Source organism: Lissotriton helveticus, chromosome 3_1, assembly GCF_964261635.1.
Source record: "Lissotriton helveticus chromosome 3_1, aLisHel1.1, whole genome shotgun sequence".
NCBI lineage: Eukaryota > Metazoa > Chordata > Amphibia > Caudata > Salamandridae > Lissotriton > Lissotriton helveticus.
In genome coordinates, this window is record NC_136061.1 from 1,957,593,051 (window position 1) to 1,957,665,139 (window position 72,089).

Genomic DNA, 72,089 nt, shown 5'->3' on the forward strand with positions numbered 1-72,089 from the left:
TACAATTTGATTACAAGGGAGCACTTTCTTAATAACTGTCAGAATCAGCTTTTGCATCGGTACCTGGTGGACTCAGATCTGACTTCTCCCCAAGAATTGGGGAAGAAGACAGATAAGTGGGTCAGAACGAGGGTTAAGCAGAAGAACCATGGAAATGGAGGTGAACAGAAGAAGCAAGATTCTTTTAAATGCCAGGATAAGGGTGGGGACAATGGCAGAGATAGGAAAGAGTTTTCTCAAGGGCCCCAAAAACCTGCATCTGGGGGTGAGTCCCAAAATTTCACGAAAGACAAAAATAAACCTTGGTGCTACCTTTGTAAGGTGAAGACCCATTGTAGAAGGGATTCTGAGTCTCCAAAGGCCAAGGAGACTACTACTACAACTGCCCCTAAGGCACCTGCTCCCCCTAGCACAAGTACAAGTGGTAGTACAGAAACCAAGGGAATAGTGGGGTTAACCCTGGGTTCTGTCATGGGTTCTGACTTAGTCAGAACTCCAGCTCAGGCTCTTCTAGTCTATGATGGTGGCATAGATCTTATGAACTGGTCAGTCCCACTAACGTGGGCAGGTACAGACATCAGCCTTTGATAAATGGAAAAGAGGCAATGGCTTACGGGGACACAGGAGCCAGTGTCACTATGGTGACAGAGAAATGTGTGTCTCCTAATCAGGTCATACTTGCACAAATGTACCAAGTAACCAACGCTAGCAATGCCAGGACCGACCATTCATTGGCAGTTGCGAACTTCAACTGGGGAGGGGTAACTGGACCTAAGACGGTTGTGGTATCTCCTATATGTAGATTGTTTCTTGGGCAATGATCTAGAAACTTCAGCCTGGCCTGGGCTAAAGTGAAGTGTAGGACTCATGCAGAAATAATGGACTTCTCTGCCAGTGTGTTTGCTGTCACCAGGGCTCAGGCCAAACAGCTCACCACTGAAAAAACACTGGATCCTGAGAAAATGGACCAGGTTCTTCCCAAGAGAAGGAGCAGGAAGGGTAAGGAATTGCCCTCCACACAAAGTCTCAGTGAAGATCAGTCTACTAAGGGAGATGATCTTAGTACGTGTGATGGAACTGGCCCAGAGGAGCTTGAACCTGACCAGGCAGAGTTATTGGAGACAGGGGGCCCTTCCAGGGCAGATTTGAATTTGGAGCAGCAGTCCTTCCCCTCTCTTGAATCCCTCAGACAGCAAGCTGCTGCTGAGGAAGCAGGGAATATCGTTAGGTCCCATTAGATCTATTGGGAAAATGCACTATTGTACTCTGAACATAGAGACCGCAAGCCTGGTGCCACCAGGAGGTGGTAATACCCCAGAAGTTTAGAGGTTTCCTCCTCTCTCTGGCACATGATATTCCTCTGGCAGGACACTTGGGGCAAAGCAAGACTTGGGACAAGCTTGTCCCTCACTTTCACTGGCCCCATATGTCTGAAGACACAAAGGAGTTTTGTTGCTCCTCTTGCACTTGCCAAGCCAGTGGTAAGTCAGGTAGCCCAACAAAGGTCCCCTTAATACCACTTCCAGTGGTTGGGGATCCTTTTGAGAGGGTAGGGATTTACATTGCTGGTCCCTTGAACCCTCCAACTGCATCTGGGCACAGTTATTTACTAGTGGTGGTGGACCATGCAACTAGGTGCCCAGAGGCCATCCCCCTTAGAACCACTACAGCCCCTTAGTGGCCAGGGCCCTCCTGGGAATATTTTCCAGAGTGTGCTTCCCTAAGGAGGTCTTAACAGACAGAGGTACAAACTTAATGTCTAGTTACATTACAAAAATGTGGAAAGAGTGGGGAGTAAACTACAACTTTACCACACTCTACCATCCACAATGCAATGGGCTTTTTGAAAGGTTCAACAAGACCCTAAAGGGTATGATCATGGGACTCCCAGAAAAGCTTAGGCAAAAATGCGAAGTCTTATTACCCTGCCTTCTCTTTGCCTACAAAGAGGTTCCTCAGAAGGGGGTTGGATACAGCCCATTTGAGCTTCTGTTTGGACATCCAGTTAGGAGTCCCTTGTGTCTAGTGAAGGAGAGTTGGGAGCAACCTCTCAAACCTCCGAGACATTGTGAACTATGTCCTAGCCTGCGCTCTCACATGGCTGAGTACATGAAGAAGGCCAGCAAAAACCTGGAGGCCAGCGAAGAACTTCAAAAAGCTTGGCATGACCAAAAGGCTTGTTTACCAGCCAGGCCAGAAAGTGTGGGTGTGGGAGCCTGTGGCCCAAGCAGTTCTCCAAGACAAGTGGAGTGTCTCCCGGACCATCCTTTTTTTTTTTTAAACTTATTTTTTCTAAACCACTTTTTACTAAACAAGCTCAAGTTGAATACATACTTTTGCAATTAAATCTGCATGTCAATACAATTGTCAAGTTTGTGGAACATTCTTTAGATACAAAAACATTAGTCTACCCCTCCAGTACTTCCTCGTAGTTTACCATAGGGATTTTGTGTTCAGCGCCAACTTTACCTATATGTGGGGCAGAAGAAATCAATTATACATCCGCTTTTGTTATGTACATTCATGAGCATTTCAAATCACTCTGTAATTGCGCCAAGGAGTCCAGACCTTCTCCCATTTCTTAATGCAACCCCTACTCTTGTACACAATTTCGTCCGAGCCCTGGCACCAGTCTAAATCTTTTTCACACTCCCCTGCTAATGGTGGCAACGGAGCTCCCTACAATCTGGCGATATTTCGCTTTGCTGTGCCTGCAGCCAATGTCAACCAAATATTCATATACTTGGGCCTTTCTGAATCCGCCTTAATCAACAGGAGCAACTCCCTCGCATCCAGCGTAACCTCAACACTCATTACTATTGCCATTACCTCCACAATCTTCTGCCAAAATGGCAATATCTTGGGACATTCCCATAGGATGTGGAAGAATGAACCTTCCTGCTGGCAACCCCTGGCACAAAGCGGTATCATTGCCCTCCCCCATTTAAACCACTTGGTGCGTGGATAATATATAAGGTGTAGCACTTTTGACTACACCAGCCAAAATCTGGACCGTATCGCTATTTCTCGAGGGCCTTAGAGCACCTCCGTCCACTCTTCATCGTCTATATTGCCCACATCTTCCACCCAGGCTGCTCTCAGGGCTATCAAAGGGTATGGCTTATTATTCATATTTTTCGATAAACTGTTCATGTGGCTTTCTCAGGAATAGGGTTTACTAGAAGTCTGTCCTCTAAGGGAATGGTCTGGGATAGTCTCACTTTGCTGTATATGGATGTGCAAGACGATCATGAGTCCCAGGTATGAATATCTTTGAGTTGGGGTCAAACTGTCTTCCTGCTGCAGATCTTCGAAAGACAAAGGTACTTCATTCCACCATACATCTCCCAGCTTTTCTATTCCTATTGTCTGCCAACTTTTGAGACCACCCAGTGCCACTACTTCTTTCAGCTGGTCCCATACCCACCGGGGTGTCATACTTGTTAGCCTGCCCCGCCAACCAAATATTTTGTTTGCTTCCTTTCCAGCATGCCACTACTGTTGCGGTATGTCTAAGCCACGCAGGACACTCCTTTTCTGGATAGAGAAGCGACTCGCAGTCCCCTCCCAACATTGCTATTCTATGTACTCTATAAGCAGGCTCATTTCTGTCTGCAAACACCCAGTCATTTATGACCATTAGTTGTGTGGCAAGGTAGTACAGCTTTATATCCAGAACCGCAAGGCCACCATCATATACTCCTCTTTGCAGTTTGCCCAAAGATATTCTGGGTGTTCCTCCCTACCACAATAACGTTCGGACATCCTGCGCAATTTGCCTAAATATCGTTGAGGGGATTGGATAGGGAGAATTCTGCAAAATATATAAGAGGCACGGCAAGGACATCATCTCTTATCATGCCACTCTGCTCATCAACAACAGCGGCAGGGCTCCCCAATGTTGTACGTCTACATGTAGTATCTCTATTTGAGGAGTGAGATTCCTCACCTGAAATACCTGTTGTTCCTGAGTAACATACACTCCTAAGTATTTAAAGCCCTCTGTTGCCACCATTGCCTCGCATTTCGCAGGCAGCCGCGGGGGCCCGACATGGGGAAGATCACATACTTGGTTCAGTTTATGGACAATCCCGAGTAGCTGCCAAACAGTTCGAATATATGTAGCAGTCTTGCTATCAAATAGTAGGGCCGTGCAAAGTGTAGGAGTACATCATCCGCGTACAGAGATATTCTCTCTTCCCAAGCCCCTGGCGTTGCTATTCCCCAGATCATCGGGTCCGTTCTGACCCAGTGTGCCAGCTGCTCTAAAATCAGGGCAAATAACAGGGGGCCTGTCTCGTGCCTCTCCTCACTTGGAACGGTCTGGACAACACACCATTTACCCGCACACGGGCAAGCGGGTTACAGTATTGCAACTTCACCCAACTGCAGAAAATGGGACCAAAACCCAGTTTAGTGAGGACCACAAACAAGTAAGGCCACTCTATACTGTCAAAGGCCATTGAGGCGTAAAGAGCCATCATAGCCGTCTGTGGCATGTCTGGATCTTTAGTAAGATGAAGGACTACGTACAGTCTACGCAGATTATGGCGAGAACTTCTGAGTGGCATGAATCCGGATTGGTCCATGCGCAGAATAGTTATTATGATGGGCAGGAGTCGCATTGCCAAGACTTTGGCCAGGACTTTTGTCTCCATGTTAAGCAGGGAAATTGGCCTGTATGAGTTACATTTGTCTGGCGGCTTGCCTGACTTATGAATGACTGTAATCGTTGACGCTCGCTGATCCACCGGCAGCTGCCCCTTCTCCCGTGCTTCAATAAACATGCTTTGCAGTGGGGTTGTCAACTTGAATGCTAAACATTTATATAGTTTGACTGGGAGGTCATTTGGACCAGCCACCTTCCCTTATTTTAGGGCGCTCAATGCCACAGACAATTCCTCAGTCGTTAGGTCAGCGTCTAAGGCTTCACTTGACTCCTTTGAGAGGGTTAGCAACGTAAAGTCACGTAGCAACTCGTCGCAGTCTCTCTCCGACCTTGTGCATTTCAGTGTGTATAAGTCCTCATAATAGGAGGCAAAAGCCTCCGCTATCTCTAAATTAGACGTATGTAGTATGCCGGCATTGTCTTTTACATTGAATACCCAAGACCTCTCCTTGTCCTTCTTATCTAGCCAAGATAATAATTTGGAGGCCTTGTCCCCCACATCATACAACCGGTGCGGTGTTGCCAAGGCGTAGGCCCTTGCCTCACCATCAGCCAACACTCTCAGATCTCTTTGACATAGGGCCAACTCATGTTTCCCGTCTAAGTTTCTCCCTGACTTGACATCCCTTTCGATACGTTTTATGTCATCTTCAAGTGTCTTCATTTGCACGGCTTCCTCTTTTTTCTTACCCCTTATAATTGCCTGGGCCTGACACCTTAGTACTGTTATGTAGGCTTCCCACAGGGTCTGGTGTGACTCTACCAAACCAGTGTTTTCTTGGAAATAAAGTTCAGTTTGCTCACAGAGCTTGACTTTACTCTGGGGATCACGCAGCTGCCAAGGATATATCTTAGGGAACTGTGCTCTCTTAGTCACTGGTCCCAAAACCCGAACACCCACCGGGGAATGATCAGAGATGCCTCTTGCCATAATTGCAGGAGTACAAAAGCTACCCACGCTGTCCAAATGTGTAGGCAAGTGGTCTATTCTTGAAAAGGAGGCATGTCCTGCCGTATAGTAAGTATATTGCTTAATTGGCGGATCATATGCTCGCCAGAGGTCAGTCAGGCCCATGGCAGTCACCAAACCGGTGAGAGCCTGTTCTCTTCCCAGACCCATCTGCGATGTTGAACGATCCAGCTACGGGTCCATGACCGCATTAGCATTGCCTCCCATCAGAAGAGTGCCCTTAGGTAATCCAACTAATATAGAACTTATGTTGGGAAAAACCACCGCCTGCAACCTAGGCGGAACATAGAATGAACATAGCACTATTGTTTTCCCCTCCAATGACCCGCGGCGGCTACCCAGTAACCTCCATCATCTGACCAGATATTATCGACCATAAAGGGCAATGTGTTTCTGACCAAGATCCCTACTGCCCTGGCGCTTGACGTGTACCCAGAGTGCAATATCAGCTAAAACGGTCCAGGGCCTTATAACGACTACCCTTAAAGTGTATTTCCTGTAGCATGACTATGTCTGGGAAGTGCGGCTTTAAGTATTGTAGGATCAGCGTTCCTTTAATCTAATTCCCCAAGCCATTGACGTTCCAGGTCCAGACCTGGATACTAGCTCCTTCTCCCAATCCGACCATTATATCTGCCCTTGACCCCGGTGAGCCTCAGAGTCCCATCCCGCCCGTCTCCAACACATGCAATGTATTGACAATATTGTACTTGAGCAAAAACATACATAAAAACAAATAATATAAGCAATACAAACAATCACCCAACTCCCCACTCCCTGCAACCCTGCTCGGAGCGTAATAAACCCCCAACCTCCCAATCCTGCCGAGTGCCTGTCGCCCTATAAATGTATTGGAAACAAACAGTGAGGGCACGTCGGCCAGCCCCGCCTTAAATCGGATCTTATGTACATATCTGAACTAACTTGCCCCAATACTAGAAAAAGAGCATCTTATGACTGACTGTTAATCTGGGTAGTTGCCACAACCCCATAGAGCATCACATATCCCCCTGGTACAAATATACATATGGCAGGCCATCAAGATATGTACTCCAAGACCCATATCATTGCTACCATTCACTCCCCTGTCCCAGAGACAGTTTGTGTATGGCGGACACTGACGTAACTCTCAGCAATCATTATCTGCTTCCTGCCGCTGGGTACTGCGATCCGATTCATGGGCCAGATCCTGCTGCTCTGGATCAAGTTCAATTGCAACTGTAGCACGAGGAGAGCCCCCCTTCCGACCCACCGTCTTCTAGCCCTCCACCCAGTCACTTGCTTCTTCCGGATTTGTGAAGAAGTGGGTCTTTCCTCCATCCAGAATATTTAGCTTAGCCCGGAACAACATCATATATTTCACATTTTGCGCCCACAGAGCTTTTTTTACTGTATCGAAGGTGCGTTGTTGGAGCTGCACCTGCAGTGTGAAGTCAGGGAAGAAACCGATACAGGAATCCTCATGGTGTAGGTCCCCCATCTGTCCTGCCACCTGAAGGATCACATACTCTATATCTGTAATTCAGCAAACATGCTATAATTGTTCGAGAAGGGGCACCATGCCTTGGAGGTGGCCCCAGCGCACAATGTGATCATTCTACTGAGAAGAACTTTGACAGGTGTTTGGGTTTAAGCTTATTCAAAATAAGGTTCTCCTGAAAGAGATCAACAGACAGCCACTCCATTCCCTCTGGGACCCCCCACCACAAGAATATTGTTGCGTCTCGCTCTACCTTCCTGTTCTTCCAGTTTGGCCAGAATGTCAGCCTGGATTTTGGTGAGGGCAGCTACCTGGTCTTCTAGGTGCTTTGTTTTAGATTGTAAACTTCTCACGCTGGCCTCCGCAGTTGAGACCTTGTGCGCCAGCTTCCGGAAATCGGCACGGAGGAGATTAACCTCTTCTGTCACAGTCTAGTTTCGGCTCTAACTTGCCATGTAGCTCCCCTATGGCTTGCATGATGTCTCTCAGGGATGGTTCCTCCTCGCTCTCCGGTGCTTTAACCCTGTTTGCACTCTCTCCTTGGTTCATATGTACTGTATACTTATCGATATGGTTTGAATGTCCAGCACCCGTTTGCTTGGGTTTCCCCATTTTACCCATGGTTAATGGCAAAGGATTCACCGGTGTCAGATGCGAATCTGAACTGGTTTCCTACTACTCCAGTGTAATTTGCCCCAATGTCCACTAAATAACTTCGGGGGGGGGGTGTCCCTTACGTCCCTTTGAATATGAGGGCGCATTGTTCATAATACTGTTGTCACTACTGCCTTTCAACAATTCTTCTCTGGGGCGCCACAGGTGTGTCTCCTCCGGCCTCCAGATCTATATTCTATCTCTCAGGACCAAGGATCTTTCCTTCCTGTCCTTCAAATAGAGGGTTCAGCACCAAGCCCCCAGCTCATCGACCCTGATACAACAGCTGATTCAGCCACGCCCTCCGCTATGTTGCAGCACTCTCCTTTATTAATTCTATAGCATGGCCAGGGACCCGGGCACCCAGTCCTCGACCTTCTCATTGATAATAGTCTGTTTCAGGGTCTAGGCTCTTCTTCGGTAATTCACCAAACAGTGGGTTTACGCTTTGGGACCTGGATGCACTATGGTGTTTCTTCAAAGGCAGGTAATAACTTAACTGCACTCATTGGGCCTGTGTCTCTTTGTCTGGGGTGGGATCCCCTGCTCGGAACAGGAACCAATCGCACCGGCCCTCACTCTCTGGCCGCCTGTTGGCCTCGTTGAGCGCACCGTGCTGCTTCACTGAAGGGATCTTATTACAATAATGAATGTCTACGGCGGACTTTGCACACAGCTTCCGTGCCGTGCCGCAGGCCGAGAAATCTTTACTGCTGCGTGTGAAGGGAGATGGAGGGGCGCTGAGCAGTCCCTCTGTATTCCTCAGCCTTCGCGCCCCTCTCCTCAAGGACTCACTGTCACTGCTTGCTCCTCGCTGCTGCCTTTCTGCGTATGGGGCACCCGACCTCTGCCTCGATCTTGGGATCGCAGACTCGGCTGCACCTGTACTTCTCCGTCACATGCCCTCAAGTCAGCTTGCAGGCCCATACTCCTGCATCGCAGCAGTATGTTTGTGCGCCCTTTGTCCCACAGAGTGTTCGTCCGCTGTCCGGGTCTTGTTCCCCACTACTGCTGCCAGCACCACCTCACACAGTTCACTCTAGAAGTCAGCCTCCGCATCGGATGTCGGGTGCCGCCATCTTGAGTCCTACGATGCTGTGATTCTGCTTTCCAGTCTTGGCCGCTGCGGTCGATTTCAGCAGCTCCCTGGGGTTCAAACTTCTCCACAGTGCCTATGGTGGTGGTTCTCATCATTTGCTCGGATACTGACGGATATTAAACGGGGCTAGAGGTCGGTGGCTAGCGCAGCTCTCTCAGCCTGCAACCATCTTTGCTGGCTGCTGGTCATGCCCCCTTGGCTCTCGTCCATACCATCCTTGAACAAAAATGTGAGGTCACCTACCTGGTGGACCTAGGTACTCCAAGCAGTCCCAAAAGGGTACTTCATGTGAATCGCCTAAAACCTATTGTTGACAGGGCTGACAAGGGATTGCTCATGGCAATTTATGAGGGACAGGAAAAAGAGAGTGGCCCTCTCCCTGATCTCCTCTCTCGGAACCCTGATGATGGATCAGTAGATGGAGTAACCTTAGCAGGCAGCCTCACTGATCAACAACAGACTGATTGCAGACAGGCCCTCAATCAGTGCAGACATATGTTCTCCCTTACACCCAGTCAAACTAGCTGGTGTACCCATGAAGTGGACACAGGTGACAGTCTTCCTGTGAAGAGTAAAATCTACAGACAGCCTGACCATATCAGGGACTGCATTAGGACAGAGCTCCAAAATATGCTGGAATTGGGGGTCATTGAGCCTTCAGATAGCTCCTGGGTTAGTCCAGTAGTCCTTGTGCCAAAACCTCACACCAAGGGTGGAAAAAGAGAGATGAGATTTTGTGTGGACTACAGAGTCCTCAATGCAATCACTAGGACTGAGGTCCATACTATTTGCATTAAGATCAGTGAAGTCATCCTGTATCACTTGGAACCTGGGTTGATAATTGTAAAGCTACAAGTGGTTCAGTTGGGTTAGTACCATGGGTTATACTGGTACAGAACCTGATTATGTCTTTCACAATCAATAGTGATTTTGTACTAGACTTTTATAAATGAACCACACTTCACAAAGTTATTATCAAAATATATATATTTATTACATTATTTTTTTGTTTCTCTATTTTTCTAGCTAATTGTGTAAACAATTTTATACAAAAAGATAATACCAATGGGGGCTGTATGACAAAGAAACCATAATAACTAATGCACAGACAATTCATTCGGTGACTGTGGTGATATATAGTGGCAAAATTGGTGACCTTTCAAATTCAAACAATAAAAAAGACAATAACATAACTTCTCCATCCTTTTCAGGTCTTTCACTTAAGCTAGTCCTATTTTAAAAAATAATTGCTATAGTGAGCCAGGACATGAGATGGTTGCACGTCGACGTTTCGACCTTGTAAATATATGTGTTTGTAGATACATCAAGTAGGGTCTTCTTCAGGACAAAAGACGGAACTGCAACAGCCCTTGGTGGTTGGGAATTCACAGGATGAAATCTATTAACTCCTCTAAGCCCTGAAGGAGTTTTTATTCAAGGATCATCAATCAACCAGCTTTTCAAGCTTTAGCTATGTACCCCTCTGGATGTGCTTGTTGGCCTCTAGGGAGTAGTGGGTTCAAAATGTTAGTAGTATTCCGTCCTTAGAGATCGTCATCCATTGTTGCCAAAGTGCATCAGTGCTTGCTTCCCAAACCTCCTTAAATACTGTATTCTCGAGTGTTTCTCACCGACGTGCTGTGGGTCGACATAAAGCCACAATGATTAGGGAGGACAAGGTAGGGCAGAGTCCATCGTAGCCGATTGGCCAGGACTTTTGCACATATTTTAACATCAGAGTTAATAATTGAGATGGACTTATACAAGGCAAAAGTGTCCGGGGTTGGCACACTTTTGGTATTACCACAATTGTTGTGGGGTACAGATCTGAAGGAAAAGCGCCTATCCCCAAGGCTTCGGTACACATGGTCAGCAGATGAGGGACCAGCGTGTTGCAGAATTAGCAGTAATACTCAACAGGAAAGCCTAGGCCCGGAGTCTTACCTGAGAGCATATCTGGCAGAGCTGTGTCAATTTCTTCCTCTGTGATTGACTGGTCTAAATCATGAACTAGTTCATGGGGGATCAAGGGCCGGGAGATTTCAGTCAGCAGTGGGTGGGCCACCTGCCATGAGGGTCTTGGTCAATGGGCATACTGCTCTAAGTAGTAGTCGGCAAGCATTTGCACAATTTTGGGGGTGCAGACCCTGGGGAGACCCTCAGCATCAATGTTTCAGGGGACTACTCTGGAGATCATCTTCTTGGTGGCCAACCAATAAAGGAGCACCCGGACTTATCTCCGTGCTCATACACCTGCAGGGTTGTTCCTCTCCAACACAGTCGGGCATCTTCTAATGAGATTTGCCTCACCAATGCTCTCGCCACTACCAGTCAGCTGCTGAGTGCCACCAAAGTCTGTGTAAAAACCTGACATTCCAGGGTGAGGCTGAGGGCCTCTAAGGCTGTGATTTGTGCCAATTTCTGTCTGTCTTTGCTCCGAATTTAGCCTTTCACTCGACCTCTAATTGTGGGTTAGCTGGCCGCCCAGAGGGTGGACACTGAGGTCACAAATCCCTGGTTATTCTCAAAATAGGATTGGAGCTTAGATCCTATATATTTAGAGCAAGTCAGTTGTTTAGGTACCAGGCATTCAGGTGCCACATAGGTCATTTAGTGAGCTCTGGGAACCCCAAACGGAGAATGAGCAGCGTGTGGTTGGAGAGCCCCCTGGGACGGGTGTCAACCTTTACAACTGCAGGGCATCCACGGCCGGAAGGAGCAGGAGTTTGTTGCGCTATGCTGTATTGTGGGCCGCAGAAATGTGAGTGTAAGCCATGTCGTGGAGGTGCCATACCCTCCATGCATCACAGAACCCGACTGAGTCCATCGAGGCATAGAGCAGACGAGATTGGGACTGCCACCCTGCCCCGACCCCAGGGGGGCCAGAATAAAGAAGTTCTGGATTGAAGACTGCTTTAAAATCCCTACCAATAAGGATGGTGCCCAGTGGAAAACTTAAAAGGGCTTTGGTCAGGTAGTCCTATGGGGGGAGAGCAACGGATTTGGTATGCAGACTGACTATAAGTTATTCTGTCTACCTTCAAACAGACCCTTGATCCCGATGTATCTCCTGTTGAGATCAGAGTGTGTGCTGGTTAGCACCAGCGGAACCCTCTGCATATCAAAGTGGCTGTGCCTTGGGACCTTTCGTGTGAACCCAGAATGGTAAATTCTGTCATATTCTTACCTTTGGAGGAATGTGCATTGCTCACCCACTGCTCACCCATTCTGCCCTATATTCAACAGCTTATAGATATATTCTTCCATTCAGGTCAAATTCCACTGAAATGGAACCAAGCGGTAGTTATCCCTCTGCAGAAGAAATCTTTAGTTGACCCTATGTTTTTAGAAAACCTATGCCAAATCTCCTTGCTACCATTCTTTGCTAAAACTTCAGAGAAAGTGGTGAACAATCAACTTGTAAAGCACATTCATTTAAATAATCTTTTTCACCCATCTCAATCCGGTTTCAGAGCCTCTTACTACACGGAGCCAGCCCTATTACTCGCAACAGAACCTGTTAGGGAAAGTGCCGACGCAGGACATACTTCAGCACTCATCCTTTTGGAACTGAGTGCAGCATTCAACACTGTTTCACACAGCTCACTTCTTCAAAGACTAATGGCTTTGTAGAGTTAGGGAGTCAGCTTTCTGCTGGATGACGCCTTTCCTCTTCTCTCATAGTTTCCAAGTCGCACAACACCTACACTTATCAAAGGACATTCCCCTTTTGTAAGGGGTTCCTCAGTGTTCTATACTTAGTCCCACCTTATTCAATCTTTATATTGGCCCCCTTGCTGAAATTGTTGATAAATACAATGTAACCCTTGTGTCATATGCGGATGACGCATGAAGCAGGGCACACTCTTGATGGCCTATTTACTAATGACAACAACTTACACATTACGTAGATCCTCCCTTTAGGATGGACTGATCACTATGCAGTAATATTCACTATTCCATCTAACTCACTGTCACACATGGAATATAACACCCGCACCGTAAAGACCTTTAGATCGTGGAAAAACATCGATCATCAACAACTTCGAGAACTACTGTCTGCTTCTGCGACTAACCTGTCTCAAAACCCTAACAACGCAGCCGAAGAATACTCGAAATGGCTCACTTTGACCCTAAATAAACTAGCACCCATTAAAACCACCTCAAAAAATCACAGCACCTCATCGGCACCTTGGTATACCGAGGCTCTGAGACAGCAGAGACAGCTATGCCGAAATAAAGAAAGACATTGGAGAAAGACCTATTCCAACGAAGATAAGGAAAACTATAAGAGATAACTGACCCAATACAAATCTCTCATTCAACAAGCCAAAAGTAGCTTCTATTCCTCTCAAATTGAGCAAGCCAAGAACTCTAATAAGGAACTCTACCAAGTGGTAGCCAAACTATCACATCTGCCCCCCCAATCAACCCTCAAACCAACCCAATCGTTCTGTAACAACCTGGCTACTTTTTTATTTGATAAGGTAAACAACATCTATACCAATTTCTCAGAAAAAACCGACACAGACTCCTGCCCACTGCAGCCCCATCAATCACCCCATTTTTTCACAATTCCATAACATCAACCCCATTCAAGTTGCCAAAACCATGAACACCATTAAATCAGGATCAGCCAAAGATCCGTGTCCCGCATCTATTCTCCGTCCTATTTCAGATATCATTGCACCCCAACTTGCTAACATCTTTAACACCATGTTTAACACTGGAATATACCCTGCAATCTGGAAGGACACTCTCCTTAAACCCCTGTTGAAAAAGCCTCACCTTGATGCAGATGATTCCAACAACTATCGACCGATAGCCAGCCTGCCATTCCCAGCCAAAATTGCCGAAAAATTGATGAACCTCCAAATCTCCCAATACATAGAAGAACACTCCCTCTTAGACGACAGCCAATTCGGCTTTCGCAAACATCATAGCACCGAGACCGCACTCATCAAATCCACCGATGAGATAAGAATGGCACTTGACCAGGGAGGAGCGGCAGTACTCATCCTGCTGGATCTTACCGCGGCCTTTGACACGGTCGATCACAACATCTTGATTGACCGTGTCAATGCCATAGGCATCCAAGCTAAGGCTAAAGACCTCTTGACATCTTTCCTAGCCGACTGCACCCAGACGGTCCAGCTAGAAACCTTTCTATCTGAACAACTGGCCTTACCTTGTGGTGTCCCTCCAGGTTCATCCCTCAGTCCAACCCTATTTAATATCTATGTCACCGACCTGGCAAGGGTCATCAAGGACTGGGGGATGAGCCTAACATCTTATGCGGACGACACCCAATTGGTCCTTACTATCAAAGAGAACGTAGAAAAAATAGCGGCCAATTTTCAGCAAGGCATGCTGGCCATCAGTAACTGGATGTCAGTAAACTGCCTCAAACTGAACTCCAACAAAACCGAGGTCATGACATTCGGCAAGCTCACCCCCACCTGGCCAGATGCATGGTGGCCCACTAGCCTAGGCCCTCCGCCCCTCCCAGCTACCAAGGTCAAAAACCTAGGAATACTCATAGATGACAAACTCACTTACTCTGCCCATGTCAACTCCATTGTTTCATCATCGTTCTTTAAACTCAAAGCTATAAAAAAGATCCTCCCGTTTCTTCCCCCGAACTCTGGCAAAACCTTGATCATCTCATTTGTCATGTCCTCAGCGGACTACTGCAACGGACTCCTGGTTAATGCCCAAAGCAAGGTCATTAAAAGGTTGCAGTCCATACAAAACGCCGCAGCCAGATTGCTTTCAGGCACCCCTAAATTCCAACCCATTGCCCATACCATCAAAAACTATCACTGGCTAGCAGTCAAAAACAGAATAAAGTTTAAAGCTCTCTGCATCGCCTTCAAAGCCTCTCACAAACAGGGCCCGCAATTTCTTCTCACCCCTTTCGCATTCCATGTCCCCAAACGATCACTCCGCTCAATGAATAAGTCTATCATGACAGTCCCACATACTAGAACTGTCGCATTGGGGCAACCACAGTTTCCATGTATCAACGGCAAAACTCTGGAACTCCCTTGAACCTGACGTTAGGTCTGCCCCCACTCTGACCATTTTCAGAAGAAAAATAAAGACATGGCTCTTCAACCAATAACTCCTTCCCCTCCCCACTTCATTTTGCTTCATCCATAGCACCAAGACGCCCTCTGGCAATTGTTCGCGCTCTACAAATCGCATGAATAAATAAATGACATGCAACTTATTGTCACCCTATCTCAGGATATGTAGTCAGCGGCTAATCAGTTCTCAGCCTGTCTTAGAGATCTCGTTTCATGGATGTCCAACAATTGCCTTAAACTAAACAGCAATAAAATCGAAGTGATGATAGTTGGGAAATCACCTTCTATCTGGTCATCGGCTTGGTGGCACCAGATCCTGGGGCAAACACCGGTCCCTAAAGCAGAAACTAAAAATCTGGGGGTCTGGCTTGACACTAAACTTTCGTTTGAGAACCAAATAAGGAAGGTAGATGGAAAATGCTTTGGGACCCTCAAAGTCCTAAGAAAACACCTAGATCTACTACCGACTGCAGCTGTAAACACCAATGTGCATGCTCTAGTCACATCACAGATAGATTATGGTAAAATTCTCTACCTTGGTGTCCTCAAAAAAACTCAACAAATGCATCCAGAAAGCTGCTGTACGCTTAGTACTGAACCTGCCCAGTAGAGCATCCAATACTAAAGCTCTGTCTACTCTCCACTGGCTGCCAGTGGAGAAGAAGATTACCTATAAAGCTATGTGCTATTGCCACAGAATTATGTGGGAAAAAGGCCCGAGCTACCTCCGCTTGATGATAACCCCTTACATACCTGCCCTCAATCTTAGATCCACAGGAGCCCACCTAGTCAGGGTGCCTAACATCCAACGGTGCAGGATGGGAGCAAGTTCCTTTGACAATCTGGCTGCCAAAAAGTAGAACAGTCTGCACCGACTTTGAGAGCCAAACCTACTGAAAGCAATTTTTGTAAGCAACTAAAACCCTGGTTATTTCAACTCTAATTATGGACTTTCTGTATGTACCTCAGTATTCCCCGTTCCTCTTAGCTTAGGCTGCACTCTGTTTTCTTCTTCCTTTGAGGTTTTCTATACGGGCGCAGGGACACACCGTTGCAGTACCCAGGCACTTTATAAATGGAATTTTATTTATTTATTTATTTTATTTTACTGAGTGGGTCTCCTGCCGTATCAAAATGGCAGGGTGTTACCACTCGGCGTATCAGAGAATGGCTGCAAGCTTATTGCAGTACAGTAAGCCATTTAAGTTCCAGGACATGGCCTTGACCTCTGTCATCGGGACAGCAAATCTGCTAAATGGAAGATGTCACTGCGCAGGTGTGCCAGTGCTCCACCAAAGCATTGAAGGTGCAAACTGAAGAGACCAGCAGGATCATACGAACTGGGCATGAGATTGTGGTATCGTTGACTGAAGGTCTGTACAAGGAAACCAATGCAAACTAACGTAACTCCCTTCCGCAAATTCCACCTCCCCATGCTTCGACCCCCCAAAAGCACATGTTTTCCTTAACCTATACATAACGGATCCCCAAACACAATACTTAATTAAGACATATAATGGGGGACTTCCTCTTTTGCTGGATTATCTGCCAAGACCTCTGCTTGTGTATAGCGAGGTCTTCACTGAACTAAAGTGGCGGAGTCCTGCGGATCATCATGTGGGTCCCTTGGATGTCCAGACTGGGAGCCAGAGAGCGCCAGCGTACTTGAGGGCCGTGCGGCTCCGTTGTCTTCGCCAGTGGCCATGCGTTTTGTATGTAAGCCAAAGGAGCCCAGGTGCCTACTAAATTGTGTTCACTTCTTCCTCTGAGCCTGCAGGATTGGACAGATTCTCCCTCTTCTCCTCTCAGAAACCCAGTCCCAAGCCTATTCAGGAGTCTCGAAGAAGTGGGCTGTAGACTTAATTGTCATTTTCCATTTTGCAGGGAAAATAAGCATATACTGGGGATTAAGGGCTCTGAGCTTTTGTGTGGCCTCATAAAAGGAGCATCTATGCTGATGGGCTGTCCTTGAGTAGTCTGGGAAGATCATGATACATGAGTCCTGGAAGCGGAGGTCAGCCCGGCTCCTGGCCTCCCGCACAATAGTGTCTCTGTTGCGATAGTTATGGATCAGTGGGCATGATGGTGCCCTACGAGGGGTTTCTGGGTAAATGACAACTTGCCCTCAGGGATCCAGGACCACAGCCAGTGGTCCAGAAAGCTGTTTTAGGAGTGTCTGAGCTCTACGGGAATCAGACGAATCGAAAGTTGATCCTGTGCAATCTCTTTTTGGAATCCTCAGGGCATTCTTCAGGGATCACCGTTGCCAAGAGTAGTTTTGAGACTTGTTTTTTTTAGGGTGGTCACATCCTCCTCCTCCGAGGACATCCAGCCCTCCGCCTCTTTGACCCAGTTGGCAACATTTCTGAGGTCTTGGCATAGGAGCAAATTGTCAACTCAACCCTCACCAAGCATGATCACCACCACATCCCTTGAGTCCTGGATGACCTGAAGAATTGTAGCCAGATCAGAGGGCTCATGGCTTCGCTGCAATATCGGAAGGCTGCTGGAGGCCCCCACGCCGCCCGTTGGGGCGGTCATTTATTTATCAATCTTTGTCTGGGCCTGTGGTGGGGGTTTGTTTCTCCCCATGACTCCAGCAGTGGCCCCAAAGGAAGATGTTCTTTGGCCCACTTATCCCCAGAGGGCAGCATAGGCAGCCAGGGCAGACGCCTTCAGAGTGTGACCATAGCATTGTTCTGTTTCCCAGGGCACCTGGGTTCCTCCAACCAGCTAGCAGGCAAGGACAACGCCTGAGGATGGCAGTTGGGCCCACTAGGAGGCAGTCCAAAGGTAGGTGAAATATCTCCCGCTAGGTGGGGGTCTGTCAGGAAACACACTTTGGCTTCTGTTCTTCTACAGAAAGGGTTCCCCAGAAAGCGAGTTTGGATGAAGCCCAGCCGAGTAAATGTCTGGGTGTATTGTAAATAGGCACATTCCTTTTCCCCAAGATGGCCGCCGCATGTACTTACAGTTTGAGGCGGTTGCACAGTCTAGTGTAAATAGTGCATGCGCGAGATTCTAACTGCGCACTTCAACGAGTTTAGTTTCCGAGCAGCAGCTTGGCACCGTCGCTCCGTGTCAACCTCTTGACAGGAGTTAGCGTTGGTGCTAATTAAAGTAATTTCTTCAAAGAATCTCTAGGTCGTCTCTCCGAGTCTACGTTTATGACGGGAGACTTCGACAAGACCTTTCAGCGGGAGTTGAAAATCCCTACTATATTTGTCAGAGTCCTGTCAGAGGATTCTTCACAGCAGTCAAGTTCATTCGTAGAGAATTCCAGAGGAGAAGCAGCGTAGGTCGAATATTCCAGCTCACAGAACGTCTAGTGGAACTAGGAAGATACAGTAAGACTATTGCCGCTATAGCGTTTGAACTGTGTCTCTAACTGCCAGTAACCCTAACCCTCCGGTTGCGCTTTTCCTGTTTACCTTCCTCCCTCTTTCTCCTTACCCTGTCTCTTTTTGCGCGCTTCTTGGAGGAATCTTCATTGGCAAAAGACATTACATCTTCAGACGAAGAGTTCTTTCAACCTTACGAGTAACCCACAAGGCAAGATAGGAAGAGCCTCAGGTATAAGCAGGTTGGGCATGACAATTAGCGACTGAATAAGAAGTAATAGGAACTTGTCTTACCCATTGATTTCTTTCCCTCAGAGAGAAAACTTCCTATCGCAATCATAAATAGAAGAGAGGCGAGAACTCCCAAATCAGCTGGTAGGACAAGCTCTAACTTGACAATAGAGTTTAAACGGTAGTGGAGGTTGTTGTGGATGTTTATGCTCTCTTCTTTCATGTATTAGGCACCCTCACCACTAACCAGGAGATACCCTACCGAAGAATCCTGAAAGTGCGGCAAGGGTGGTAGCAGTAGTCGGAGTGTCTCTTCTTTCTCTCATTCCACTTCCCCTTTTCCCCCTCATTGGTGGAGTTGCTTGTTGAGAAGCGACGGCACCGGTGGATGGGAGATTGGGACCAGCATCTCTTCTGCTCCCGCGAAGTTTTTGGGAACCTGACAGGGTCCATCACAGAACACCCCGTTCCATAAGGGAAGGTTGCAACCAAGTCGTCTGGGTCTCTTGACCTTAGAGCCACAGGTGCAGTCTCTCGCCTCCAGGACTGTGGAAATGACCTGGCTGACGCTGATGCTGGTCTAGCTCTGGATGGGGTGCCTCTCTGCAACCCTCGATCACCTGGCCTCCACCGGGTTCACCAATCAAAGCCCCAGGCAGGGAGTGGGCTCCATTGCCACTGAGATAGGTCATGAAAGTGAGTGCCTGCTGCAATGATCTTTAGATAACATACATACCATTTGTTCCAGTGTCAGTGAGATAGGTTGGCGTTTTTTTTGCACCTGATGAACGTGTGCATGGTGGTGGGGAGATGGTTCTGGTTGAAATCACATTATAAAAACATAAATGTGTTGAAAAGTTAAAAAATACCATTAATAAACAGCACAACATTAAAAATTGGCTGCAATGGCTGAAAGTGAAAGGGACACTTACACCAGGACAGAACACAAAGGCATTTAGACTGATTGTCATTTACAATCAGTGAATAAACATCCTGGATGTAAGACAGGGGGATACAACTTCAGCAGCTCCGCAAAGCTGCTGATTTGGTTAACTTTACCCAGCATAAGCACCAAACCTAATTGCTCCTGATTTGAGAGCTGTTGAAGGCAACAACCTATCCTGTGCACGGATATGTCAAACTATTTTTAAAAAGTTGCCTGGTGAAGTTGCCTCTGTAAATAATTATGTAATTTATATTTCCCATACCTGGCGGCAATGCAGCAGCAAAGAAGAGTTTGTTTTCTCAACTGAAATTTGACTGTACTAACACAGGAAATAGTGATCTGGAACTTATAAAAGCAGAACTTCAGAGTTAGGTTAATTTGATAATATTTTTGCTCAGATGTCTATTTATTTTCTGTTGAGAGCAAAGACTTTCTTCAGTCTGCCAGCTCTGGTAAAAAGTACACCTTCAGAAAGAAAAAGTAAATCTAGTAGTGCTACTGCCTATGAACTTTAATTCCAGGTTCATCAACAGAGTGCTGCTTCCGGCACTATGATTCATAGTAAAGGGTAGAATTGTGACAACTATCTCTGATGTTAGCTGTCAAATTCTCCTTTTGAGTATACATTTTTGCTTGCTTTTTTATTTTTATATAGATTCAGCTATATGTGAATGTTTGTTCAATACCGCTTTGCGTTATATAAATGAAGAAAATAAACCTATTTTGTCTTGTACTTGGGTCCAATATCTACTGACTTTTATATTACAGGGCGGCCACCTGAGCTGTGTTCTTAAAACAGATCTTTACCTCCTCGTCCGTCTCCCTCTCACAGTCCTTACTTAACAGTTTATCTTCATTCATGCAAAACCTACTTACCAAACTTGACTTTTCCCTCCCAATCCAAGATGGCCCCCATACCAATGGGTATGAATACATCACTTCCTGGAAAGAACCTTCTGGGTTTTTTTCTGCACCCGATTACCATCTTGGCTAAAAGTATGTTTCTTTTGCTGTTTCAGACCTGCTTTAGCAGTTCATTTTTGTTGTTGATGGTCACGATCATATGTGGGAATGCAAGGCCACAGGGGCATCCATGGCCTGCTGGGCAGCCTGTGACAGTCTCTGGGATATTTTCTTGGGCTACCATGAGTGATTTAATATCCCTCCTGGTGGTGACTGGGTTTTTTCCTAGGCCTGCTTTTGCCCCGGCCTCCGTACCTTTCTTGGGGTTAACAAATGTTACTGGGGTGTTAATTGGAGCAGGTTTGCTTTCCCAAAACACTGCTCCATCAATTCCCCCATTTGATGGCATTTTTGAGCCATCACAAAATACCCATCATACCAATTATCACCTTTATTTTTATCTAAATTACAGTAGTCTTTTCTCTCTTCATCATTCTTTCATCTTTTCATAATAATTTCCTTTCATGTCTTCCACATCTATCTCATTTCTCTTTTTAGCTCTACGTTTATTATCTAGTTCGGTCATCTTCTTTCCACATCTACACTTGCAACATTTATATGTCATCGTTATTAATAAAGTCACTATAGCTATTGAAACGACTGATATTAGTATTTTCCCTAATAGACTATTCCCAAATGTAGAAAACCATTTACTTATAGAGGAAAAACTCTTACCAAGTTTCTCCCAAACACCGTCAACCTCTAGTTGGGTCAAGTCTTCATGTAATTTTGTAATATTCTTACCCTCAAGACTTTTACTCTTGTCAGGGAAATAAATACAGCAGTGTTGAATTTTCAACATGCCACAGACTCCACCTTCTTTCACCAATAAAATATCAAGGGCAACTATTTCAGTATCAATCGTTAAGAAACCACCTGTGGTATCTGTTGATAAACGATCAACCACTGTAGACAATTTTCTAATTTCATGCAAATTTAGAACAACCTCAGCTGAAGGTATCAGTGCACCAAAAATATCACCTACTATTTCTAAAAACGTGCTCTCTTTTTGTGAATTAGTCCATGTTTTATTTCATAGACCCTGTTATGTATATCCACATGATAGACCCTGGGGAAAACAATCCCCAAATAACCACTACCATACCAGTGTGCAGGCAACCTACAGTAGGCACTTTTACCACACACATAATAAACTTCTGGAAAAACAGGATCAGTTCCTCCTTTCTATCCCCATCCACCGGTTATTAAGAAAGTAAGCTCACATTCGCTAGTGTCAATGAAATAATTGTTATAGTCAGTTTTTAGTCTAAGCAAACAAAGTTTCCCTTTATGATAGCAATACAGGTACATTGCAGCGTAAGTCTCGCCTTTCTTATAATTACCCTATCTGAAAGCCCATGGTGGTTCATGTGACTTCCCGTGTGACGCAGCTTTTGTTTAAAAATCCTGTCTTCTATCTTCTACCATATTAATAAACTCCTTCTCCTGAGCTGGAAAACTACAGATAAGTTTATTTCTATGACCATAGACTATATCTAGAGTCTTTTTAATATGAAACAATTCTCCCATATACTCTGCCTTTCTATTACTATATATTGTATTCATGCCTTTTCAAATAGCAATTTCTGAGAATACTAAATCCATATTCGAATAGTAGAACTGCAACTTCCCCGTCACGTAAAATATACTAGTTAAGACACTACACAATTCACCATACATTAGGGGTAAGTGATGGTAACTCCCTCAGAGACAGACAAAGGTAATTGCATGCACAAAAAGCAATCTCTCACATCCATTGTCTCTACGTATTCGTAAAGTAGTTTTGTAAAGACATTCAATGAAAAATCTTTAATCGATTTATCATGATGATAAATACTTTCATCTATCTATTCTATATTAGTATTAGGTGTTGCTTTAGTAACAGCATTCACTCTTTCACCTATTAAATTATTAGTATTATTTTTGTTATTAGTCATCATTAGGACAGGCACAATAACAGTTAATATTAACCACATCAACATTAGTAGTAAGACACTACACAAGCAAGCTTTAATACACCTACACTTTAGACTAGATTTTGGATGCCCAGTCGCTGTAGCTTCCACCATTTTATACACTATATAAAAAATAGAAAAATATCTAAAAATGCTAATAACTCTAAAATTACTGGAAAACCCTCTTCTAGTGTAACCAAACACTTCAAGGCTTTATTCTTTACCCCCTTTTTTTCTTTTCTTTTTATCAGAGTTTTTTCAAGTCTCTTTCAAATCTTCTTCAAGTCTTCTTTATTTTTCAGCTTATTTTGGCTGGAGTTTATTCACCTTAGTCTTTTACAGTTTTCTTTAAGGAGGTTTCAATTTGCTTTCATCAATTTGCTCAGTACCATTACCAGCTTTTCTCTTTATTTGATCAATGCTTTCAATCTCTTCCAATTTCACGGATTCTGGGGCTATATATCTTTTGCTTGGAATTCTTATTCTTCTTGTTCTCCTAACAAATTCTTTTTCTGATTCTTCTTATTCAGTTTGACTTGAGACTTCATTTATTTACTCTGGCCTTCTATTTTCAAGAGTGTATTTCAGTCTTTTCACTCCACTTGGCCAATTGTCTCCTTTTCTTGCTCTCTTAGTTTGAACCTCTTCTTTACCCTCCTTTTCATGTTCACAGGTTCTCTTATTCAGCCCTTCTGTTTGTTGTACTTGCGCTTTGTTTTCTGTAACTTTCTCTTTTTCGTGCTCAACAGCAGTCTTTCGAGACCCAGTTGCTGGTGCCCACTTTACTTGGCTTGTGCTCGGTGGTTCATCATCCACAGGCTCATCAGAATCTGTCACTCTAGCTTCTTTAGCGTCACAACATGTAGCTTCTGGTTACTTGCTTTTGTTCACCAGTTGCTGCTCGCCCTCTTCAAGAGGACTTGGGACTCTTCTTATATGGCTCGCATGAATCCAGTTTGGCAAATCACCACACTTCACTGCTGTTGTAGTCACCAGAATAATCTGAAATGGTCCGTGCCACCTGGGTTCTAAACACGACTTCCTCACTTGTTGCTTGATGAGAACCCACTCACCAGGACTCAATTCATGAGCTTGATCCGGCTGTGTTGTGGTTGCAATTTCTACAACCTGTTGAGACACAGAACGCACCAGATCAGCCAAGCCAATTCTTTGAAATAAACAAGCACTAGATCATCAAAAATATTAATCAGTTTGTTTGCTGCTACAATCGCTTGTCTCATTGCTCTTCCGATTAGAACTTCATGAGGACTCAATCCAGTCTTTTTTATCAGGAATGTTACGTTATGTTAAATACATTTATATCGCACTCAGCTACTCAGCAGAGTGTCTTGGCGCATGCAGAGGTAAAGGCAAAGGGTACCAGAGGGTCAACTAAAAGAGGAAAGTTGAAAGCTTTTTCCTGAAGATCGCATGATCCTGAATGCTCTGCAGTGCCAAGGGGAAAGCATTCCATGCCAGGCTGGCTTTCCTGACAAGTGAACAACCACCGAGCCTTTGACGATTGAATCTGGGGGTCTGCAGTAGCAGTTGAGGAGAGGAGCGCAATTGTGTTGCTGGAGTGTAAAAGATAAATCTCTTCTGAAGATAACTAGGGCCCCTGCCATAGAGGGCCCTGTGGGCGATGGAGAGCATTTTGATTTGAATTCAGCCTCAACAGGAAGCCAGTGCAGAGAGCGCAAATGAGCACACATACTACACCTATTGGACAGGCCTAGCAGGAGTCTGGCAGCAGAGTTTTGAACAACCTGCAATTTACTTAAGAGGTTACCAGGAATGCCCACATACAGGGCATTAGCGTAATCCAGGCAAGTAAAAATTAAAGCGCGGACCACTGTTTCTTTAGCAGGTCCTGGAAGAAACTTTCTCAGGGCTTTCAAAGTGCCGAAACACGTCCCCATGAGCTTCTTAACTTGCGGGGACAAGTTCAGATTCTAAGAGAACCAAATTCCTAGATTTTTAGCAATATTGTTCCCTGCACTAGGCAGGGGGAAGCCAGGGGGCCACAGCTTTGCTCTAAAATCAACCGAAAAGGTCCCATAGAAGAGAACCTCTGACTTCCCTTCATTACACTTCAGCTGAGCCTGGGTCAGCCAGTGGAAAACAGAGGCTAGACAATGCTGCGCAGACTGGACAGATTCATTGTCTCTTCCCCAAGAAAACAAAAGCTGGGTGTCGTCAGCGTAGGCCATCACCTTAGCCCCCAAGGATTCTGCTAGAAGAACCAGCGGAGTAGCATAGATGTTAAATAAGAGGGGACTAAGGGATGACCCCTGCGGAACACCAGTACCCATCTGCTGAGGCTCCGAGGCACACAGAGGATGCCAAACCTGCTGTGTTCGAGCTTCGAGAAAGAACCTAATCCAGCCCCAGATAAAACCAGCGGCACCAATTTCCGAAAGGCGGTTAAGGAGCAGGGAAGGAGGTACTGTGTTGAATGCAACCGAGAGGTCTAGCATAACCAAAGCAGCCCTCCCGCCGGCATCCAAATACTCTCGAATTGCCTCTGCCACTTCTACCAAGGCTGATTCTGTACTGTAGGCCGCACGGAAGCCGGATTGATGCAGCAGGCCATATGCTTCAACAAAGTTAGTAAGCTGATTAGTGACTACTTTCTCACAAACTTTAGCTAGACTTTGACAGGAGTGAGATTGGCCTGTAATTCCCGGGTATTGATGGATCGAGATCCGGCTTTTTAAGAAGATGGAGAATCAGTGCCTGCTTCCAAGAGGTTGGTACCATGGCCTCTCTGATGGACATATTGATGATTTGGTTGACTTGAGGATTAATATTGTTCGCAGCAGCGGCCAAGAGTCTGGCAGCACAAGGGTCATTAGGAGAGCCAGACTACAAGACTTTAAGAAGTTTTAACGTATCAGATAAGTCTACAGGCGCAAAATGTGACAGCATATTAGACGTGCCAGCTGTCAAATAGACAGACAAGGAAGCTATATGGATGCTACATATTTTGTCCACAAAAAACTTAGAGATAGTGTTGCACCAGGATGCTTCCAAGACTCATCAAATCAAGAGGTAAAGCATCTGGCCATTTCCGTGTTGTGGATGCACATATTTTTTCCAGTCTAGACTTAATAGTGCCATTGATTTGCTCCACTATTCCAGAAGCCTATGGTCGATAAGCACAATGCAGCTTTTGTTCAATTGTTCAATTTTTAGTGCTGCACAAATCCTCCATATTATCTCATTATTAAAATGAGAACCTCTATCTGTTTCTAAAGTTACTGGAAAACCAAATCCTGGTCTCAGTTCTCTCAGGAGCAATTTTGCTACAGCTATCATTTCTTCTTGTGGGATAAGCCTCTACCCAACAAGAAAACAAGCAAACCACAACCAACACATATTTTAGTCCATTTCATGGGGGAAGCTCGATGAAGTCGCGCTGTAGCCTTGTAAATGGCCCTGCTGCTTTTCCAGTTCGGCCCCAACTTACTACTGTTTTTCTGCCTGGATTTTGCTGCTGACAGGGGACACACCTCTGGCATAGGCTATCTGCAGTGACCCTGAATTTAGGGTTATACATGACTGATTGAAGAGCCTAATCATTGCATCTCTTCCAACATGTGCAATTCCATGGTATAGCCTTGCCATCTGAGAAAGTAAACCGTGTGGCATAACTGACCTCTCGCCAGTGTACACCAATACGTCATCTTCTATTCTTCTTTTACAGCCTGACTTTATCCAAAGCTCTTTTTCTTCATCGCTCGCCTCATCCTGCAACTGCCTAATGTAATCCCAAGTTTTAAGAGAAGAAAACATCAAATGGCAATTGGTATTTTTCTTTTCCACCCCTCTGTTGATGGCAATTGAATTTTGTGCACATAAATGCGCAACTTGGTCCGCCTATCTGTTACACTCATTACGTAATCATTTCCTGATTTATTTGCAGAACATTTCACCACTGCAATCTTTTTGGGCAATTGCAAAGTATCCAATAAATCTTTCACATTTTTGCAGTTTTTTGATAGGGGAACCTGAGGACGTCAGAAATCACCTCGGCATCCATAGCTGCCCAAAATCGTGGACCACCCCAAAGCCATATTGACTATCAGTAAATATGGTTACGTTCAGATTTTTTGCAAATTTTGCATGCTCTTATCAGAGCGATAAGTTCTGCAATTTGTGCAGAGTTTACCCCTTTTAGACAGGATGCTTTTAGGAAGCCGCTTGGCCGCAGTGCGCTCTAGCAAGTTCCTTTTCAATTTCAATTTCAATTTCAATGCTTCTAGAACTTCAGCCACTGTACATTCTGCATAGGAAGAACTCAATGCACCCCTCTCATTTTTCAGACAAGATCCATCAACAAACATCACTTTATCTGATTCTTCCAGTGGGATATCCTTAATATCCGGCCTCGGCTTTGTGCAAAATTCTGTCACATTCAAACAATCGTGATCTTCTTTGTCTTTTACTTCCTCACAAAAAGGACTAGGCAATAGGGTTGCTGGGTTAATTGCCGTACATCTCACCACTGTCACCTTTTCAGCACCCAAAATCACTCTTTCATACCTAGTCAGGCAACTATTAGTCACATGCTATGTCTGAGTCCTTGTTAAAAGGATCTCAACAGAATGTGGCACATATACTTTGACTGTATGTCCCATCACAATCGAGTCACTCTGCTCCAAACTCACACAAGTTGCAGCCACTGCTTTCAAACAACCTGGTAACGCTGCAGCCACTGAATCCAAAGTAGCAGAAAAATATGCCACTGGGCGTCGTGCCATTCCATGTCTCTGAGTCAAAACTGACAATGCACACCCATCTCTTGCACAGCAATACAATGCAAAATCCTTTGAATAATCCGGCATTCCCAATGCAGGTGTTCGACAGAGACTCTCGCAACTCAATAAAAGCTCTCCTGCTTTCATCGCCCAACTCAATCGGATCTGTCTCATCTTTGTGTGCAATTAGTGAAAAGCCACTGATCCATTGTCTGCAGTATCCAACAATTCCCAAAAACATTTGTACTTCCATCTGAGTCTTTGTTGGACTCATTTGCTGAATTACACTGATCCTTTCTGGTGTCACTTTCCTGACTCCCTTTTCTATTCTATGTCCCAGATATCGAACATCTTGTTTACAAAATTGTAATTTCGCCGGTGATACTTTATGTCCACCTTCTGCCAAATGGTTCAAAATGGCAATCTGTCACACATGCCTCTCATGTTTTTGATGCCACCAGCAGGTCATCAATGTACTGAACCAATACAGATTTTTCTGCCATTATGAAACTCTCTAGACATTTTTTCAGAATCTGATTGAAAATTGAAGGACTCTATGTGTACCCTTGAGGAACTCTGCACCATGCCAAAACACGGTCTCCGAACCGGCATGCAAATACATATTGGCTATCCGGATGTAAAGGAATCAAGAAAAATGCTTGTCACAGGCCAATAACTGTGTACTACTCTGCATCACAGGGAATTTGATAAAGAATCACTGCTGGATTTGGCACTATTACACAACAGGGTACCACAATCTTATTGATTTTCCTCAAATCTTGCACTATTCTATATTTTACACTTGTCTATTTAATTCCCATACTAGGCAAATTACAAGGACTGATTAGTATCTCTCTTAGAATACCCTGCTCAATCATTTGATCAATTACAGGTGTGACACCTGCTGTTATTTCAGGACTCATTTTCTATTGAGGTGTGTTAGGATATGCTGCACCAGGTTTCACTGTAATCTGAATAGGATCCACACCCTTCATCAAACCAATTTATTTTCCTGTAAAGTCCAATACATCAGACCTTACCGAATTTATCATCGCAACAGGAAAATCATTTTCAGTGAGAAGTGAAAATAACTCATCCACTTCTGTCCCTTGCTTTGCTAGCGTCATCTTAAATGCAACATTCTCATCTGGTGTTTGGAAACCAATACTATCTGAAGTACAATAGATGGTACAATTCATTTTACAGGGTAATTTTCTCCCTAAAAGATTCACCGGACTCGTATCACATACCACAAACCAATGCATGTCTCTGAATCTTCCAATATGAACCTCTATGGATTTTGTGATTGGAGTTTTAATATGCTTTTTAGATTCTCCTACAACTTGGATAGTTTCTCCCGAGAGGTGTATAGACATAGGTTAGGAATTTCTGCTGCTCTCACAGTAGAATGGGTAGCACCAGTATCCATTATAATGTAATATCATTACCTTCCACTTTTCCATCAACAAATGGACCTGACTGATCTACCTCTAGAGTTGCGCCAAGCACGCACTCTTCCTCTCCCCTCAGGCACCGTCATTGAGATGAGTCGGAATCACTCTCATTGCATTGGAACAAATATTGCTAAACCATTTGCACATTTTGATTCTTACCATCTTGTTCACCTACGTGAAATCCAGTGTTCGCACTGTATCTCTGTACTTGAGCATTCACATTATTTGGCATAGGAGCTTGTGAAACTTGTAACTGTGTATAACTACCTGCTGCTGCTGTTGATGCACAACCACCTCATTCTGCATCTGTGGATTCAAATTTTTATTCACCCCATTACTCTTCTGAACAGATGTACACTCGTTCTTCCAATGTCCTTATTTTCCCCACGCATGACAATGATATTTCTTTTTCAAATCTTATTTACTCATTTTACCTCTATCTCTACCACCACCAGTTACTTGACCACTCTGGTTCTGGCCTTTCATCTGATAATCTATTGAGAACCATTATTTGCTTCTTGCAGTTCTGCTACCTTGCCCACATAATTTTCTCTTTTACCTTTTTACTAGCAGCCCGTCCCAATGTTTTGTTTCATTAGAATAGGGACGGAGAAGGCCCAGGTGCAGTCCTGGTTGATGTTAGCAGGCGCATGTAATTGGTGTAGTGATCCGCTGTCTGAGCCCGGCTACAGCCCTGGTTGATGTTAGCAGGCGCGTGTAATGTCGTTAAATGAGAGAGTTTTCAGCCCCGGGTAAATCCGTTTAATGAGAGAGTTGAGTGACAGCGCGTAGGAGAGGCTGCAGTGATTGTCCCCGCAGACACGCTCATTTGCGTGTTCCCCCCGCTTGAGGCCCAGATGCAGGCCTGTTTGATGTTAGCAGGCGCGTGTTCCCCCGCTTGAGCCCCAGCTGCAGCCCTGGTTGATGTTATCAGGCGCCTGTAATTAGTGTACTGATCCGCCGTCTGAGTATAGAAAGTCCCCTGCACTCAAAAGAGTAGAGCAAAACGTAGTGCGTAATAGGTTGCTAAATAAATGACAGTCTCAATTGCTGGAGGAAACGGAGATGAAAAAAGAAACAGTCTTGATTTGAAATGTCGTTGTTTAATGCTTGAGAGGCCAGCCGACACGTGTTTCATCGCAATGATTTCCGCGACTCTTCAGGGCTTTCCAAAAACATTGTCAGTCAGTTGGGGACGCCTAGCCGGTGATAATTCCAACCCAGCTGGGCCCTTGACCGGAAGATCAGGTGTCACAAAAACACGGTTTGCGTTGCAACTAGCACAGATGTAAGCACTGTTTATCTTTATTTCAAAGGTAAAATAGGTAGATACGTCGATATATAGAAATCTTAAAGTTGGAACACTATAATCAAGTGTTAAGCCCGCCGTGTACAGTATTACGAAGTCAGTTCAAGGAGCGGGTCCACTCCTATGGGTAAGAACGGGGGCCCGTAGTCAGACTGATTCCCGTGTATGCAGGGATGCGGGCTCTTTCAAATCGATAGGTTCTGGGTAACCTATCGATTTGAAAGAGCACGCTCCCAGCGTTAGTCACGCCCCCAGCCCACGCCCACAGCACAACGCAGACACGCCCACAAGGGACTACTTTGCTGGCACGGCTCTTTTACCTTTTAAATGTATAGAGGAGTTGGCCTAACGGCTAAGGCGCTCGACTTCGGACCTGGGGATCTGGGTTCGAGTCTTGGTAATGACGCAAAACATCCTGTGATTCTGGGCAAATCACTTAATCTCCCCGTGCCTAACAAAAATGAATGTGTGTCCTCATGTAACGTAACTGGTGCTATGTAAATCGCTCTGATACCTGATTCAGTTCGGGTCAAGTTCGCGCTATATAAAACTCTGCAAAAAAATATATATATATGGTGGCCGTCTGCATAGCCTATGTCCTTCTGCTGCAACTGCCCTTTCCAACGCTGTATTGGGTGTTGTGATTGGTGCTGTGATTACTGAGATTACCCGCCTCAAAGGTTTGGGCTCTCTCTTTATAATATTAGTATGGATGGATGTCTCGAATCAATATCACTACAATATTAAGCATACCTCAGTTTTTCAGAACTCGTCTTACTCTGCTAACAAATCAAATGTTGCTTAATCGTGACACTAATCTCTGGTCTCAATCCAAATATTATTATTTTTTTTGGGTGTTCAACCGTTTATTGCCAGTTTCACATTGTACACAGCTATTGCACCTACAACCCGGGGGCCGGTAGCAGTCAAGGAATGGCAAGGATTAGACAAGTGATGGGGGGACACAGCCATGATACCGACAGCCCGGGGGCCCGGTGGCGTTCAGTATGTACGTACATAGCAGATAGTGCACATTTTGGAAGGCAGAATTAACCCATCTGGACAGTTGAACCTTTTTTTGTCAGGAACGGTTGGAGGAAACATGTTTATCGGATAGGTACTTTTCCCCCAAAAAAATACCAAATAAACAATAAGTGAACAATTGCAATATAACATGATGGTGCATGAGGTGTCACTTTAGTCACAGTCAATAGTGATATCAGCTATCAATCCTACATCTGATGCATGACAAGTAAAGAAATGAGAACCCTCGTCCGGGGTCGATGCCAACCGTGGTCACTCAGGGCCGCACATCCACTCTGCATCAGCAACCATGTGTGTATGTAGGGCCCCCCGTGGGTAACAAGACGCCCAACCAGAAAAGAAAAAAAGGGAAGGAAAAAGGGGGAGGGGGTGAGGGGCGGACACATCCTGTGCGCATCAACCAGTGGTCAGTCTCGGGCATATCTACATGCCTCAGCCAACGCCCTCCGGGCCCTCGCGGGAGTTGGTGCATCCTGAGTACCCTCAATGGTGCTTGCTATGTATGTATGGTACAGGCCCCAGATGTCGACCGGCCTTGATGCGGAGGGGACCATTTCAGAGTATTCAGTGCTGTTGAGGTTGCAATGTGCCATGCTCTGGAGCCAAGAGCTGTGAAGGGGAGGACGTCGGTCGCACCATCTCAGCGCAACCTCCCGTTTGGCCAGTAAAAAGCCCAGCACCGCTAGCTTACGCACTGTTTTCGGAAAGTCCGCAACATATCCCAGAAGAGCTATTTCCGGTATAGGGGCCAGCGTTAAACGGAGCATGTTGCCAAGTGTCATGTGTATCTGGGACCAATAATCATGTATTTTGGGACAGGAGCATGAGAGGTGTGCGAAGTCAGCGAATTGGCCGCCGCATTTGGGACAGAGGTGAGGGGGTGATGGGTCTATTCTGTGGAGTCTCGCAGGCGTGAAGTACAGTCTGCGTAAAAATTTGAAATGTAAAAGTTTGTGTTTACTATTAAGTGAAACGTTTTTGGTCGCTCTGCAGCACCACTGCCATTGGTCGTCCGAGATAGGATATCCTAGGTCCGCCTCCCAGGCAGCACGCACCGCCTGGTTGCGGGAGGGAAGGAGATCACAGCACATCCGGTACAACTTGGAGACCAGGTGCGCACTCGAAGGGTGCTGGATGATGAGAGTGAGAGGTGTCATCTCCTCAGGGGGGAGGGGAAACGACGAGAAGGAAGTGCGCAGTAAAGAGCGTAGTCTGGTAAGGACAAACGAGTCCATGAATGTCCTGTCAGTAAATCTGAGGTCTTCAGTCAATGTAAAAGCGTGCCCTTCCGGGAATAGATCTCCGATCGAGGTCATGCGAAACTTGGACATCGTGTGACGCACCACCGTCTCTCCAGTTATCGGGAACCAAGTGGCGTTCGGTAGCGGAAGGGCGGGAGAATACAGTTGTGGGAGGTCGACCAAACGGCTTAACCTCCCCCACGCCCAGCACGTAGCAGACACCGTTTGGATGTCCTTTGGGTCTCTCGGGAAGCCCGACGGCAGCGTAGTAGACAAAGAACCAGGCAACACCAAATCGGCCTCAGGTTTCAGGTATGGTATCCTAGCGTCAGGGTGGAACCATGGGTAAGCGTATGAGCACTGTGCCACAAGAAAATAAAGGTAAAAGTCAGGGACGCCCAGGCCACCTCGCTCATATGGGAGAGTCAGCACCTGCCATGCCACCCTTGGGGTCTTGTTTCCCCACACCAGCGACAGGAGCAACGAGCGGAGCTGTGCAAAGAAAACCTTGGTGAGGGGTATAGGAATATTGTTGAACAAATACAGAAACCTAGGTAAGACTATCATTTTGATGATGGCGATGCGGCCAGCCATGGATAATGGGAGCCTGTTCCATCTCTCAATCTGTCCCTCCAAGGCCACCAGTGCCGTGCCATTATTCAATCTGAGGATGGCCTCCGTCTCCATATGTATATGGACGCCAAGGTACTTTACAGAGTCTCGGCACCATGTGAGAGGGAAGGGGCTGGGCCAGTCGGCGGTACTGGGCGTTAGTGGGAATATAACCGACTTGTGCCAGTTAATGCGAAGGCCTGAAAATTTCCCAAAACGGGTGATTTCTAGGAGTAATGGCTCCAAGTTGGTTTGCGGGTGCCGAACGTAGAGAATGGTATCGTCCGCATACAGCGAGACCAGAAGCGGACCCGTGCGAAATTGGAGGCCGCGGTGTAAGTGCATCTCCTGGAAGTGTCGGACCAATGGGTCCATTGCGAGAATGTATAACAGGGGAGATAGTGGGCAGCCCTGTCTCGTACCGCGTGCCAGCCGGAATTGGGCAGTGAGGGTACCGTTGAGGCGGAGCCGGGCGACAGGTAAAGTGTACAGCAGTTCAACCGTGTTGACCAAGCACTCTGGAATACCCATGCGGCGCATCACTGACATCAGAAAAGGCCATTCTAGGGAGTCAAACGCTTTTTCGGCGTCCAATAGTATCGCAGCTGCTGGTGTGTCGGGGTCCACCCGGTGTAGAACAGAGAACAGGGTGCGGAGGTTTAGGGACGTGGAGCGGTGGGGGATAAAGCCCGACTGGGCTAGTGAGATGATGGTGTCCATCAGAAGTGAAAGTCGTATGGCGAGAACTTTTGCTAGGATCTTATAATCTAGGTTAAGGAGGGACAGTGGGCGGTAGGATTCACAGTGTGTAGTGTCTTTTCCCGGCTTGGGTAACAGCACAATGACTGCCTCCCTCAAAGTGGGGGGAAGGCAGCCAGTTTCCAGCGCCTCTGCGTACATCTCCACCAGCTGGGGGACCAGTAGGTCCTTGTAAGTCTTATAGAAATCTGCTGAAAACCCATCCAGTCCAGGCACCGATGAGCTTTTCATAGAATCTATGGCCTCCTCTACACTGTCCGCCGTTATGGGATCTGCCAAAAAGTCAATCATCCATTTGTCTAATAACACCATGGCGATCTCATTCAGATAATCCCCCCTTTCCGCGTCATCATCAGTCAGGGCAGAGGTGTAGAGCTCGGTGTAGTAGGATAGGAAGGTGGCGCAAATCTCAGATGTGGTGTGTACTACGTCTCCCGCCTGCCCTCTAAGTTCAGTGATGTAGGAGTTCGAGCGGGGGGGACAGAGAAGGTGTGCGAGCAGTTTGCCGGGTCTATCATCATCTCCATATTGTCTGGCAGTGTAAGCTCTTGTCAAGAAACGGAGTTCTCTGTCTGCCTCTTCCCTGAACTCCACCATCAATTGCAAGCGCCTGTTTTCTCTATCGTCCGTGTTGTGGTGAAGCTGCTCCGAGTCCAGTGTCGCAATGTCGCGTTCTATGCGTGAAAGGGTGGCCCGCACCTCCCTGAGCAGTCCAGTGTGCTTAGCAATGCATACCCCCCTGATGGTCGCCTTAAACCCCTCCCAGAGAACAGCCTGAGTGTCCACCGAGCCCGTGTTTAATTCAAAGTAGTCCACTATGGCCTCCCTGATTTCCTCAGTGAAAACTGGGTCCTGTAGGGCCTTCCCAGGAAAGCGCCATTTCCTCTCATAGCCCCCCTCCCGCGGGATCTTAAGCTTAAGCACAACGGGAGAGTGATCTGATAGCATGCGCGGGAGTGCAAGCAGGTCGGACACCCATCCAACCAGTTCTGGGGATAGCAACCAGTAGTTAATTCTGGTCCAGGTGTCATGAAATCCTGAATAGTGGCAATAGGCCGGTGTAGTCGTGTGCAGTAGTGCCTCAATATCGACCAAGGAGAAGTGGGTGCAGATATCCCGCAGGACGGGGCGTGAGTGTGGTCGCGTGTCTGGGGTAGTCGCCGTGCTATCCCTCGGGGGATCCAAAAGGAGATTAAAATCCCCCCCCCCATCAGTATCAAGCCTGGGTCAGAAGCCAATAAGTGTACCAGGACATCTTTGAAGAAAGCGGGGGTGTCAGTGTTGGGACCATATATCCCAATGAGTGTGACCTTATGGCCCATCAGGGTGCCTGTGACAATGACATATCTGCCATCTGCATCGAGGACAGTGTGGTGTGGGTGAAAGGGGAGCCGTTTGTGGACGCAGATCGCTACTCCTCTGGAGAAGTGTGGCTCACTGGGTGAGAAGTGTGGCTCACTGGTTAGAGGCGGCAGACCCGTAAGCAGAGAATGGCCCGGGACCAGGGTTCGATTCCCGACGCGGCAGGGTCGTGGACCAGGGTCAGCGGACTCGATAATTCTCGCCTCGGTGCCTACTCTAGTCAGAAACCACACTCGGCAACTCTGGGCATCAGCTTGCCTCATCTTCACAACGGCCCCCCCAGACCGCCGGGGATGCTTGGTCGCACCTTAGAGATACCCATCAGGGACCATCTCTCAGGGTGAGCCAGGACGGGTTCCCCAGCGGTCGAAGCGTGGAGATACTCCTCCGGGAGTCGATTCCTAGCGCTATATAAACCCACAATTAAATTAAATTAAATTAAATATCTGTTGTAGTTGGCAAAGAAGCGATGTGTGCCCCACCCTCTGGCCACCCTGGAAGCCGAGTCTGAGGACAGATGAGTCTCCTGTAGGAAGACAATATCAATCCTGTGCCTGGATATGTAATTAAAGACCTGCTTGCACTCTGTCGTTGTTCAAACCCCTAACATTCCAGGACATGAGTGATAAGGCCGATGGACCCTGTTGCAGTCCTAAAGTAGGCATAAGGGTAACGTAGGGTTAAATGGATCATAGCATGACCCGGTAAGGATCGAAACAGTGACTGGAAAGACTTTCGGACACCTGTGTACAGAACAATACCCAACAAAAAACCTGTCCCACCCACCACCCAGCCTCCTGCAAAACCCCAAGAGGACCACCCCACCCCGTACAGAGGAAGGACATAACATCATGAACAGTGAAAACGTAGATGGAGAAAGAACCTCCGGAAGTCAAAAGAAATCAAACCAATCCCAGGTAACACGGCGATCGCCAGGGGGGTAGCGACGCCTCGACATCCGGGCAGTCATTTCACTATTGTGGATTAGGTAGTCCAGCAAGGCACCGGCAGCGGTGCTCGTGGAACACAATGTAAACGAGTGAGCCAACCTAAGAAAAATAGGTGCTAGCCTCGCCCAGCGTCGGTAAACAGGTCCACACTTTGTTGAGTGTCGCCCTGTGCCGGTGACGGCGCCCTTGAGTTGTTCGAGGTCTGTGAGCTTCTGGCCTTGTAGGTGTGACAAAACTCCTGCACTTCCGACGGGGAGTCAAAGATGCGGGCCCTGCCGGCCACTTCCACCCTGAGGCGTGCGGGGTAAAGCATACCATATTTCAGGCCCAGATTACGCAGTGTGGCCTTCACCCCTGTGTATTTCTTCCTCGCTTCTTGAACCATGACGGTGAAGTCCGGGTAGAATGACAGAGAGTCGCCTTGCCATTGAACCTCACCTTTCTCATGGGCGGCCCGCAGGGCCGCATCACGATCCCTGAAGTTCATGAGCCTGGCAATGATTGGGCGAGGTGGAAGGCCCGGTTGTGGTCGCGGACCCAGTGATCGGTGCGCCCTTTCAACCACAAACCCCTGAGTAAACCGTTCTCTCCCGAACAGATCAATGAGGAGTTTCTCCACGAAGACATCCATGCGGCCGGTCTGAGTCGATTCCGCCACGCCCAGAATGCGAATGTTATTGCGTCTAACCCCCGCTTCTAAGTCTTCATTTTTAATGGCCACCTCCTTCAAGATCTTCTCAACTCTCTCGAGGCGTTTCAGTGTCTTCGAGCCGGAATCTTCCATATCCGAAATGCGGGCCTCCGCCACGTCATGCCGGCGATCATGTGCCTGCACTTCGGAGCCCATATCTGTGAGTTTTTGTTCCAGCGCATCAAATCGAGTGTCCAGCGCTTTGAATCCAGCCCTCATTTCGGTCATCATGGTCGCTACCATCGTGGCGGCGCTGTCTAGTTGGGTGGGCGGTATCAGCTCCGATGTGGCACCCGAGGCACCATCACCGCCTAGCAGTGGGGTCTTGTCAAAACTGAGTTTACGCTGGTTGGGGTCCCTTTTCCCCATGTTGGCCGCAGTTCAGCACGCCACGTGGAACCGGTGTTAAGACAGGAGGGAGGTAGATGTGGAGGCCTGGAGCGGTCGCGGGCAGATTGGTAACCTGTTCGCAAGGCTCACGTTGGGCAGATCGTCTGCCACAGTCGGGTGGTGGAGGCAGAGTGGAGTTGGTGTTTCAGAGCGGGCAGCAGGAATGGCGACCACCAGGGGTCCGCTAGATGGCACACCGCAGTGAGCCACGTGGTCAGACACAGATCTCCCAGGCTCGCGTGGACAGCAATGCTGGCGTGGGGCTGTTGGACATCAGAGCGTCCACCGCACGGCGTGCAGGATCACCAGGTGAGAAGGCGGCCCAGGGCGGGCAAACCACCAACTGTACATTCGCTGTACCGCTCCGCGCAATTGTTGGGCATAGGAGAGCCCAGTAGGGGGGCCAGGCGGGGCCGCTCAGGCCCGAGGCAATCCCGCACCCAGTCGCCCACCCCCGTCCAGGAGACCCCCCTAGGCGTCGGCGCCCGGCCGGCTCCGCGATCCCCGCCCGGGGCTGTCGTCACTCTAGCCCCCGGCTCCGGTCCGCGCACTAGGCTGCAAGGCACAGAACCCAGAGCCCGCACGGGCAAATCCCCAAGCCGGTAACAGCGGGAGGCAGCAACAGGCACCCGGCCCCCAAAGCGGACCCCAGATCGCGGGCGCAGCGCCCCAGCGCAGGACCTACCCGAGCTCCGGGCGCAGTGAGAGCGGCCGCCGGTGGGGTGGCGGCCCGCTCCTCCGCCATATTGGGTCCCTCCGGGCACCTCCGGACTCAAGCCCTGTATCGATCGGCAGCAAATCGCCGCCGCTGCAGGATGGGTGGTGGGAGCGGCGTTAACGACGGCTCAGGCCCCCAGGATGTCGTGCTTCATCCGCCCGGACAGCGGAGCTTCAAGCGAAGGCGGCCATCTTAGTCGCCTCCGTGGCCACGCCCCCGTCTCAATCCAAATATAAAACGATATACAAAATTTCCCATATCTTTATCTCTGATATTCTCAAACCAACTATACTGTTTGAATACTTGTAACAACCTTTCATAGTATGCATGTACTAATTCCTGTCTATTTTAACCCAATCTGTTTTTTTTAATGAAATGTTGCTCTTTAGGTAAGTTATTGCCTGATTATACATTTTCAATACCTCATCTGATGGCGCACATGTCTTTGGGTCTCCTGGGTATTCCTATTTAGGCCAATCAGCGATAATCTTACACTCAGTCTGCAAATCAGCTGGAACAACAATCTCAAACAAACCATCTAGATCCTTCAACAATACTTTTGAAACTTTCACTAACCTCTCAACCTGTTTATACCACTCAACTGGTTTTTCTCTCAATCTAGGAAATTCATTTGTAAAGGACAACATATCCTGTCTATTTCAGTGAACGTGAACACATCCACCACCTGGAACTTCTCTCATTGGACACACCCTTTCTGCATGTTCTGTCTCCCTCAATGGAAACAAAGACGCATCTTTGTCATTAGCCATTCCCTCTTTCTTTTTCGTTCTACATCTCCCCATTTCTTCAAGGTAATCATCAACTCTTAATCTGCACTCTTTTGCCAGACGCATTCAAACTCTCTAAGTCCTTACCAGAAAAATCCATTCTATACGTTTTCTGTAACACCTTTCACTTCTCTATGTCTATTCCATATTCACAAGCAGCCTCTGCTAATTTCTCATGAAGATGCCTTGCTCTCGAAGTAATATTTTTACATAAGAATAACAACTCTTCATCTCGATAAGTTCCCAATCTGTCTGGACTTATTGTTCCAATAATCATTTCCTCAAAATCCACTCTCAATTTACTCACATTTATACTTTGTGGTTGAGGTTTTCGCTTCTCCTTTCCCATTATCCAGTCATCTGGTCAGGGACCCACTGAACTCTCTGATGCTGGCGTAACATTTGGCACTATTCTCCTCGGGTCCATTTGTGCACTTCTCTATGGGGTTTCTGTTATCAACTCACAAACTGGAAGATCAATCAATGAAGTATTTGCTTCAACCTATTAAACCCGATCAATTACTACCTCATTCCTAACACTATTCATTGGGACTTTTAATGCATGTGCTCTCGAGATATTTTGTTTATCTCCATACAATGGAACTATAGGGCCAATCGTTACTGGCACTGTCAATGCTTCTGCATTCAGACTCAATTGATGAATTTTCTAAGTCAACTCCTCTCTTGCTTTATTCAACATATCCATTTCACTCTCCTGTACTACTCTAGTAACCACTGCAACTTGAGGAACTTGCGGAATTAGTGGTGTTCCCATTAATGGTGCATTTGGGGCTGACTCACTCGAGTTTTCTTGATATGGTGATGGTCTTTTAGTCAAAATATCATCTAATAATTTATCATCAGAATCATAAAAATTCAATCCTGATGTTTCTATATGTTTCTTTCTCTCTTTACATTTGCCTCCAGTCGATTTCTCAGCAACTAACACTGGATATAAACCCTCTGTTACTACAGCTCTCCTCCATCTTTTCATTCTTCCTTCCCGATTTTCAAAAGGAAATCTAGTCATTAAATTCCTCTATCTTCTTCCGCCCCTATCCTTCTCTCGCTCAAATGCCTCATATTCCTACTCCTCAAGCGCTTCATACCATGTAGGTCTAGGTCTTGGTTCTAAAGAATTCATTCATTCTCTCAGATTCTGTAGAATCCTTACATTAAAGGTACCATACTCTGGAAATGCTAAAACACCATCAACTTCAGTATATTTCATCCAATTCTCTCACCAACTACACGTATGATAACCACATTCCAACATCATTTAAGAAGCAGGCGTTCTTGGTGGTGGAATAAGAATTCTGTCTCTACTCACTATTGGTTTATCCACAAGATCAACCAATCACTGCTCTCTAAGCTCCGGGTATCTGACCAATGCCAGCACTGCTTAATTTTCCTGATGTCAGTATTACTCCTTCTACTGACCCTCTCCTTACAAAATAATACGGCAATGTATTTTCTAGGTTTTCTTAACCAAAATCTTATGATTAACAACATAAAACAATGCTACCTTGTCTTTTCCACTAAATAAAGAGATAGTCTTAACTTTAAAACAAGAGACTCTTATACTTCAAGTAAAACAACGACCAGCGCCATTCTGTACCCAAACAAGCTACAGCTGGACTTGGTACTCCTCGAGGGATACGGTCAAAGTTTCACAAGAGGACTTTATTTAAAGAGGTCTTGTTACTCCCCTGGGGATAAGCCCAGAGTTTCGATAGTGGACCCTTCGCTATAGCACATAAAAACCTACTCCCATACAAATAGTCCCTAATATAACACTTACAGCCTTTCGCTATTCAGTATTATGACAACAGACAAAGTACTTCTGTAGTGTGATAACTTATCCACTTTCTTCCTCCGTCTACTTCAGGCTAATACTTATCATCCCGGGATCTCAGGTAACTCGGTACCCACAATTCTAGACAACAGAGAACAAAACACTAACTTTTCATGTTAGGAAACAAATAATCAATAATCAATCATTATTATCAAACTAATCAATAATAAACCACCCTCTGCTACCAAAAACAGATCCAGCGCCAATCAGGGATAAATAATCAATATCAATACACAGGCCCATACGACATTTACCCAACACACAATCCACTGAAATGACGCTGGGATGAGTTTCAAGACCAATGAACACTGAAAATCAGTTGTTCATTATACAGACTCATATCTCATTCTAAATACATATCTGAGTCTGCATATCAACTTCTTTCCTTTGGTCGATGGACCTAAAGTTCAGAAGTTGATGGTAATAATAATGACTTACTATCTATCTATCCTTATTACTAAAGAACCACAAACTTGATGTAAAGTTAATAAAGTTTATCACCAAATAATGCAGTAAATAGGAGCTCGACATGTACAGATTCACAAAGCAAACAATGCATTAAATCACAGAGAGAGAGAAAGAAAAACATAAATCAAAATGCAGTGTCAAACTCATGTCAAATGAACAAAAATGCATATGAAGGAGTGGATAGGTATAGAGACAAAACTTTCAGTGACAAAATACATTTGCAAATAATTATGCAAATTACAGATCGTTTAGCTAATACTAACCTAAGAAATGAAATACCACCCCCTGGCCATGGAGATAGTAGGAGGTCCCCCGAGATAGACTCAGGGAACAAAGATTGAGGATAGGAACAGGAAACAGGTAGACCTCAGAAAACCGACAGACAGCGACGATCTCCCACTAAGCTTCTCCTCAGGCTTCTTCCAACGAGCTAAAACACACCCCTAAGGCACCCCAATTATACCCTAAAACCTACATGTCCAACCCACGATAGTTGAAACATTTTCAAAGACTCAGTCTCTCATTTGCTGATTCGGGGGGGGGGTTCTATCACACAACCATAGTCATGATCATAAATGCTCTAACATTCTTTGTTTTACACAAGTTACACTACATTATCCACGTCCGATGATCTCATAGTTCCTGTAGGAAATAATGTTTCAAAACACTGCACATTCATTGCTCTTTACAGACACTTTCTACAGAACAAGTTTGCACATTCTCTTGAATGTAAATGTAAATGTATTTGAGCTTGTAAAGCGCACTGCTACCCGTCCGTAGGTTTCCTGGCGCTGTATAACTCTGGGGAACCCGTCCTGGCTTTCCCTGTGGGATGGTCCCTGCTGGGAGTCCCCAAGGTGGAGCCAGGCATCCCCAGAATTGATGGGGCCGTTGTGGAGATTAGGAAAGCTAATGCCCAGAGTTGCCGAGTGGAACCCCTGATTAGAGTAAGCACCGAAGCGAGAATTATCGAGTCCGCTGACCCAAGTCCACAACCCTGCCACGTCGTGAATTGAACTCTGGTCCCGGGCCGACTTCTGCTCCCGGGTCTGCCGCCTCTAACCAGTGAGCCACACTACTCCACAGTGAGCCACACTACTCTATTCTCATGGCCATCCTTCCGTCTCTTGGCAGTCATACAAAAGCCTTGCAAAGGTTATTTGCTTCAGTCACTGTGATTTCTCTCTCAAAGCTCAATATTCGGCATATTAATGAAATTCTCTTGTTAACCCGTTATGGACATGCAGAACTTTTGGGCCCATGCATTTCTCTAAAGTGAATGGAACATAGACATTATTAATTCCACGCAATGCATTTCTCACTGTTTACCACCCTCCATTGTACTATCCCATGTTTTGTCCTAAGCAAAAGCATTAATATGCAAAAGCAGCATTATTATATTTTTACTTTAGTAGCAGAACGCAAAATGCGGCCTAGTCTGGCATGCATTAGTCTCATATTATTGCACAAATGCGCAAAGCATTTTCCCAATGTGTTCGTGTTGGTGCATATTACTCACACAGCACACGGTTAACAAATGTTACTGGAGCGTTAATTCGAGCAGGTTTGTTTTCTCAAAACCCGGCTCCATCAGTTCTTTTAGTGTTTTCTTTCTGTTTCTACTACAGGTTTGCTGACCTCTAAGATAGGCTATTTGGGGCCGGTTCTGTGGAATTATGGCTTGCTCTTGGGGCTCTCCTGGTAGTGGTGTTCCTGCTCCTCTGCTGGACTGGAGAGCTGGGCTATTGGTCTGAACTTTGCTCCAGCTCTGGGAGGTCACATTGGGTCTCTTGAGAGCACAGAATAGTGGCTGCTTCATTCTTCTCCTTCTTGCTGGACTGTGTGGAACGTGGTGGGTGTAGCCCCTTCTCTGTTGTTGGGCAACATGGGGGTGTGGGCTCGCACAGTTCTTTACATGTGTGTTGTCCTTTCTCTTCTGTTCTTTTATGGGACAAGGGGGTACCCCAGGTTCTACGTGTCACAATACTGTGGTCTCCAAGGGAAGCTGAGGGGTCTCGCCCAACAACCCCTTTTTCCAGGAGGTTTGCTTTTTTTTGTAGTACCGTTTGAGAGTGCTTGATTCTCTGCTCCTTTGTTTGCCTTTTGTGGTTTGTGCTGGGAATATACAGAAATGGTGAAGGCTGGATTTTCCTCTGTTTCTTTCTACGTGGTATCGCCGGGGACATTGGCAGTGGACTTTCCCTCTTTGGTGTGGGTTGCCTTCCTGCTGGTGGGTCTTGTGTCATGCTGGTCTGTTATGCTGCCTTCCTTCCTCTTGGGTGGATTTTCCTTGGGGGTTTGTCCTTGTTCTTTTTTCTTGGTCCAGTTGGCGTAAGGTGGGTACACCACACACTAGGAGCTATAGGGGGATAAAGAGGACATGCCCCTCCCCCCCCCACTCAAAGCATTATAAACCAACAATGGGCCTGTCCATCCAGAGTTACACCCAAATCTGCGTTTCTAACACTTGAGGGGTCTCATAAATTTGTATAACTCCCTCTCAGACTTATATAAGTCACGGTGTAGTGGTGTGTCTTAATTAAAATAATCTACCATCACAGACCCACCCATATACAAACAAAAAAGTGTGGAACAGAGAGAAAGCACCTCACGGTAGCAACACCAAGGGGACCGCTGGCTGGTACTCCCCAGCAGGTCCACTTATCATCATTGGTTACCTTCTCTCTGGGGAAAAGTAATGTGTGTGTTATTATAAACGAAATCTCAAACCCATGAAATCAATAAAAGATAGAAAAACCTAAATGTGAGTGTGCTATCTATGCATGCTATTACAGTGCATGCCCCTTGGACCCTGTGAGAATATAAACAGATAATCCTCACCCTTAAAAATTGGTAAAGCTAACTAGCTTACAATAACTTTATTCAGTGCAGTAAGCTTTCCAAATTAAAAACGGTTCCCCTCAAACCATGATCAATTATTATGAGCCAACATGTTTTGTTGCCAAGAGACAATTCGGGCAACTTCGTCAGGGCTATTGGGGTTCCAAATCAATACTTCATGGGAGGTTCACATCAAAACCTATGATGGTATGAAATAAAAATAGAAATAGAAAAACGCCATCTGTAAAAACCACTTCCCAACAGTGATATACTCAGTCTTCACTTTAGATACATAAAAACTCCTGTGCCGTTTGGTTGAGTCTCTACTGCATACCTGCAACCATCATCAGGGATACCAACGCGTCAGCTGATCGTGTTCCCCGTCGGTGACTGCCAACAGGTCCTATCACCTACAAAGATTGGTGAGACAGTCATGCCTCAATAGCATGTAACATCCAACATTACCAAAATGCGGTGCTTTAAATTCTCCTTTCTGCATCACGCGTCTTCATCAATGGGCAGAATGGATTCAATATTATGGGTCACACCCATAACCCTTTCAAGAACAGTCCACCTCAGATCCCTGGGGTCATGCTGTTTATCTTGAAAGTGCTGAACCAAACGTGTGGTTAATTTCTTCTCCTTAAGAGTACTAAGATGTTCTTATATCCGAATCTTAACCTTCCTTGACGTTAGACCGATATAGTGCAACCCACAGCGGGCCTTGTGCTGAATGATTTGGCCACCGGACGTGACCGGTAGCGGTAAGCGGGTTGCCAGATCGGGTGGTCTTGCGTGTGAGCGTGGCATCGCTTGTAGTTGTCGGCGCGAGGGGTCATGGGTCAGTTTCATTGTAGTTTGAAACAAAACAAACAGCTTTAACTATCTTTAAGTTTAATTCAGAAGAAGCCCACACATTGTTGATAACGCAGGGAGGCAGATAATGGCACAGCACTATAGATTGCACTACGATAATAACAGCCATTTGTGTATTATATTCTGCCCATTGATGAAGACGCGTGATACGGAAAGGAGAATTCAAAGCACCGCATTTTGGTAATGTTGGATGTTACATGCTATTGAGGCATGACTGTCACTAATCTTTGTAGGCGATAGGACCTGTAGGCAGTCACCGAGGGGGAACGCGATCAGCTGACGCGTGGGTATCCCTGATGATGGTTGCAGGTATGCAGTATAGACGCAACCAAACGGCACGGGAATTTTTTATGTATCTAAAGTGAAGACTGAGTAGATCACTGTTGGGACGTGGTTTTTACAGATGGCGTTTTTCTATTTCTATTTTTATTTCATATCATCATAGGTTTTGATGTGAACCTCCCACGAAGTATTGATTTGGAACCCCAATAGCCCTGACGAAGTTGCCCGAATTGTCTCTTGGCAACGAAACATGTTGGCTCATAATAATTGATCATGGTTTGATGGGAACCATTTTTAATTTGGAAAGCTTACAGCATTGAATAAAGTTATTGCAAGCTAGTTAGCTTTACCAATTTTTAAGGGTGAGGATTATCTGTTTATATTCTTACGGGGTCCATGGGGCATGCACTATAATAGCATGCATAGATAGCACACTCACATTTAGGTTTTTCTATCTTTTATTGATTTCTTGGGTTTGGGATTTTGTTTATAATAACACACACATTTCTTTTCCCCAGAGAGAAGGTAACCAATGATGATAAGTGGACCTGCTGGCCAGTACCAGCCAGCGGTCCCCTTGGTGTTGCTACCGTAAGGTGCTTTCTCTCTGTTCCACACTTTTTCGTTTGTATATGGGTGGGTCTATGATGGTAGATTATTCTAATTAAGACACACCACAACACCGTGACTTAAATAAGTCTGTGAGGGAGTTATACAAATTTATGAGCCCCCTCAAGTGTTGGAAACGCAGATTTGGGTGTAACTCTGGATGGACAGGCCCATTGTTGGTTTATAGTAAGGTTGGTCCACCCGCTCTGGTTTTCGGGGAAGTCCTTTGGTGTGTGTTGGGTCCACCCTGCTCTGGTCTTCGGGGGAGTCCTTTGGTTTCTCCTTCCTGTGTCTTTCTGGTTGGGGTTTCTCTGGCGGCTTCTGCCTCTCCTCCGGTAGGCGGCTTACTGCCCTCTGCTGTTTTCATGGTTGCTTCTCTCCCTGTCCTGGTTTTTCCTTCTTCCATGCAGGTTCCTGTTCCGGGACCTGCACTGCGGGCAGATATCCACACCTAGGGCTTTGGCATGTTTGGCTCGGTTGATGGGTGTTTTGCATTTGCGGGTATCCACCTCTCCCTTCTCTGTATGGTTGGCTGCTTGTCTTCTGTGCTTTTTTTCGAGACCAGTTGGAGGTTCTTGATGCCAATGTTATTGCAGGGGTACGGCTTTTTGGGCCACTGGGGGCTGTTGTTCTTGGTCCAGCCATCACAGGATCACATCTTCCTGGGGGTCTGCTTCAGGAGGTGTTTGGGGGTGCTCTTTGTGTCAGGGGTAAATTGTGTGCAACTCTGCTCCCTTTTGGCCTCTCGCCTTCTTTACCCCTAGGTATCTGCCGGACTGTGGCTCTACCAGCAGGGGGTGCTGGCCTCGGAATGGGCTCTTTTTCCCTTTGGGGTGAGATGCCTGTCTCACCTGGTGCGCCAGTTCGTATGCCTTTAGGACCCATTGTCTCTTGTGCCAGAGTTTCTGGTTCCAGTGCCTCCTCTGTTCCACAGGGTCCTTGAGGGGTGGTTGGGCCTTGCTCTTTTGTTACACGGTTTTTCGTTGGTTCCCCTTTCCGGCCTGGTTCTCTTGGCCAATGCCTTTGGGATCAGTTTCCGCTGCTCTGGAGTGGTGGCTTCAGTTGCGGTCACTTCTGTCTTGCACTGGAGCTGGGCTGGCAACTGTTCTGTTGACCTTTTTGTTTTCCATCCCCTGTTGTTGCCCATGACTGTCAGTGTCCTGGAGGGTGTTCAGTTTGTCTGGTCCTCCGTGCATTAATGGAGCGGTGTGTGCCCGCTCGGTTTTTCTCCTTTTCCCAGAAATTACACCTCTGGGCCATTTCCCATCTCCTGACTTGCTGTTGTCTGTCTTTGGATAGGGTGTTTGGGCCTGCTGATGCCTTGCATCGGTCTGTTCTCTGGGCCGTTTAGTTTAGATCTGGACTGTTTAGATCCTTTAATCTTCGGTTCAGTCTCCCTTGGCTGGTCGCGTCCTCGGGTGCTTGGACTGTGGTTTTCTTGGCTGTTTCTTGGCCTGAAGTCTTCTGTATTCTTTTCGGACAATTCCTCGTCTTGCTAAGCAATCTCCAATGGTGGTGTTGGTCCTGGGGGGTGCTGCGTGGTGCCCTTGGCTCCCTTGGCTTCTCCTGCGGATGGTGCAGCCACTTGGAATGGTGCTGCTTCCTCCACCTTCACGGTGTCTGTAGCTTCTTCCTCTGGCCACGCTTCTCATGTAGAGGTTTGCAGCCTGGCTATTGTGTGGCATACCTTCTGGGTATGCAGGTTTTCCTTGGCTATTGTGTCCCTGCTCCTGCTGTCCCATTGACCATCTGCCCTTGTGGCTTCTGGCCATAGTTTGGCAGAGGGTTTCTGTCTGGTGTCTGCGTCTTCTGATGCTCCTGTGGCCGTGTGGGAATCCCTTCGGGGCATTTTTTCTGCTGGATTTGGCTGTCTCTGTGCCTATAGCCTACTTGCAGCTGTTCTGTGTTGGCTCCTCTGGCGATTCGCTGACTGCAGCCTTGTTTTTTGTGGCATCCGGGTGTTCCCTCCACAGTGCCTGGTTGGGTTTTCCTCTGGTTCGTCTATGTTGGCGGTGTTCTCTATTTGAACCTTTGGGGTCGGCTACCTTCTGGTTATCTTCTGCCACTGTTGTGTTTCTGATGGCTGTGTTGGCAAGGCAACAGGTGGGGGCATTTGGGGCATTGTTGCCCTCCCCTCCTTTGGTTGGTTACTGGCCACAGTGGTTTCCTCTTTTCCTTTAGATCCTGAGGTTGTCCTGCCTATCTCTGGTCCTCCTCCTGTGCCTGGTGCTGTTGGGCATTTTCTGGGTGTCCCTCTGACACTTTGCGTTTATTTTCTACACCCTGCTTTGTTTCACAGGTCTGTGGTTTTTGTTGGTCTCCTTGGCTGGCGGAGAGTGGCTCTCGCCAACTATCTCTCCTTGGTCCCATTGGTTTGGGTTGGCTTTTTCACATTCTTTTTCTGTGGCTGGCCTACCTGTTCCAGCGTGCTTTCCTGGGTGGTTTGCCAGGTGCTTCCTTGTGGGGCATTTGCTTTGCAGCCATGTATGCTTTGCTTTGCCCTTCCGTGAGCCATGACTATTTGCCCTTGAGGGGTGATGGGTTCCTGCTTTTGGGTCTGCTGTTCTGAGTTCTGTGGGTCCTGTAGCAGTGTCCTGTGTTCAGGTAATTGCTTTGCGTACGCTTGTTTTTGCTTCTTTTGTTTGTTAAAGTCTGTTTTTACCTTGGGTGCGTACCCATCCATAAGGACTGTGAGAGGAAGACGGACGAGGAGGTAACACCCCGTTACTTACCGGTAATATTCATTAGTCCAAGTCCATGTCTTCCTCGTCACAGTCCTGAGTTCCCACCACCTCTCCCGGTTGTTCAACTGATTTCTTTCTAGGCTTTGTTATTTCAGCAGATCGTTCGCAGGAAGTGATGTATTTATACCCTTTAGTATGAGTGCTATATTGGATTGGGAGAGAAAAGTCAAGTTTGGTAATTAGGTTCTGCATTAATGGACATAAAATCATAGTAGGGACTGTGACAAGGAAGACATGAACTAGGAGAAATTAACATTACCGGTAAGTAACCGGGCATTTGTCCCGAATTTCTGTCCTGCATTTTGACCCTCTGTGCCACTTTTTTATAGTAACTGCCTAGAATTTTCCTTAACAGAGTTGCATCTCAGAAGACGTTTTCATCAGTGCTGGGTCTGCACATCCGTGTTCCCGATAGCAGAGCTGCAACTTTCTCCGCTGCCAGAAAAACTGCATTCCCCAAACACTAAATGGGAACTAAGAGTTGGGTTGATGAAATATCTGCCATTTTTGGTCAATGTCCTGTCACCCGTCACCTTTACTGTACTTATTGTGTTCCTTGTTTTGCATGTTTACCACTCCCTGCCCAGCATATAAAGAGAAGAGTTGATTTGATGTTGTGCTTTCTGAACCTAAGCAAATTATACCACTTACTGGGGCTGACTTTAACATTACGCTCCCACAACATGTGCTGGCAGCAGTCTCGCACAGCAGCCTGCTGACATCACTGCCGAAAAAACTGCTTGCTAGTATTGCTGTCTCAAATAAATGAAATATCCCGAAATATCCCCGCATTGTGATTAAAAAAAAGCTGTTAAATATGTGCATCTTTATTACTTAGTAAACGACACAGAATCCTAAAAATTCGAAGTCCGTTTGCTTACACCCGTACTACAATATTATTTATAAAAATTGTTTTCCTTTTGCATGTCATTTCAGTGTCCCGTGTGTCCCCAAATTCTATCCCCTCTACATCCTCGCGAAACTGAAAACATACACATAATGCTGGCTCTCTGGTAAACGACTGGTCATATATTTATTCTCAAATAAAAGTTGAATTTTCTATTGGTTTGGATAAAAGAGCAGGATACAATGCCAGGCCTTTGCTTAATGGGCAAAGTGACTGTGGCAGCTGGGGCTAGTCCTTGTGCTGTGGGATGCTATTCAAGGGGGCCTCTGAGTGCTCCTGACTCTAAACTGAGCCCACCTCATATATATATCTCAATGGCCTTGCCCTATTGACAAGTTTACCCTCAGCTTTTCCTCTCTTTATTTACGAAGCCGGGGCACCCCATTACACAGGTGGACATGTGTGCAGCACTGTCTCACAAAGAGCCGATGCTCTGCATTAACGGACCCACTGGGTTTTGTGTGCACTGAACAATAGGACAAGAAACACTTCAGGGCTTGACTTAAAAGAGGGGGGTGTTTGAACCATACTTTGAACATATGTGGCCTAGTGTTTCTGAGCACATCTCTTTTCTTTATTTCCTTGCGCCTGACTGAAAAGAAACCGCCAGGGTATCCGATGTTAAAGGTTTAAATAGATCAAGTAAACAATGGGGTGCGGGTGTGCGGGTGTTGGGGGAGTGTGAGGGTGACTCGAGTGGATCATAAATTCATGATGTCCCTAGTCTCCCTCAACACTGCTAAATAATATTTCTCTTGTGTCAATGTTGATGCAGCACGGTAATTATTCAAATGGTCAAAGACGTTATTTATAAAGCACAAATGTGCATCAAACGGCTTCACGGAGCTACAAATAAATCTTTCAGAAAACTCGGTACAAAATAGGTCTGAACTGCTTTGTTGAAAGCAAGGTGGCATTGTACTCTAGTGGAGGGGGGGGGGGCAATGACAAAATATTCCAGAGAGGCAATAATCATGGATAATCTCCCGCCTCAGGGCAGGAGTTTTGCTGAGTAGGGAACCGAGAGCATTTGTAATAATCTTGAACGTTAAGTCCTGATTTGAAATATGTCTCTGAAGAGTAACTGAAGAAGAAAGGCCTGAGAGTAAAAGGCCTTATTTGTCAGACAAAGAGCTTCGAATGTAATATGGGTGGGTACTGCCAGCCAGTGGAGGTTGCAAAGGGCCTGTGAGATCTTGACGAATTTCATAAGGCCGAGAACTAGCCAAACTGTCCCATTCTGAATGCCTTACAGTCGATGTAACGTTGAGGAAGTTCTGGATAGCAAGTATTGGGATAATCAAGTCTGGACATGATTAGAACTACAGGGGCTCTGAACTTAACAGGAAGAGAAGCAAGGAACTTTATAAGGATTCTCATTTTCAAGATGACACTACAGGGTTAATCAAGGTGTTAGGCTAACATCTTTCTTTAGCCGAAATCCTAAAGTGTTCACTTGCTCAGAGATTGAGGTCCAATCAAGAAAGCCTTAAATCATGACACCAGAAGGAATTATGTCATGAGGACCTCGGTATAGTTTAGCTTCAGAAAATAATTGTTTATCCAATGGTAACTGCAGAGAGGCAGGAATTAACTTGCTTTCGGATTACCTCAGCAGGTTGATCAAATCTCAGATTAATTAATTAATGTATTTATTTATTTATATAGCGCAGCTAATACCCTAAGGAGTCTAGGCGCTTGTCATTCAACATCCGGCCAACAGTGAGAAGGAGAAGTGCTAAAGTATAAAGATATAACAGAAACATTGTGCCTTAAAAAGCCAAGCCATTATTATGTGTCATCAACATAGGATATTAGCTGGCAACAAAAAGCATGGCTCTGGGTGCAGACAGATATTACAAAGAACTGGAGAGAGAGTAAACCTTCCATCAAGTCCCAATCTCAACTCATTAATAGCTACTAACAGCTATACAATTCTTGCTAATGTCAGTGTCAGGTGAAAGTATCAATGTGTTAAGCAGATGTGTTAGGTCTTTACAAATGTAATGGATATTCCCTCAACCTTGTTATAAGTGTATTATATATAGGGCCCCTGAAATTATGTGGAGCGTACATTATGCAAGCAATACCCAATCCTCTAGACAGGATAAAAGGATTAGTATGTAGGAAGCCAGAGCAAGCAGGGCACAATCTGTTGTTCGTACACAGGCTACCTTTTTCAAAGTCCTTTCTGAGCGCTCAACCATGCGGTTCTTCTTGAATACCGGACCAGTCGCCCAGCCTGTAGCAATACAGAGGTGGTGCTTGTGAGGAGGCCCTGCTTAAACTGGAAATGCCAATGAGCTTGAAACTTGTGCACAATCATCCCAGAGCGGCATTATTGTAGACAGGAGATGAAGCAGTCTGCTATTTGGCTTTCCAAGTCACTCTGGTGCCCGTACCTGCTGCAGAGCCCTGAGGCAGTAGAAGCCCTGCTGGTATTACAAAAGTTTCCGTTCAAAGACGATCTCTGTTGAACTCAATTTTTGAAAAAAAAAATCTATTGAAATCGGATTCATATAGTGCTAAGTACCCCTGATGAGGGGTTGATGCTATCTTATCCCTATTGTCGGTTTATTCATTTAATGTGCTCTTCAAAGTATGGCGTGCTGTCAGGGTAACAAAACATTAAGGGCGATGGCAGAGAGACATAGCACGATTTGGGGTAGGGATTACCACCTGGAAAGAACAATACGACTTTATTGGCATGACTTGTTGGTTTACGATTTATAGTCCCATTGCACTCTTGGCGTGTTACTGATTTCCAGACTCTGCAGCCAGGGCACCGGGTAAGCATGGTGCCCAGTGTTTGAAGTGGGGAAACAAGGTAGGGGAACTGTGGGTGGAGAATCAGAGGGCGGGAATAACCAAAGATTGGATCAGTGGGCGGAGTCAAGGGTGTGGCTAGAAATAGCAAAACATACCAATTTTTAGTACGTTTAGTTTTTCACTGACCAGTTACAGCATATGAAATTATTTAATTAAAACAATGGATTCAACTGTTTATTTGAGGTTTAATTCAGAAAAAAGCAAACACTCATAGGGAATACAGGTTTATGTAAAGCGTGCAAAATATAAGCAGGAACAACATGTTACCTTAATGCTTTTACTCTCATCGTTCAGAAATCCATGAGTATTTTTTGTCTCAAACATTGAGGACATGAATACAGGGCTCCTCCTGTACACATGTGTTAAGCAGGGCTCAGAAGAGAAGGGACTCATCAGGAGAGAATCTAGACTCACGGAAATCCACAAAGGCTCCTTCATATTGATGTCAGCCAACTAGCTGCTCAATCATAATATAGCTAAAAGAATAACTGGTTGACAGAAAGCAGAACAATGTCATACATTCACCCCAGTATAGAGATCTAGGCCTAAATCCATCGTTTTTTTGCTCACCATGTGATTCCAGTTTGGACCCAGCCATATGCAAATCTGTCTTGATCCTGCACCCTATAGGAACATTCCAGCCCAAACTGCCAGGTCAGGTCCTCCCTGGACTGGAAACAAGCATCGTAGGACCAGTTTCGGGCTTTCAGCCCTCATCAGCCAGGATAGCTTGATTCCAGTGGCATGGAGAGCACGGGACCCACGTCTGGGCATACCCATCCCACTCGGGGTGACAAAAGCAAAAAGAACTGATGGACATAATGTAAATGTAAATGTTTTTGTACTTGTATAGCGCACAGCTACCCGCAGTGGGTTTCCCGGCGCTTATACGAATACCGCAAGGGAACCCTTCCTGGCTTTCCCTGTTAAGTGTCCACTCCTGGGCACCCCCATGGTGCAGACCAGGCATCCCTCACGTTGTGGGGGCCGTTGTGGAGACTAAGCAAGCTATTGCCCAGAGTTGCAGCGTGGGACCCATGATCAGAATAGGCACTGAGGCGAGAATATCCGGTATGGGGAATTAATGAGCCTGAGACGCGCCGAGGCAGGAATCGAACCCTGGTCCCTGGCCAGAGCTCTGCATCGAGGTCTGCCTGCTCTAACCATTGAGCCATAATTCTCCACTATGCAAAACAATGTCATACATTCACCCCAGTACAGGGATCTTGCCCTAAATCCATTTGTTTGTTCACCGCTCCTGTCCGTTCACCGCTCCTGTCCGTTCACTGCTCCTGTCTGTTCACCGCTCCTGTCCGTTCACTGCTCCTGTCCGTTCACCGCTCCTGCCCGGTTACTACTACTCCTGATCATGCTTAATCACTGCTTCTGCCCCGTCACCTCTCCTGCCCCGCCACTTCTCCTGCCCCGTCACTTCTCCTGCCCGGTCACCACTCCTGCCCGGTCACCACTCCTGCCCGGTCACCACTCCTGCCCGGTCACCTCTCCTGCCCGGTCACCTCTCCTGCCCAGTCACCTCTCCTGCCCAGTCACCTCTCCTGCCCAGTCACCTCTCCTGCCCAGTCACCTCTCCTCCCAGTCACCTCTCCTTTCCTGTTGCCTCTCCTGCCTCGTCACTGCTCCTGCTCCTGCCCCATCACTTTTCCTTCCCGTCACTTTTCCTGCCCCATCACCGCTCCTGCCCATTCACTGCTCCCTCCCGTTCACTGCTCCTGTCTGGTCAGCACTCCTGCCCTATCACCCCTCCTGCTCCATCACTTCTCCTGTCCCATCACTTCTCCTGTCCCATCACTTCTCCTGCCCCGTTCACTGCTCTTATCCATTCACTGCCCCTATCCGTTCATAGCACCTGCCCGGTTACCGCTCCTGCTCATGCCTAAACACCGCTCCTGCCTGTTACTGCTCCTGCCCCATCACTTCTCCTACCCCATCACTTCTCCTGCCCCGTCACCTATCGTTTCCTGTTGCCTCTCCTGTGCCGTCACAGCCCCTGCCCCATCACTTTTCCTGCACTGTCACTTCTCCTGCCCGTTACTGCTCCTGCCTGGTCACCTCTCCTGCCCCATCACCTCTCCTTTCCTGTCGCCTCTCCTGTCCTGTCACTGCTCCTGCCCCGTCACCTCTCCTGCCCCGTTATCTCTCCGACCCTCACACTTTTCCTGCCCCATCACATCTCCTGCCTGTTACTTCGCTTGCCCGGTCACCTCTCCAGCCCCATCACCTCTCCTTTCCTGTCCTGCTCATGCCTAATCACTGCTCCTGCCCATCACTGCTCCTGCCCTTTCACTTCTCCTGCCCCGTCACCTCTCCTGCCCCGTAACTTCTCCTGCCCCGTCACTTCTCCTGCCCCGTCACTTCTCCTGCCCCGTCACTTCTCCTGCCCCGTCACTTCTCCTACCCGGTCACCACTCCTGCCCGGTCACCACTCCTGCCCGGTCACCTCTCCTGCCCAGTCACCTCTCCTGCTCAGTCACCTCTCCTACCCAGTCACCTCTCCTTTCCTGTTGCCTCTCCTGCCTCATCACTGCTCCTGCTCCATCACTTCTCCTGCCCCTTCACTTCTCCTGCCCCGTCACCTCTCCTTTCCTGTCGCCTCTTCTGCCCCGTCACTGCTCCTGCCCGTCACTTCTCCTGCCCCGTCACTTCTCCTGTCCCTGTCACTGCTCCTGCCCCGTCACTTCTTCTACCTGTTACTTCTCCTGCCTGGTCACCTCTCCTGCCCCATCACCTCTAATTTCCTGTCACCTCTTCTGTCCCGTCACTACTCCTGCCCTGCTCACTTTGCAAATTACACAAGGGGGCAATTTCCCCACAGTACTCTGTTTGGGGAAACCTCCTCTGTAATCCCTAACTACGATCTCACTGGCACATGACATGCTAAAGGCAAAGGGCGGGTACATTGTTATTCGAAAGGGGGTAATTAGCCTTAATCGGAATGACAATGGGCCACCCCACAGCCTGTGCGAGCTCGGGGAGTCGCTGCTGCTGCCTCTGGAGTTCAAGAGAAGTGGGAGCCTCCCCAGGAAGCAGAATCAAAAAGTTATTGTTTTAAAGTAGAACTATTCTTGCCGTCCCAGGATGCTTTTTTGAAAGATAGAAGTAGGGGAAAGGTCTCAAATATTTTTTTTAAGTAGGGGCACGCTGTGCCCTTCCGATCCCGCCCACTTCTACCACTGATGGTGCCCACAGAGCAAACAGGTAATAAAAATTGCAACAAACAATGACAGGGACAGGCAAAGGGAGCAAGGGACGATGGGGGAAGGGGTGCTCCGGGTGCAAGCAAAGACCGGGAGAGGTGCAGGAGAGGAGGGGAAACGGTCTGAAAACACATGTACTCTTATGGAGTGCTAGAAATCAACAAAAAAAAAGTACCTGCAGTAACATGAGGCCAGTGGTCGGACACTGGCCACCTAACGGAAACTGTACTAAGTCCGTGCTCCAGGAAACAGACTAATGCCAGGAAGAGGATAGTCCATGCCCTAGGAAACAGACAAACAACAGGAAGTGGTAGGGAAACTTGATGAAGCTGACCAATGAAATAAAATGAGAGTGACCTCAAAGTCAACCAATGGTTACTGATGGGCATGCTGGGCTGTAAGCCCCTTTTAGGATTCTTTTTTTTATTAAAAAGAGATTTCGCAAGCACACCGCTGTGCAGGTGACACCTAAAAAGTGAGCCTATTGGCTTTATCTAGGGGTGAGCATATCAATATATATATATATAAAGCAGATCTATACTCTTTCTCCAAAAATCATCACTATTTTTAATCAAATGTATATTTCAGAAATTTACATAATGTAATCTTTAATAATAGTGAGTAATTATAAAAATGTTTAGTAAAAATGTAATAAAAAACAAGATGTCTGTAAGTTTTTCTTTTACCATAGTTTTTATTATTGCATTAGTGGGCTGAAACACTGTAAAAACATACTCAGTCATGTTTTAAAACTATATAAATAAATAAAACATGTGATACCACCCCTCCCCTTTCAATATGGCGCTGAACCCCAGGGGATGGGGCCGTGCGCCTTCCTCCTCTTTCTTAGAGGTGCTGGCCCCCAGGGGATGGGATTCATGGGGCTGTAATTGATTTGGGGAGGGGGTTCCATGCACACACCTCCTCCCCAAATAATATAATACATTGATCCCAGGCCTTGGTCTAAACCGGAGGTCATATACATATAAAAAAAAAATATATATATATATATATATATATATATACATATATATATATATATATATATATATATATATATGCAAATCGGTATTTTACCTCGCGGTAAAAAAATAAAGAAATGCACTCCCCTGTTGACAGAAATTAAGGCGGTTTATTCACAAGATTCCACCATGCCCAACGCGTTTCGCCTTAACATAAGGCTTGTTCACGGGATCTAATCACTAAAAGAAAAAGGGCTTCTTTTATTTCAGTAGGCACTCAGTTACTTCCTGTATTTAATTTGCAGTGCATTGTGATATTAATAGTGCTATATTCAAACATAACTTAAGGTACTAAATTTCAGTGAAAAAGGTGCTCTTTTTTATCATGTGATTTAAAACATTTATGAGTTCAATTCTTTTTAATCGGCTATAGCTGCTTTTTTGTCATTTTATTTTTGAGAAGAATGTTCATCGCTCTCTAGTGAGCTTTCAAGGTTGTTTATTTGTTTTGTCAGCCGCTTCTGGTAACGGGTCGCTAACTGTTGTTCTGTGGAGTAGTGTGGCTCACTGGTTAGAGGCAGCAGGCCCGAGAGCAGAAGTCGGCCCGGGACCAGGGTTCAATTCCCGTTGCGGCAGGGTTGTGGACCTTGGTCAGCGGACTCGATAATTCTCGCTTCGGTGCTTACTCTAATCAGGGGTTCCACTCGGCAACTCTGGGCATTAGCTTGCCTAATCTCCACAACAGCCCCACCAATTCCGGGGATGCCTGGCTCCACCTTGGGGACTCCCAGCAAGGGACCATCCCACAGGGAAAGCCAGGACGGGTTCCCCAGAGTTATACAGCGCCAGGATACCTATGGATGGGTAGCAGTGCGCTTTACAAGCTCAAAAACATTTACATTTGTGTCCTATGTTTCATCTCTTAGTTGTCTTTCTCTGGTGAACTTTTTTAGGATAGAAAAGTCAGATGTTATTCGGACTGACCAAAGAGCGTCTAAGACAACCAGGGAAACAGAAATAGGAGAACAAACAAGTCAAGAATTGAACGTTATTAATCTTTCCGAAAAAACATTAACAGACACCGAAAAAGAAGTTCTTAAAAAAGGGCCTACATTTTTGTCCAACAGCTCATATAGATATTGCCCAAACTAGGATCGATTTGTATAAGTACACAAGAAAAATCAAACTAGCGAAAATACACGCTGAAAAAACTACGATGAAAAGAACTACCGGATCTACAACATCATACAGTACTCTTCTAGCCGAAGATGTAGATGGCCTGGAAACCCTAGTAACCATGGGGGCAGTGACAACATCACAAGAAAAACAGCACTGACAGACTTACAAGCCCTACTACCTCCGAAAGGAGCAGGAGAAAGTGGATTAAAACCAAGGTCAAAATACAATCCCACTTTACCACCAGGCAACAAAGTAGATTTGTTTCATGAAGCAATAACGAATGATTTATACAAAATCAGAAATTTAAAAACAAAAGATAATCTAACGAAAGAAGAAAGAGAAGCTCTGAACAAACTACGACAAGATAAGTCAATTGAAATAAAACCGGCAGACAAGGGTGGGAACATCATCATCCTTGATAAAAGAGACTATGTAACAGAAGCTAGGAGACAACTGACAGATACTGAATGTTATAAAGAATTACAAATCGACCCCACTTTGGAAATCAAGGCAAATCTAACCACGAAACTTCAATTATGGTGTGAACGGGGTTTGATAAATGAAGAGGAACAGAAATACCTAAACCAAAAACATCCAACAATAGCAACATTTTATTGCTTACCCAAGGTTCACAAAAGTAAAGAACATCCACGGGGAAGACCAATTGTGGCGGCCAACAACTCCTTAATGGAACCGATTTCCAATTACATTGATTATTTCCTAGCACCGCTAGTAAAAGATCTAAGATCATATATCAGAGATACCACCGATCTCTTACAAAAATTGGACGGAATAACATGGCAACCCACCTTTAAACTAATCACAATGGACGTAATTTAGTTGTACACGAATATAGAACATTCCATTGGAATTGAGGCATGTAAATATTTTTTAGGAAAAAGAAACAGTAAATACTATGAACATAACATCATGATAAATGAAATGATTTCCTTATGCCTCAACAATAATATCTTTTTATTTAATAAACAGCTATACAAACAAGTAAAAGAATGTGCGATGGGTTTTTCTTTCTCGCCCAATTATGTAAATCTAACTATGGGATGGTTCGAGTAAAAATTGGCTTGGGCAGCAGAAAATGACAATTCGCTACAAAAGATAATTCTATGGTTGCGCTTCATAGATGATCTTTTGATCATTTGGGACGGCACGGAACAACAATTTGAAGAATACTTCGACAGTCTGAACAACAATGTGTCGAAACTAAAATTCCCGTATGAAATCAGTGAAACACAGGTGACCTTCCTAGATACAAATAACTATGTAGAAAAAAATACTCTGCAGACAACATTACATCGTAAGAAAACGTCCTCTAATGCAATATCACATGGAGAAAGCTTCCACAATCAAAATCTCAAATGGAGAATCCCATATGGGGAGTTCTTACGATTAAGGCGGAACTGTTCGACTGAATCTGAATTTGCTAAACATAGCAAAGAAATGAGTAACAGATTTGAAAAACGAAAATACCCCAAAAAGTTATTGCAAAATGTCTACAAAGAGCCTCAAATCAACAACGAGTGGATTTACTCAAAAATAAATCAAAAGTTGATGAAGACAAGACAGAACAATAAGACTAATAACATCATACAATGTGGAAAATAAAAGTCTGACGAAACTCATAAAAAACATTGGGGTATTCTACAATTGGATCCGACCTTAAAAGAAATAATGGGTGATCATCCAAGCGTGACATATTGTCGAGTGAAAAACATAGGAGACAAAATTGTCCATAGTCATTTTCAACAAGCTCAAGCAACAAAATGGTTTCAAAGTGAAGGCTTTTGGCCATGCAAACATTGCAAGGTGTGCAAAATCGCAGAACACAAACGAGAGGTAGATATCCGAGACGGCACAAAATAGCAAATTAAACAACATCTTACATGTCAAAGCAATTTTGCCGTCTACATGGTGGAGTGCCCCTGCACACTGAGGTATATTGGAAGCACGATCTTTGAGGCCAAAAAAAGAATTCTAGAACATATCAGAGCTACAAATCACAAGGACCGCACAAACGCCATAGCAAAACACATGGAAACACATCATGATGGAAAGTGGGAGTCCTTGAAATACTGGGCTCTAGAACAAGTCCCAAAAACAGAAAGAGGTGGGGATCGTAAGAAAATCCTAAGACAACGAGAATCAAAGCACATACTTGCCTTCAGAACTTTAGATCCGAGGGGTCTAAATCAGAATGAAGAACTTTATGTGCACCTATAAAAATCACTCCAAAAACTATTCATCAGTCCGAATAACATCTGACTTTTCTATCCTAAAAAAGTTCACCAGAGAAAGACAACTAAGAGATGAAACATAGGACACAAAGAACAACAGTTGGCGTACCGTTACCAGAAACGGGTGACAAAACAAATAAACAACCTTGAAAGCTCACTAGAGAGCGATGAACATTCTTCTAAAAAATAAAAGGACAAAAAAGCAGCTATAGCCAATTAAAAAGAATTGAACTCATAAATGTTTTAAATCACATGATAAAAAAGAGCACCTTTTTCACTGAAATTTAGAACCTTAAGTTATGTTTGAATATAGCACTTTTAATACCACTATGCACTGCAAATTAAATACAGGAAGTAACTGAGTGCCCACTGAAATAAAAGAAGCTCTTTTTCTTTTAGTGATTAGATCCCGTGAACAAGCCTTATGTTAAGGCGAAACGCGTTGGGCATGGTGGAATCTTGTGAATAAACCGCCTTAATTTCTGTCAACAGGAGAGTGCGTTTCTTTCTTTTTTACCGCGAGGTAAAATACCAGTTTGCATATTCACCGGCGTGACCGTGCCGGTAGAAACGCACCGCCCCACCGAAGAGCGCTGGCGTCCACACCCTCTGAGTCACGCAGCTGTTATAATATATATATATATATCACCGTCATGTGAACAAGGCTATCTCTAGCCGAAACGCGTCAAGGCGGACTGGTGCTGGGCTTAAAAACCTAATAAAATAATATTGCACCACTTTGGGTCTTGCTGGTTCCTGTCTGTTCGTGTGGATGTACTGCTGCGCCTACGGACCCGTTTGGAACTTTACATACCATATATATATATATATATATATATATATATATATATATATATATATATATATATATATATATATATATATATATTTATTTATTTTAAATGGCAGCCACAATTATTTTCTCCCTGCGATCCCAGGGTAGTACAGCAGGAAAAACTATTTTCTTTTTAAATTTTGGCTTCTGGGGGGTCCCTGTAAAACACTTCACAAGGGAAGTGCTGGGGGCGGGTGGGGGCTGTGTATCCCTACCCCGTCCACTTATATATTTTTTAAAACCATGTCATGAGTGATATAATGTGATATCATAAACAGTGCATTGTGAGGGCTGAGTTATAGTTACCTCAGGTAACAATAAGTGCTGAATTTCACTGGTTTTGCACTAGTGAAATGTGAGCCTAAATATAACGTCTCCGTAACCTTTGGTTTTTTTAGGTGAATTTCTAAGGTTTTTTAAATTTCCTACCTGTAACCTTTGTAAATGAGTTTGTGAATGAGTACAAGGGTGCCCTTGTGGGTGTGTGACTGAGTGCGTGAATGTCTCAATGGGTGTGTGACTGGGTGTATGTGTGTCTGAGTGGGTCTGGAACTACCTCCATAAGTTTCTCACTGGGTGCGTGACTGGGTGCATCACTGTCTGAGTGAGTCTCTGACTGAATAGATGTCTAAGTGGGTGCATGGGTGTCTGAGTGGATCAGTGGATTTGACACTTGAGAAAGACCTATAACATGCCAAGTGAAGCTTGCAATGAGAGAGCACAGACAGGGTATGGACTAGTAGCCATCACCCATGTTTGAAGGATTATTTCTGTACATGGTTGTGAAGGTTGGATTAGTACTTGCCTACATATCTCAAAGAGTGTAGGAGTACACCCCTATCAGTGCCATGAGATGTTTAACTAAATATGCTGGTATGTATCTGCCTGCTAGAATACCTCTATTGCTGCCTAAATGTGTATGTATGTGGCTGCACAAATACTTCAGTGCCTGTGTTAGGCATTAGAGAGTCATGTAGGTGTCACTGCAACTACCTTTCAGATTGCTGCATGCATAAATAGTTTATGGTGAGAAACTGAATGTATAAGTGCTTCTGTAGGTGTCTCTGTAACTGAATGAGAGGCTCTATGTGTTTGTGAACATGTACATCAATTATATTAGGAATGGCATACTTGTTGGAGCACTGGGCATAGAGGCATACAAACACAAAAGTAACGTATTCAATTCAAAAGGACATCTCTCAATCTGATAAGCACAAAACATCATCCTTTATTACATACCTACAGCATATCTTAGAAGCATATTATGTGCACCAAAATGTGGGTTTGATACTAGAGAAAGACCTATAACATGCCAAGTGAAGCTTGGAGTAAGAATACACAGACCTGCACTAGTAGCCATCACCCATGAGTCGCAAACTTTTTCTCTGCATGGTTCAGAAGGCTGTGTCAGTGCTCTCCTACATATGTACGTGAGTGTAGCAATTCACCTGTATGAGTGCCATTAAATGTTTAAGTATATGTGCTGGAATGTGACTGTGTGTTTTAGTAGCTCTGTGGCTGTCTAAATGTGTATGTAAGTGGTTCCACAAATACTTCAGTGCCTTTGTAAGAGAATAGAGAGCTAGGGACATGTGATTGCAATACGTTTGAGTCTGCAGCAGGCATACGTGGTTTCCAATAAGTGACTGAATGTATATGTGCTTCTGTAGCTGTCTGATTAGATTGCCGAGAGAGTCTATATTTTTGAACATGTATATCAGTTGTTTTAGGGGTGTATACTCTATGTCGCCCTTCGCATAGGGGCCTACAAGTGCTCAAGTAACTTATTCAACTCAAAAGGACATCTGTCACTCTCAAGCACAAAACAATATCCTTTATGGCATTCGTACAGCATATCTTAGAAGTGTTTTGTGTGTACTAAAACTTGGGGTTGACACTTTAAAAAGACCTATAATATGCTGCGTAAAGATTGCAGTGACAGTGCACAGACAGGTTCTGCACAAGTAGACATCACCCATTTTGAAATACTATTTCTCTGCATGATTGAGAAGATTGTGTCAGTACTTGTCTCCATATATGAGAGAGTGTAGAAGTACACCTCTATCAGTGCCATGAGATGTTTAAGTAAATAGTTAGGTATGTAACTGCCTGCTATAATACCTCTATGGCTGTCTAAATGTGTATGTAAGTGGCTGCAGCAATACTACAGTGCCTGTGTTAGGCAATACAAAGCTACACAGTTGTGACTACAACTACCTTTGAGTCTGCTGCATGTATTAATAGTTTCTGGTGAGTGACTGAATCTATATGTGTTTCTGTAGCTGTCTCAATAACTGAGACATAGGCTTTATATTGTTCCGAACATGTATGTCAGTTGATTTAGGGATGGCATCCGCTATGTAGTACTTGGCATAGGGGCATGCACGAGTACAAGTAACTTTGCGAACTTAAAAGAACAGCTCTCATTTTTTTAAGCACAAACCAGCATTCTTTATAGCACACCTACAGCATCTCTCACATGTGACTTGTGCATACTGAAACTTGGATTTAAGATTTTTTTTTTTTTTAAACTCTGTTTATTATTTTTTAAAAGTAGTACAACAAAGAGCACGGCTGAGCGTTCAACGAGGCAGCATCAAATGCACATTATAGATATAGTACATGACGATGTATACAAATGAATCCAAGACGGAGTTAGGCATCGGGTCTATCGGCATTCTATGCCTTTGGTGTGAGCACACATTAATAGCATATACTAGGTTAAGTCATCACACAGTGCACCACAATGGGGTGTAGGGAAAAAAGGTATGGGGAGGACGTGAGTTCATCAATGGCCTAAATAGGAAAAAAAAAAGGGCTTGTGGCGGTAGGAAAGTGTGCATGGGCAGACCAGATGAGCAGACGTGGTCAGAATCATACCCGCTGTATGTTTATCTAGGGGAATGTATATGTGACGTGTGCAGGTTGGTGTCGTCAGGAAGATCATCCCCAGGGTGGGCCAGCAAATAGGTCGTTAGTGGTCCCCAGATGTCCTTCGGTCGGCTAGTAACTGGGAGTAGTTCCGCAAATGTCGAACGTTGTTCCTGATTGTGCGTCATGTCAGCTAGCCACTCCTTGAATTTCGGGGCCCTGCCACGACCCCATCTGCACGCCACACGTCTCTTTGCAAGCAGTAGTGAGATGTCCACAAATTTTCGACATGTAGAGGGAATGTAATGTGTGTGTCCTAGTAGTGTTAATAAGGGATCATTACCAATGGTTATCCCAGTCATCGTTTCAAGAGCCCTCTGTACCCGCTGCCAGTAGGCCTGGACTGGAGGACATTCCCAGGCAAGGTGTAAAAAACCTGCATGTTCCGCATGGCACCGTTCGCAGTTGTCATTATCGGTTAAGCGGAACCGAAATTTCTTCACAGGGGTATAATAGAAGCGCTGCAAGAATTTGTAGTGGATTATTTTGAGCCTACTGCCAGCCGATATCCGGGCTGTGAGGGAACAGCAGTAGGACCACTGTTCGTCCGTGAGCTCATTGGTGAGGTCAGCGGACCAGTGTATGCGGGCAGAGGATTCCGGTACTGGAGCACACGCTCGAACCTGCCGATACATACCCGATACTAAATGTGAGCCACCTACGGAACTGAGCATGAAGTGCAGGGGAGGCAGGGGCTCAGGTTCATCCGGGAAGGTAGGTAGGATTTCCCTCATTCCCTGACGCGAGCGTATGTAGTAGAATACTTCAAGCGGAGTGCGATCATACGCAGCAAAGAAAAGGTCTGCAGTTTTGAATCGACCAGCTGTAAATAGGTCTCCCCAACATGTGATATGCAGTTTCTTGCATAGCAATCGGAAGCCACATTCACTCAGGAGCGCGAGCCTCGGGTGATAAGCCAGCGGCATACGGGGGGAATATAGCAGGGCACAGTCCAATTTTTTAGCCAGTCGGCGCCAGGCCTCAATTGTGCACGTGACTGAGGTGTATGGCGTGGTGATATCCGATGGTGGGCAATGTAAAAGCCCGTTGAGAGGGAGGGGGTGTGCAATCCAGTCTTCCACTGCCAGTTGCGGCATAAACAGGGTGGGAACCATCCAATGATAGGCATAATGCGCTTGAGCGCATAGATAGTAAAACTCGAAGTCAGGGATATCAAACCCCCCATTGACATAAGGTTGTATCAGAACGGACCACTTCAGCCGCGGGCTCCTACCTCCCCAAAACAAACGGCAGAGTTCTGACCGCAGTGTCTTAAAAAAAAAAGCACCCGGGTAATACGGAATGTTCAGGAAAAGATAGAGGAATCGGGGAAGTACCACCATTTTTATGAGGGACGCCCTTCCCGCCATAGAAAGGGGGAGGGATATCCAGCGATCCACCTGAGCGGTTAGCTTCGTGACTGCCACACCATAGTTTGAGCGTAGCGTCTCATCTTTATCGCGCAAGACTTGGATTCCCAGATACCGAAGTTCCGAGCGGCACCACTCCAAGGGGTAGTCAAGGGTGAAATCCATGACCGCTTCTGTAAGCGGGTAAAACTGCGATTTAGCCCAATTGATATGTACCCCAGACATGCCCCCGAAGGCGACGAACTCTCTAAGTAGGGGATTAAGGTTACATTCGGGGTGTTTGACGAATAGCGTAATGTCATCCGCGTATAATGAAACATCAATTTGACGCTGAAAGCAGCGGATCGCACTCACACGGTGCAGTTGGCGTATCCTACAGGCCAGGGGCTCAACAGCTATCGCGAACAATAGCGGGGATAGGGGGCATCCTTGACGGGTGCCCCTAGAAATATCAATGGAAGCAGACAGGCGGCCGTTAATCAAGACTTTCGCCGTCGCCCGTGTGTATAGTAACTGGACCCACGAAATGAACAGGGTGGGGAACCCCATGTGTGAGAAGTTGGCCTGATGTGCAGTGCTCACTATTCTAGTGATCACTATATATCAGTCCAAACAACCCTTATTGATGATTGGTTGTAAGTCAACCTTATAGACCGGCTATCCTAGTAGCATGGATACGAGCAGTCTAAGGCTAAGACTCTAGAGGGCGTGTTAAGCCAGCTGTTTTACCATCACATTACCCCTTGAACACCCAGTGAAAGGACACCACACAAGTTGTTATGAAAATAAACAGTGTATTTATTTATAACAAGACTACCCTGGCTCTTTATGAGACAGGGAGCTAAGCACACAACAAAACTCTTACGAAAATACTTTTAAGTTAGCACGTTACACAAATGCCCGAGGGGCACGAAAAACCATATACGCTAAAAGTGGAATGCGAATTACTAGCAGGTAAGTAACAGTTCTAATAGGCTTTGGAATCGCTAGGACTGGACTAGGGAATCGTTAGATTACTACTAGGAGGCCTAGGGGACTCGGGTGCAGAGTGTGCACTCTCACGCGGGATGCGGGACAAAGTCTATGGAAGCTAGAATTCACAAAGTTAGTGTTCACGGGCGAACCCGACCTGGTAGGGAGAAAACGACAGTGGATCCTGACCCTTGGATAGTGAGGCTATGCTGGGACACCGGAGTGCCGAAGTTACCTAGCCCAGGGGCTGCAGCTGCATAGGTCTGAAAAGACGTCGGGGATCTCGTTGCCGGACCAGGAGCCTGGAAGGAAGAAGTTGCTGGCAGGCGACCAGTGAAGGAAAGTTCGATGGATCCAAGCCTGGATCAAGGAAGAAGAAAACCTGAAAGCAGAGGGGACCAAGTTCTTGAATCACTAGCCAGTGATTAAGTGGGCACCAGGATGGCACCGGGCGAAGTCACCGCAGTCAGGTGAGTGGGCACTGCTGGGCTCTGCAGTCTCTCGGACCAGGAGGCGTTGTCGGCGACCAGGATGGAGGTGCGAGCTGTCCCACGAAGGATGAAGTCGTTGGCGTCGAAGTTACCCAGGATTGGGCAACAAGCCTTGGCTAATTCAAGCCCACGCGGTGGACTCAAAATGGCGTCTTGAGTGGACCAGGAGGGTCCAGGGTGCTCCTCTTCTGGAAGGGAGCAAGGGCCAGTCTGGAGCAACCAGACCAGCAGCAGAAATGTCGTCGGGCGTCGTCAGGAAGGCCACAAGCCAACGGGCTAGTAGCCAAACAACGCGGTGAGCAGCGGAAAGCAGAAGGGCCCCACGCAGATCGTGGAGATGCTGGGGGGCTGCACTTCGGAGCTGGAGCTGCTCAGAGTCGGGGCTTCTCGGACCCCAAAGCACTCACCAGTAGATTACTCGGCGGGCTTGCTGGAAAGAAGTCGTGCAGTCTTGCAGATGGCCGGTCCCTTGAGGTCTCGTCGCACCCACGGTTCTCAGCTGGGCTGTAGAGGTGGGTAGAGGTCAGAGGTGCCAGGGAAGCCGGTTCTCGTCGAGCTGGGCAGTCGGATTCCGGAGGAAGGACTTACAGCAGACCGCAGTGTTCTTGGATGGTGCCTGCGGATGCAGGGTGACTACTCCTTAGTCACAAGGGAGAAATCTTAGGAAGAAGTCTTGAGTTCCTTTCGCAGAAAGTAGTTTCAGGATTCAAAGATGATCTGATTTGGAAGGGGGCCAGTCTCTACCTTTATCCTGTAAAAAGGGGCTGGCACGCGACTAAGTCCTGCCCTATGGGTGGGACTAGGAGGGGGGTGGTTACACCCACTTCCTTGGCGGGCTTTTCCCCAGCACAGGGTCTGGAGTGACCCTGGAACTGGTTCCAGCCAGCCTATGCACAGTGAGCACCGGGGTGCCACGTGCAGTCACCTTCCTCTAAAGCCCTGCCTACCTACAATACACAAAACCCTGTCTGGGACGGTGCTGGCACCACCCCTGGCAGGAAACCCTTTGTCCTTATCTCCTGCTCTGGGAGGACTCCCAGCAGCAGGAGGGCAGACTTGTGTCTCGGTGGCAGCATCCATTTTGTGGATGCTAAGGCTCTGTCTGACTTTAACCGGGGTTAGGGGTTACATACATGTCGTGTCCCTCTAGAAGGGTGGAATGCTAACCCCGTCGCCAGAATTGGCGAGGGGTTAGTATTCCAATTCGTATGACACCTTACTCGACATGTTTTGATAAAGCGATACCAGAGTTGGCACATAACCGCGAGGATTATAATGCACTTAAGAGTATATGGTATGCGATATCATGGAAACGGCTAAGGGATAGATCCCGAAAGCCGCAGATAGGCTCAGCTCATGCCAGAGCACCATCTCACACGATTCCAAGCACTCTGCCTTCAGGATTGTTAAGGCCTGCCATAGGAGTGACTGATAGGAGATCTGTGTGTCCATTTTAGGGTTAGATATAGGTATACTATATCTAAAGCAAAGGGTGGTTACACCACCTTGCCCCAGCTGTCAAGCAGCCAGTTGTGTCAGATTTGGATGGCCATCCAGGGGTGGCATAATACATGCTGCAGCCCCTGGTAGGCCCTGGGTACACCTATGCCCTGGGTACCTAAGGTACACAGTACAGGGACTGATAAGGTGACTCAGTATCCAATTTAGATATGTACCTAAGGTACATGGAATCCATTTTACAGAGAGAGCAGTAGGCCTGGGGCCCTGAATAGCAGGGTCCCAGGTCAACTAAGTCAGAAAACCAGCAAAACACCAGGCAAAAAGTTGGGGGCAACCATAGTCAGGGATCAACCTTCCTACATAACCCCCCCCCAAACGAAAGGAGATAAGGCTATCCTTGTCCAGGTAAGCCTATATTGCCTAAGTGGCCATTTAAGGAAGTGCCAGCACTGGCATGGTTACCCCCTATGTCATGGTCCACTAAGCAATCCCTCACCCTAAGGGTGTCTGAGGGTCTCCACCATAGGGAATCTCTACCTGTGGTGTGTTTTGTCAAAGAAAAAGGCTGGTGCTGAAATGGAGTACTGAAGTGAGGCTCCACTAACTTTGGGCTCAGCTTCCTCCAATCATTATCCACCATAGAGGCCTTTCTTTCCAAGACTGAGTTGTTTTGGGCTCTCAGGGTCAACCTCTGGCTACCTACAGCTGGAGGTTGGGTCCCTCTGTTTGGCTTACTGGAGGGACAGTTCAGGTCTGGGGCCCTCAGGTCCCAAGTTTGGCTGTGCCCAACAGTGTCCATCTGTGGGAGGTCCCTAACTAATTTTAAGGGGGATCCCTCAGGAGTGTGTCTTATTTTCACTTGGCTAGGTCTGCTAGCTTCAGTGCCCTTAATCTGCTGATTGGGAAATTCTTTTGGACAGGGGGCCCCTTGGGGTCCAACACTGGCCTCCCTGACCTCTACAGCCCTGGGCTGACTGAGGCAGGGTAGAGAGGGGCAGGTTACCTGCTCCAGACTGGGTCCCACCTTGGAAGGGTCCACTGACATCAGGGGTTCTGCCAGGCTAGGCCTGACTACCTCTGTGGCAGTTGCTTCACAAGGGGTCAGATCAGTTCCCTGAGGAGGCTGATCTGTTCCTAAAGTCTGGTGGGAGGGAGATTTTTCTTCCTCCTCAATACCCTCTGTCTGAGTGGAGTGATCCATAGTTTCAGGCTTCACAACACTGTCATCTGTCTGAGTTTGAGCTGTGGCCATCACAACTCTCCCAACCTTTTCAGGAGGGGGCTCAGTTTGGGTGTGGGCTGTGACCATCACAGCCTTGACAACCTGTTCTGGGAAGGAAGTTGTCTGAGATTGGGTTGTGACTGGCACAACCCTCCTGACCTGTTCAGGGAGGATATCTTGGACTGGGGCTGTGGCTACCACTGCCCCACTAACCTTACCATGGATGTTTACCATTCTAGAATGGGTTTCTTGCTCTACTTCAGCCCAGGCTGAGAGCTCTAAATCATTCCCCAGTAGGCAATCTACAGGCAAGTTTGGTGACACTGCCACTCTCTTGTGGCCAGTGACACCTCCCCAGCTGAGATTGACCACTGCCATGGGATGATCTCTCTGTACTCCATCAATATTGGTCACCTGGTATGTGGCACCAGGTAAAAGTTGCCTTGAGGGGACTAGACTCTCAGTCACCATAGTGATGCTAGCCCCTGTATCTCTATAGGCCTCAACTTTTATACCATTGATGAGGGGCTCCTGTCTGTACTTGCCCAAAGTGTTGGGACAAGTTGTGAAGTTGGCAAACCCCATGCCAGTCTCACAGACAAGAGTATCTAAGTTTGGGGACCTGGTTAGGCCAGAGTCCCCAGGAACTCCCAAAGTAAATGCACCCAAATTCTTGGGGGCACTCCCACCACCTGGGGGATTACTACTAGTAGTAACAGGAGGTTTGGGAATGTTACTTGGGGGTATGTTTTCCTTATTGTTATTCTTTGGGCAACTGCTGTCAGTTTTTAAATGACCCACCTGTTTACAGGGATAACAATAAGGTTTCTTCTGGTTGTTGGAAGGATTCTGGGACCCACCCCCCTCAGAGGATTTTTGGGGCCCTGATGTGGTTTGATCTGTAGATTTATTCCCACCCTTCTCTTGAGGCTTGGTTGATTCCTTTTTCTGGTCACCACCTTGGTTCTTGGGCCTAATCCTGGTTCTGACCCATTTGTCTGCCCTCTTACCCAATTCTTGTGGAGAGGTCAGATCAGAGTCTACCAGGTGCTGGTGTAATAACTGGTTCTGACAATTATTTAAGACTTGCTCTCTCATAATAAGATTATATAATCCTGTGAAGTCAGTAACCTTGCTACCCAGTAGCCAGCCTTCCAAAGCCTTAGTGGCACAATCAACAAAGTCAGACCAGTCCTGAGACTGAGTTTTCTGGGTGTCTCTGAACAGCAACCTGTACTGCTCAGTGGTTAAACCAAACCCATCAACCAGTGCATTTTTCAGGACCTGGTAATTGTTAGCATCCTCAACTCTAGTAGTGAGGAGCTTATCTCTACCTTTGCCATCAAAGGAGAGCCACAGTATAGCTGCCCACTGACTCTGGGGAATGCCCTGCACAGTGCAGGCTCTCTCCAGAGCAGCCATCCATTTCTGGATGTCATCCCCTTGCTTAAAGGGGGGCACTATTTTAGTCAGGTGTTTAGTATCTAAACCCTTCTCTCTATCTCTTGGGAGATTGCTGCCACCAGTGGGAGCTAGCCCACTCATCTGCTGCTCTCTTGCCAGGGCAAGCTTCTCTTTGGCCAGGGCAATTTCTTCCCTTTCAATCCTCAGTTCAGCTTGTCTCATCCTAGCTTCATGCTCCCTTCTCTGAGGGGAAGTAAATCTCCTCTGTGGAGGATTCCTTCTCCCCTGAGAAGAGGCATTAGAGTGCAGAGATCTATTGGAGTCCCTAGAAAGAGATCTATCTCTCCTAACTCCAAGGTTAGGCCCACTTCGGGTTAGTACTGGGGGTCCCCCAGATCCTAGCCCAAGCAAGTCTAAGTTGGTCCTAGTTAGCCTTCTGACTACCTCAAGACCCTTGTCTACCTCATCCCCAGAGAGTACCTCCTGATCCTCCTCCTCAACTGCTGAATCAGTGTTGTGGAGATCTGGATCCCCAGAGGTTCCCTCTAAGGCTGGCATGTTCTCATGTAACTGAGAAAGCTTTCTGGCATCATATGTCTCTAAGAGACCTATCAGAAAGGAAGTGGTGGGGTTAGACCCCTGCTTCAGTTTTCTGGAGACACAGATCTGTCTCATCTCATGAAAGCTGAGAGCTGCATATCTTGAAGTGACCTGTGGAGGGTCAATACTGACCAGGGGAGTCTCAGTAGAGTCCCCCTGAGTCGACATGCTTTTCTAGTGAGGTGTAAGTGGTGCACTTACCTACACTATATGTTTGCCTACTGATCCCTTGCTAGAGTTGTAGTTTAGGGTGTGCTAGGCCCTAGGAGCTACAACAGCTGGTTCAGTAGAACTCAGAGTATTCTAAGCTAAGTTATATGTACCTTTAGTACTTATGTGATCTTTCACAAGATATTCTTAGGGCATGTGTGGTAAAACAACAGCAAGCTCAAATCCCAACCGCTGCCCACCAATGTGAGAAGTTGGCCTGATGTGCAGTGCTCACTATTCTAGTGATCACTATATATCAGTCCAAACAACCCTTATTGATGATTGGTTGTAAGTCAACCTTATAGACCAGCTATCCTAGTAGCATGGATACGAGCAGTCTAAGGCTAAGACTCTAGAGGGCGTGTTAAGCCAGCTGTTTTACCATCACATTACCCCTTGAACACCCAGTGAAAGGACACCACACAAGTTGTTATGAAAATAAACAGTGTATTTATTTATAACAAGACTACCCTGGCTCTTTATGAGACAGGGAGCTAAGCACACAACAAAACTCTTACGAAAATACTTTTAAGTTAGCACGTTACACAAATGCCCGAGGGGCACGAAAAACCATATACGCTAAAAGTGGAATGCGAATTACTAGCAGGTAAGTAACAGTTCTAATAGGCTTTGGAATCGCTAGGACTGGACTAGGGAATCGTTAGATTACTACTAGGAGGCCTAGGGGACTCGGGTGCAGAGTGTGCACTCTCACGCGGGATGCGGGACAAAGTCTATGGAAGCTAGAATTCACAAAGTTAGTGTTCACGGGCGAACCCGACCTGGTAGGGAGAAAACGACAGTGGATCCTGACCCTTGGATAGTGAGGCTATGCTGGGACACCGGAGTGCCGAAGTTACCTAGCCCAGGGGCTGCAGCTGCATAGGTCTGAAAAGACGTCGGGGATCTCGTTGCCGGACCAGGAGCCTGGAAGGAAGAAGTTGCTGGCAGGCGACCAGTGAAGGAAAGTTCGATGGATCCAAGCCTGGATCAAGGAAGAAGAAAACCTGAAAGCAGAGGGGACCAAGTTCTTGAATCACTAGCCAGTGATTAAGTGGGCACCAGGATGGCACCGGGCGAAGTCACCGCAGTCAGGTGA